This window comes from Hyla sarda, chromosome 8 (genome assembly GCF_029499605.1).
Source record: "Hyla sarda isolate aHylSar1 chromosome 8, aHylSar1.hap1, whole genome shotgun sequence".
NCBI lineage: Eukaryota > Metazoa > Chordata > Amphibia > Anura > Hylidae > Hyla > Hyla sarda.
This window is the reverse complement of record NC_079196.1, coordinates 111,421,035-111,493,123: the sequence shown is the minus strand read 5'-3', so window position 1 is coordinate 111,493,123 and position 72,089 is coordinate 111,421,035. Positions and strand designations below refer to the sequence as shown.

The 72,089-nt window shown below is 43.7% G+C and overlaps 3 protein-coding genes across 5 annotated transcripts in view; all 3 read left to right on the top strand.

Annotated features, from left to right (window-relative positions):
- Positions 1-15,699: 15,699 nt before the first annotated feature.
- LOC130284188 (gamma-crystallin-3-like) lies at positions 15,700-19,266 on the top strand. The gene is made up of 3 exons (XM_056534285.1): positions 15,700-15,720; positions 18,558-18,800; positions 18,991-19,266. Exons 1-3 carry the CDS (start codon positions 15,700-15,702, stop codon positions 19,264-19,266), a joined length of 540 nt encoding a protein of 179 aa, XP_056390260.1.
- An 11,255-nt stretch (positions 19,267-30,521) lies between these two features.
- Positions 30,522-60,632, top strand: LOC130284186 (gamma-crystallin-3-like). Of its 3 annotated transcripts, none has more exons than XM_056534284.1 (4): positions 32,215-32,314; positions 56,606-56,652; positions 59,924-60,166; positions 60,357-60,632. In XM_056534284.1, exons 2-4 carry the CDS (start codon positions 56,644-56,646, stop codon positions 60,630-60,632), a joined length of 528 nt encoding a protein of 175 aa, XP_056390259.1. In that variant the 5' UTR covers positions 32,215-32,314; positions 56,606-56,643. The 3 variants fall into 3 exon arrangements, with proteins under 3 accessions (XP_056390257.1, XP_056390259.1, XP_056390258.1); XM_056534283.1 differs by lacking the exon at positions 32,215-32,314 and adding an exon at positions 45,434-45,460; XM_056534282.1 differs by lacking the exons at positions 32,215-32,314; positions 56,606-56,652 and adding an exon at positions 30,522-30,618.
- An 8,681-nt stretch (positions 60,633-69,313) lies between these two features.
- LOC130285291 (gamma-crystallin 1-like) overlaps positions 69,314-72,089 on the top strand; it is a 12,786-nt gene continuing 10,010 nt past the window's right edge. The window contains exon 1 of the mRNA XM_056536648.1: positions 69,314-69,351. Coding sequence (XP_056392623.1) covers positions 69,314-69,351 — 38 coding nt within the window. The remainder of the gene's footprint in view (positions 69,352-72,089) is intronic.

Here is a 72,089-nt window from a genome sequence, read left to right as displayed (position 1 = left end):
AATATCCTGAGAAACTGTTAATACAAGCATTAGAGAAAGTCAAGAAACAAAAGAGAGAGGAATATTTTATAGAAAGAGATAACAACGAGATGGATGAGGAAAGGACAACTAAAATTGTACTACCATATAACAATCAACACAAACAAGTAGAAAAAAATCATCAGCAAATACTGGCCACTACTACCAAAAGACAAAATACTGGCACCTGACAAAGAAAGTGAAAATCATTTATACAAAAGCACCAAATCTCGGGATTACACTAGCACCAACAACTAAATGATCCATTACCGGGAACCCAGAAACTCAATCTCTAAAAGGCTTTTATAGATGTGGCAAGTACAATAACTGTAGAATTACAGATTTCCCAAAAAAAAAAAAAAAAAACTTTCACTGTAGCTTCTATTAGTAATGCCTATAAATACAATATAACAGCAATCCTCACATGCACGAGCACCTCTGTGATATATATGATCACATGTCCATGCAAGAAGCAGTACATTGTGAGGACAAAAAGAAGCCTTAAAAAGAGAATAAGTTACCACATCCACAACATTAAAACCGACTTTGAACAACACTCCTTATCAATGCACTTTAAAACAAACCACAGCAGTGATCCATCAGGAATGTTGTTTGCAGCCCTGAAATTGATCAACAAGGATTGGAGAGGAGGAGACCATATCCACAAGATGTCACAAGAAGAGAGCAAGAAGATCTATGAGTTTGGCACTTTGGCACCTTCTGGTCTGAAAGCGGATCTAAAAATCTTTGTTTTTTTAACATGATTTTTCTATATTTTTCTATATGTATTTTTTTTATATATTTTTATATCTTTAATATTTACTAGATTTGAAACTTTATTATTTTTAACTCAACACTATAATATATTTATCACCACTATACGCCATCCAAAGTCAGTTATTTATTCCTAGTAACACATACCTATAATGTACTTTACATACAGTAATGTTGAATCATTATGTCCATATGAGGACTAATATCACATTTTCGGTTGAGATGTTTCTGATTTGTGATTTCTTCAACCAGTGTCATGTTCTATAATTTTAACATCCTTTTACATATATATTTTAACATTGTGAACATTTCTGATTAATTTTATAATATATTGTGCACTTATTCATTGTCACTCCACAATATTATCTTTCAGGATAGCCACTTATTACAATATCCATTGCAATATCCTTCCAAGTGCTACACCAGGACTTTTATTCCTTTCTCTTTGTTCCCTCCGTTAATTCTGTCTAATCTATTCCTTCTTTTCCCCTGAGCCACCAAAATTACCCATATACAGGAGTCCACTATTGATTTGATATATATATATATATATATATATATATATATATATATATATTGTCAGGATCCGGATGGGTATACAGTGAGGATACTGGTGGTGGATCCTCTGTGTCAGTGGGGTGATGACGCGGGCCATATAAGGGGGACGGAGTCTAAGGGGTTACTGGTTTTCACCAGAGCCCGCCGCAAAGCGGGATGGACTTGCAGCGGCAGGTAACCCCCAGGTCGTTCCACCCGATAGCGACTCAACCCCAGCTGACTGCTGAGACAGGCGCGGTACAAGGGATTAGGCAAGAGCAAGGTCGGACGTAGCAGAAGGTCAGGGCAGGCAGCAAGGATCGTAGTCAGGGGCAACGGCAGAGGGTCTGGAACACTGGCTTGGAACATACACAAGAAACGCTTTCACTGGCACTGAGGCAACAAGATCCGGCGATACTAGGAAGGGGAAGTGGGTTTTTATAGAGAGGACACAGGTAAATGTGCTGATTGGGCCAGGCGCCAATCAGTGGCGCACTGGCCCTTTAAATCGCAGAGAGAGGGCGCGCGCGCGCCCTAGGTAGCGGGGACGCGCAGGCCGGGACTGAGCCGACGGAGGACAGGTGAGGGGATTGGGATGCGAACCGCGAGCGGGTCGCATCCCCGCCGGTGACACTGATGCAGCGCTCCCGGTCAGCGGGTCTGACCGGGGCGCTGCATGGAGGTGAACGCCGCGAGCGCTCCGGGGTGGAGCAGGGACCCGGAGTGCTCGGCGTAACAGTACCCCCCCTTGGGTCTCCCCCTCTTTTTGGAGCCCAAGAACCTGTGAATGAGCTCCTTGTCGAGGATATTATCCTCGGGTTCCCAAGACCTCTCTTCGGGGCCACAATTCTCCCAATCTACGAGAATTTTTTTTTTTACCTCTGACCATTTTGGAAGCGAGGATTTCCTTTACAGCGAAGACATCAGAGGAGCCAGAGACAGGAGCTGGAGCGACAACCTTGGGGGAGAAGCGGTTAAAGGGGTAGTCCAGTGGTGAATAACTTATCCCCTATCCTAAGGATAGGGGATAAGTTTGAGATCGCGGGGGGTCCGACCGCTGGGGCCCCCTGCGATCTCTCTGTACGGGGCCCCGGCTCTCCGCCGAGATAGCGGGTGTCGACCCCCGCACGAGGCGGCGGCCGACACGCCCCCTCAATACATCTCTATGGCAGAGCCGGAGATTGCCGAAGGCAGCGCTTCGGCTCTGCCATAGAGTTGTATTGAGGGGGCGTGTCGGCCGCCGCCTCGTGCGGAGGTCGACACGCCCCCTTCCAGCGGGCTGTCGGGGCTCCGTACAGGAGATCGCGGGGGGCCCCAGGGGTCGGACCCCCCGCGATCTGCAACGTATCCCCTATCCTTAGGATAGGGGATAAGTTGCTCACCACTGAATCACCACTGGACTACTCCTTTAAGAATGAGAGGTTTGAGAAGTGAAACATGAAAGGAGTTAGGAATACGTAGAAAAGGGGGAAGAAGAAGTTTGTAGGTGACAGGATTGATTTGACTGTTGATTTTAAATGGTCCAAGGTAATGGGGTCCCAGCTTATAGCTGGGAACGCGGAAGCGGATATATTTGGCAGAGAGCCACACTTTGTCCCCAGGAGCGAAGACAGGAGGAGTTCTTCTCTTCTTATCGGCATGTATCTTCATACGAGACGAGGCCAGTAGGAGCGACTTTTGAGTTTCCTTCCAGATAGTAGAGAAGTCCCGGGTAACTTCATCTACAGCAGGCAATCCAGAAGAAGTGGGAATGGGGGGGGGGGGGGCAGAGGGTGACGGCTGTACACCACAAAGAACGGGGATTTGGCAGAGGACTCAGAATTTTTGAAATTGTACGAGAATTCAGCCCAGGGTAGAAGGTCGACCCAATCATCTTGACGGGAGGAGACAAAATGTCGCAAATAGTCACCAAGAATTTTGTTAACTTTCTCTACTTGCCCATTGGATTGGGGGTGATAGGAGGACGAGAAATTAAATTTGATTTTTAATTGATTACAGAGAGCTCTCCAAAATTTCGATACAAATTTAACGCCTCTATCCCAGACGATATGCGTGGGTAGCCCGTGAAGGCGAAAAATATGCATAAAAAATTGCTTCGCCAATTGTGGCGCAGAAGGAAGACCTGGAAGCGGAATGAAATGTGCCATTTTGGAGAAACGATCAACGACCACCCAGATGACGGTGTTGCCATGGGATATAGGCAGATCCGTAATAAAATCCATGGCAATTTGGGACCACGGCTGCTCAGGAACGGGTAAAGGATGGAGGAGTCCAGCAGGCTTCTGGCGAGGGGTCTTATCCCGGGCGCAAACGGTACAGGCACGAATGAAATCAGTGACGTCACCCTCCAGCGTAGGCCACCAGTATAAACAAGAAATAAGCTGGATGGACTTTTTGATGCCAGCATGGCCAGCGAGGTGAGAGGAATGTCCCCATTTGAGGATCTTGAGGCGCTGGCGTGGAGGGACAAAGGTCTTTCCAGGAGGAGTTTGTCCAATAGAAGCTGGAGCAGAGGAGACCAGGCACTCAGGAGGTACAATATGCTGTAGAGGAACTTCAGATTCGGTGGCATCAGAGGAACGTGAAAGGGCGTCAGCCCTGACGTTTTTGTCAGCAGGACGAAAGTGAATTCCGAAGTTAAAGCGGGCAAAAAACAACGACCACCTAGCCATGCGAGGGTTCAGACGCTGGGCAGACTGGAGGTACAAGAGATTCTTGTGGTCAGTGTAAATGACAATGGGGTGTTTGGAACCCTCCAATAGATGCCTCCATTCTTCAGATGCTAACTTGATGGCTAGAAGTTCTCGATCACCAATGGAGTCATTTTTTTCTGCCGGAGAGAAGGTTTTAGAAAAGAAACCACAAGTAATATTACGTCCGATAGAGTTTTTTTGGAGAAGTACGGCTCCTGCTCTGACTGAGGAGGCGTCCACTTCCAGCAAGAAAGGTTTCAATGGATCAGGTCTGGACAGCACTGGAGCAGAAGCGAAGGCAGTTTTGAGGCGATTGAAGGCCTCATCCGCTTGAGGAGGCCATGATTTAGGGTTGGCATTCTTCCTGGTCAGGGCCACAATAGGGGCCACAATGGTGAAAAAATGGGGAATAAACTGTCGGTAGTAGTTGGCAAATCCCAGGAAGCGTTGGATAGCGCGGAGTCCAGAAGGGCGTGGCCAATCTAAAACCGCTGAAATTTTGTCTGGGTCCATTTGAAGTCCCTGGCCAGAGACTAGGTAACCTAGGAAGGGAAGAGATTCACATTTAAAGAGACATTTCTCCATTTTGGCATATAGGTGATTTTCGCGGAGTCTCTGGAGCACTAGGCAGACATGACGACGGTGTTCCTCTAGACTAGAGGAGAAAATCAAGATGTCGTCCAGGTAAACCACAACACAGGTATATAACAAGTCCCTAAATATTTAATTAACGAAGTCCTGGAAGACTGCAGGAGCGTTGCAGAGCCCAAAGAGCATAACAAGATATTCGAAATGTCCGTCTCTGGTATTGAATGCGGTTTTCCACTCATCCCCTTTCCTGATGCGAATAAGATGATATGCGCCTCTTAAGTCCAATTTAGTGAAAATATTGGCGCCACGAAGACGGTCAAAGAGTTCAGAGATCAAAGGCAGGGGATAGCGGTTTTTGATGGTGATTTTATTTAAACCGCGGTAGTCAATGCATGGCCGTAGGGAACCGTCTTTTTTAGAAACAAAGAAGAACCCCGCTCCAGCAAGGGATGAGGACTTTCGAATGAATACCCTCTTTAAATTTTCCTGGATATAGTCAGACATGGCTTGAGTCTCTGGGGCGGACAGAGGGTAGATCCTGCCCCGGGGTGGAGTAGTACCAGGAAGGAGGTCAATAGGTCAGTCATAAGGCCTATGAGGTGGCAAAGTCTCTGCTTGCTTATTACAGAAAACATCGGGAAAGTCCTGGTAGGCCTTGGGAAGACCTGGTATAGGTGGAGCCACAGGGGTTTGACTAATGGGAGCGGGCGTGAGGCATTGTTTGAGACAAGATGAACCCCAACTCTTGATCTCCCCGGTGGTCCAGTCAAGGGTAGGAGAATGACGTTGGAGCCATGGCAGACCGAGGAGGATTTCAGAGGTGCAGTTGGGTAGGACAAGAAATTCAATTTTCTCGTGATGCAGTCCAATGCACATAAGCAGGGGTTCTGTGTGGTAACGCACAGTGCAGTCTAATTTTTCTCCGTTGACTAAAGAAATGTAGAGTGGTCTGACGAGACTGGTCACTGGGATGTTGAACCTATTTACAAAAGAGGCCAAAATAAAATTTCCTGCAGAACCGGAGTCCAAGAAGGCCACAGCTGAGAAGGAGGAGTTAGCAGAAGGAGAAATCCACACAGGCACAGTGAGACGTGGAGAAGCAAAATTCACACCTAGAGCTGTCTCACCTTTGTGAGGAAACAGAGTGCGTCTCTCCTGACACGGAGGGCGGATAGGACAGTCTTTTAGGAAGTGTTCGGAACTAGCACAGTACAGGCATAGATTCTCGTTATGGCGGCGAGTCCTCTCTTGTAGGGTCAGGCAGGACCGATCCAGTTGCATAGCCTCCTCGGCAGAAGGCACAGGAACAGATTGCAGTGGACTAGAAAAGAGAGGAGCCGGAGAGAGAAATCGCCTGGTGCGAACAAGATCCTTTTCCTGTCGGAGCTCCTGGCGTCTTTCAGAGAAACGCATGTCAATGCGGGTGGCCAAATGGATAAGTTCAGACAGGTTAGCAGGAATTTCTCGTGCGGCCAGTACATCCTTGATGTTGCTGGATAAGCCTTTCTTGAAGGTCGCGCAGAGGGCATCATTGTTCCAGGATAATTTAGAGGCGAGGGTACGAAACTGGATGGCGTATTCGCCTATGGAAGAACTTCCTTGGACTAGGTTCAGCAAAGCAGTCTCGGCAGAGGAGGCCCGGGCTGGCTCCTCGAAGACACTACGAACTTCAGCGAAGAAGGACTGGACAGTGGCAGTGACAGGATCATTGCTGTCCCAGAGCGGTGTGGCCCATGACAAGGCCTTTCCAGACAGGAGACTAACCACGAAAGCCACCTTAGACCGTTCTGTGGGGAATTGGTCCGACATCATCTCCAAGTGTAGGGAACATTGAGACAGGAAACCACGGCATAGAGTCCCCATCAAATTTGTCCGGCAGGGACAGGCGGAGGCTAGGAGCGGCCACTCGCTGCGGAGGAGGTGCAGGAGCTGGCGGAGGAGATGGTTGCTGAAGCTGTGGCAGAAGTTGTTGCAGCATGACGGTCAGTTGGGTCAGCTGCTGTCCTTGTTGCGCTATCTGTTGAGATTGCTGGGCAACCACCGTGGTAAGGTCAGCGACAACTGGCAGCGGGACCTCAGCGGGATCTGTCAGGATCCGGATGGGTATACAGTGAGGATACTGGTGGTGGATCCTCTGTGTCAGTGGGGTGATGACGTGGGCCGTATCAGGGGAACGGAGTCTAAGGGGTTACTGGTTTTCACCAGAGCCCGCCGCAAAGCGGCATGGACTTGCAGCGGCAGGTAATCGTTCCACCCGATAGCGACTCAACCCCAGCTGACGGCTGAGACAGGCGCGGTACAAGGGATTAGGCAAGAGCAAGGTCGGACGTAGCAGAAGGTCAGGGCAGGCAGCAAGGATCGTAGTCAGGGGCAACGGCAGAGGGTCTGGGACACTGGCTTTAAACATACACAAGAAACGCTTTCACTGGCACTGAGGCAACAAGATCTGGCGATACTAGGAAGGGGAAGTGGGTTTTCATAGAAAGGACACAGGTGAATGTGCTGATTGGGCCAGGCACCAATCAGTGGCGCACTGGCCCTTTAAATCGCAGAGAGCCGGCGTGCGCACCCTAGGGAGCGAGGCCACGCGCGCCGGGACTAAGCCGACGGAGGACAGGACAGGTGAGGGGATTGGGATGCGAGCCGCGTGCGGGCGCGTCCCTCTACGCGGGTCGCATCCCCGCAGGTGACACTGATGCAGCGCTCCCGGTCAGTCGGTCTGACCGGGGTGCTGCATGGAGGTGAACACCACGAGCGCTCCGGGGAGGAGCAGGGACCCGGAGCGCTCGGCGTAACATACATATACAATAAAAGAGGATTGCAGCAGCACACATTGGTCAAAAAATTGATGCTCTTAGAGCACTTTTTGATCAAAACGTGTCCCCCATCCACCACGGGGAGGTGGGACCCTAGCACAAATTCTGAGCCTAACACTCAAATATCCACTCACCTCTGCTGGGCATATAGCCTCTGACTGGGTGACATGCTGGATCCATAAACAATTTAAAACTCCACCTGTGAAAAAGGAGGAGGGGTGCACAGCTAAAGAGGGTGCCATTTCCCCCTGAGTTGTACAAACAAGCAAAAAGAAAAATAGCCAGCACAACAACCTAATACACGGGTGCACACTGCTATGGCATATACAGAGTATACAAAAAAAGAGGGTTGCAGCAGCACACATTGGTCAATGGTGCACTCAAAGTTTGATTATATCTTCAATATAGAAGAACTTTGCCACATACTGTATGACTGCCAGCATTTACTGTTATTCAATATTCTGAATGGCTGCAATCACACCAACGAGTGCCTACCGTGGCAGTGGTGGATACTTCCAGCGTGCCTCCTTCAATAAATACAGGATATACCTCGTACTTTCCATCGGCAGCATTTGTTTTATTATTATGAAATACTAAGGCCCAGTGGCTCTTATCCTATATATTTTTTACTATATTCATTATGTTGTTATATTTTATCTTTAAAGGGGTTCTCCCCTGGAAAACATTTTTTTTTTTTTTTTAATCAACTGGTGCCAGAAAGTTAAACAGAAGAAAAGAAAAATGGAGCACTGACCGGATGTATGCAACAGGCTTCTTTTATTCTTATCCAAGCAGGTACATGGGCGGGGGAGAGCAAACAGACAGGAAGACCTCCGCGTGAAATGATCAGTAGCCCGGAGGTCTCCTTGTCTGTCCACTCTCCCCCACCCATGTACCTGCTTGGATAAGAATAAAAGAAGCCTGTTGCATACATACGGTCAGTGCTCTGTTTTTCTTTTCTTCTGTATTTGACTGAGTATTCACGTCTTTGAACGTTGCAGAATTGCCCTGACCAGGTAGTGAAGTTGTCAGCGAGGGATTATCAGAGGCTGCAGTTTGCTTATTTGAGTATCCATATAGAACGGTGCAGAGACTCCCCTACTTCTCTCACAAGGAGATTTGTAATAACTTCTATTTAAAAATTTTAATCCTTTCAGTACTTACGAGCTGCTGTATACTACAGAGAAAGTTTTTTTCTTTTTGAATTTTCCTTTCTGTCTGACCACAGTGCTCTCTGCTGACACCTCTGACCATGTCAGGACCTGTCCGGAGCAGGAGAGGTTTGCTATGGGGATTTGTTCCTACTTTAGACAGTTATTAAAATGGACAGAGGTGTCAGCAGAGAGCACTGTGGTCAGACAGAAAGGAAAGAAAAGAACTTCCTTTGATACATACAGCAGCTGATAAGTACTGGAAGGGTTAAGATTTTTAAATACAAGGAATTTACAATGCTGTTTAACTTTCTGGCACCAGTTGATAAAAAAAAAAAAAAGTTTTCCAGTGGAGCACCCATTTAATAAATGATATCTTTAACACTATTGGCATTTTCTGTCATGTGGAAGAATTTTAGGCTCTAATCCAGTTAGTTGAAAGATATAATCGTACATGCGCACTATACGAATTTCATTACGATTTTCGCATGGAAAAAAAGTGAATGAACATAGTGTATGTGCAAATTTTGAGAACATAGATCGAATACATTGTCCACATATTCGCAAAATATTGCAAATTAGAATATTGCCGCTGCTGCTTATCACTACATTTTATTCTACACCTACCCGATCTGTGCTAATTATTCCATAGGGAAGTGGAAGAAATATGACATTTGCTGTATCATCAAGAAGAAATCCATGACTTCACATGTGTTAGGATCCAACAGTTTTCAGTTCATATCTGACTGACACAAAATTGAGAGTAAGCACATACACACAATAGATATGAATGCAGAGTAGTCACATGCACCACCCAAAAGACCCATACGTTTTCTATAGTGAACAGATAAAAGGTCAGGTGGACACACATGCAGACATCAGCAGTCCACATATATAAAAGGATTTGTTCTCCCAGACAGATAGAGCTCACTGCTTCTCTATCTGACTCCCAGGCAAGATGGTCAAGGTAAGTTATGTAGAATTATAAATGGGGAGAACTTGAGCAGTTTATGTTTTTTGTATGTCAATAATAAAATAGTTACATTTACTGGTAGTCAGCAAGGATCGTAGTATGTAAAACACAGTAAATAATTTCCAGAAAAGCAATTATTAATTAATCTTTTCTGGGTCCCTCTATAAATAAACATGTGTCACTTGACTACTGTCTGCACTGCTATGTCCCATGAAACTAAAGGCAGTGCAGGCTAGGAATGCCATCGAGAGGACAGGAAGAAAACAGAGGACTTGAGAAAGCTTTTCCATCCTAGCAGTAAATACATCCACTAACAAAATATGTTCTACACACATAATGCTACATGAGAACAGAGCTCAACCCCCACAATAAGGTGCAGTAAAGCCTGCCACTAGCGGGTGTGGGGAAAAAACACTATTTGAAGGAACCAAGTTACCCATACTTTAAATAATGGGAGGAGAAGCTATGCTAGGAGTAGAGGAGAGGAAATCCATTCTGGAGATTTGGGAGAGCATAGCCATGTAAGTGATTGAGAAGGTAGGGAAACCATGATAGTGAATGACAAACTAATAAAGTCATCACTTAAACTGACGAAAATAGCAGGTTGAGGCTATATTTCCACATAGGTTTTTTTTTCTGTCAATTTTTTTGGAACACTGCCACTGCAGTTTTTAGGCTAGGATTCCACTTGTTTTTTTGTGTTGCGTTTTTTGGGATTAAAAAAACGCCTGAAAAAACGCCAGTGCAATGTCCTGTGTCTGGTGTTTTTTCTGGCGTTTTTTCATTTGTGTGGAAATTGCATTTTTGTCACCTTTTGGCGTTTTTTTTTTTTTTGGTAACCAAATTTGTTGGGTACCAAAAAAAAAAAAACAGGATGCTGCAGTGATGGAAAACATTTTATTAAATGAAATGCATATATTTTATAACAAACGTTTTATTATTTTTTAATAAAGTGTGTGTGTTTCACTTTTTTTCTCTACTTTTTAAATTTTTTAGGTAGTACTACTACTCCCAGCATGGAACACACTGTTTCATGCTGGGAGTAGTAGTACCTGTAGTAATAGACAGATCGCCCCAGGTCTCAGTCCTGACACCCGATGCGATCGTCCATTATATAGCAGAGATGCCGCTGTATACAACGCTCACATCTCTGCACTATACTCCGGCCAGTGATGTCATTCATATTTCCCACCCAGAGCTGTGATTGGCCGGATGGTTGCAGCTAATCACAGCTCTGTGAGAAATATGAATGAGTGAGTGGCCGGCCCGGAGTATAGTGCAGAGAAGGGATGCCATCAATGTATACAGTCGCTCCATCTCTGCTATAGACAGGACGATCACAGCAGGTTTCAGTAGTGACATCCACTGTGATGTGTCCTTAGGCAGGCACTACTACTCCCAACATGGAGCACACGCTGCTCCATGCTGGGAGCTGTAGTATTTGCATTAATAGACAGATCGCAGTGAGTGTAACTTCTGACACCCGCTGCGATCTGTCTATTAATGCAGATACTACAGCTCCCAGCATGAGGCAGAGAGAGACAGTGTGTTCCATGCTGGGAGTAGTAGTATTAACTAAGAGAAATGTAAAAAATAAAGAAAAAAAAGTGAAAAACACACACACAATACATTTTTATAATTGTTGGCTACATTTTTATTTCCCCGCACACATAAATTAATCCCTGATTAAAGAGTAATACATTGTTTTTGAAAAAAAATATCAATTTCATTACATACTATTTTTTCCTTCACTACTGTATCTTTGTAATTTTTTTTTTTAATGGTAACCTACGAAAATGTATTCAAAACAGGTATCTCCATCACTTTTTTGGATCTCTAAAGTCCAAAAAAGATATAAAATTGCCTGCAAAAACGCCAAAGTTAAAATCCACATATCTTTTTTCTTGGCGTTTTCTCACTCCCATAGACTTCTATTGGAGCAAATCGCCATGATTTTGACTAAAAATGGCGGTTTGAGCTACCGGCAGCATTTTTTGGAAATGCAAAAGAGCTGAAAAAACTGCCAAAAAAGTGAAAAAACGCTAAAAGGATAAAAAAAAAATGCCAAAGTGAAAAAACACCAAGTGGAATAAGAAATTTGCGATTTCTCATTGATTTATAGCTAACATCTGGCCACAATGTTTTTTGGCCAAAAAAACGCCATGCGGCAGAATTGGCGTTTTTCTTGGCGTTTTTGAAAAAAAAAAAAACAAGTGGAATCCTAGCCTCAAGCCATAGCCAGAAGTATATTAAAAAGAAATGGGAAACATTATACATTTTTTCTACTTCATCTTCTTACTGGATCCATGTCTAACTTTGGCTAAAAAAATGCAGTGGCAGTATTTAAAAAAACTCCAGAAAAAAAAAAAAAACATGTGGAAACCTAGCCTAGCTCCCAGAGTCAATGCACAGATCAACTCTTGGAAGTGTATATAAATTCCAAACAATGCAAAAGGATGTCATAAAGCAATGTCATTACTATTAAATGTATAAAGCTTACAACATTTTTTTGGTAAAGAGAGAAAGAACAAACAAAACATTTGGATGGTGGTTGGAAGGATGGTTCGGCACCAGCACATACTAATAATGACAAACATATCATTAGGAAATATGCTGTATCCTTTGGTGGATAATACAAAGAGAATTAGAGGGAATAAAATAGAAAATATTAGGACGATCAGACCAGTTGTGGTTCTCTTTATAATTAATGCTCTAGCAGTGCATATTTGGAGCTGCCACATCTTATGTAGAGAAGAGATATTGCCAGTTTTGAGCGAGACCGCTCTTTCACATTGATATGATTGCTTCAACACTGTATGGAGTTCTGCTATGTTAGGAGCGGTGTTCATTTTCCAGTATCTAGTGATGATTAGCTTAGCTAAGATTAGTATTTTGATTATTATACTTCTATGTGAGGGTGGAATTGATACCATATCTAGCAGTAATAATGCGAGTGACGGTGTTTACGTGATGTGGCAACCTAGGATTGTCCCCAGCATACCCTCTACATCTTTCCAATATTGTGTAACCTTAGGACAAGACAATAGTATATGTATAAGAGTACCCCTATTGCTGCAAGACCTCCAACACAGGGTAGAAGAGTCAGGATATATACTGTGTAATCGGCCTGGCATGAGATACCACCTAAATCTTGATTTAATGGCTGCTTCTAGGTGTGAAGTGCAGGGCAAAGCTCTACGAGCCCATTTACTCGCTTGTGACTTATCCTTATAAGAAATGGAGTGGAAGAGGTCTTTTTCCCAGGATTTAAAGGGTGTGTAGGTGGAAAGCAGTTTGTCCTCCTCTAAAAGATCATAAAAGGTACGCAGGCCTGTAGTGTGTAAGGGCAAAATGCGGAAATGATCTAAATCATATGATCATGTAGTTTTTAGTTGTAGGAAGTGCCTGATCTGCAGGAATTTAAAGAATTGTTTCGGAGATATATTATATGCTTTAGTGATATTAGTAAATGAACGTAGGGTATGTTTATCATATAAGAGAGACAAGGTTTATCCCTCCTTTAATCCAGTCTGTCAGGTCCAGGTTAGGGATGGCTATGGATAGAGTGGACAGAGAGGTGAGTATTGGGTACGTAGGCTGTTGTTTCCCAGAGTGACTATGAATGATTGACCAACAGTGCAAACCAATTCCGGTATGCCCCTGAACTTCACATTATTTTTGCGTGACCTGTCCTCAATACCCGCTACTTTGGCATGCAGAGCAGTCACATTATATTCCAATTCATAATGTGTGTCAATTATGTCGTTGTTAGACTTAACTAGTACTGCAATTTTAGATTCAGATCAGTCAACTCTGGTTTTAATCTCCGTTATAGCAGAGTGGACAGGCTGCAGAGTGTGGAGGAGATTGTTAGAGATGGAGGTGTTAAGCAGCAGTAACATGCATTTCAATGAGACTTATGTGACCGGGATGTCCGATGCAGGTACACTTGCTATTTGAAATGTTTAAACTAGTGGGTTAGAGTAAGCCACTTCCCCTGTATTATCCAAGTGAGGTATTTGCTTGAGGGGACTGTTGGATGCAGATAAATATTATGAAGAAATTATATGACCAGTCCTCAAGGATATTGAAAAGAGTGAAAAAGAGAAAAAATTGAAAGGGAGAAGCAAAAGGTGGAGATAAAAGATGTGGACAAATTGACAAATAGTAGGTCACAAATAAAAGTATGGAAATTAAACTAATGCTGACTACAGTAATCCTATCTTGATTACAGTGATAATAAAAATACCTGCAAAATAAAACTTAAACAATCATGTACATTTATTAAGTGAAAATAATAATAAAATAATATTAAAACACCTGGGCAGGGCCCTTGCCCAGGTATTAGAGATATGCTTAAAAAAATTAACTTATAAAAATTATTGTAAATGATAGATTGCCAACCTTCTTATAAAAATAATTGCTTATAAAATATTGTATATAATATAGCAGCCAATGGCCAAAGTCAGTGTGATAGTTCTAGTCTATTTTAGCGGCCACAGTAGTTGGAATTGTTCATCTCATGAAGCCAATGTACTGTATTGGTAATAAAATGGATACAAAGTGTCCGTTAAATATAGCAGATGAGATGAGCGATACAGTTATGCCTCCCACTTTACTTCAAAGAACGATCACAGTATAGGACAGTCAGAGCGGTAACTTATTTGTAGTCTTCACCGTGTTGTACGGCTAGCCTCAATCTTTAAGCATTGCCACAACCATCTTTTATTTATATCAGCCACCAAGTCAGCCAATACTGCCTTGCCAGCGCTGCAGTACCCAGACTCGTGGCCCACTACTGAATAGCGCGCTATTCACACCACGAGGACGCCGGCTCACAGCCGATCGCTACTCCTTAGGCCGACAGGCGAGTAGTGCCCAGCATAACTCCATTCACCCACTGCCTCATATTGGATGCCGGCTCTATACATCACAGAGAACAACAGCGCATCATTTGGGACCAACGTACCTCCACATACGCTTTCCCGGAGGAACCCCTGCACCTATGCCAGGTTGGTGGTTGCCCTCGTTTTAGTCCGTGCGGGCGCTGATTCAACCCAGTCTCCAGGAGTCTGCCGCTCCGGAGACAGTCAGCTGCTGTACAACACGGTGAAGACTACAAATAAGGTACCGCTCTGAATGTCCTATACTGTGATCGTTCTTTGAAGTAAAGTGGGAGGCATAACTGTATCGCTCATCTCATCTGCTATATTTAACGGACACTTTGTATCCATTTTGTTACCAATACAGTACATTGGCTTCATGAGATGAACAATTCCAACTACTGTGGCCGCTAAAATAGACTAGAACTATCACACTGACTTTGGCCATTGGCTGCTATCTTATATACAATATTTTATAAGCAATTATTTTTACAAGAAGGTTGGCAATCTATCATTTACAAGAATTTTTATAAGTTAATTTTTTTAAGCATATCTCTAATACCTGGGCAAGGGCCCTGCCCAGGTGTTTTAATATTATTTTATTATTATTTTCACTTAATAAATGTACATGATTGTTTAAGTTTTATTTTGCAGGTATTTTTATTATCACTGTAATCAAGATAGGATTACTGTAGTCAGCATTAGTTTAATTTCCATACTTTTATTTGTGACCTACTATCTGTCAATTTGTCCACATCTTTTATCTCCACCTTTTGCTTCTCCCTTTCTATTTTTTCTCTTTTTCACTCTTTTCAATATCCTTGAGGACTGGTCATATCATTTCTTCATTATATTTATCTACATATTTCTTGGTCTTGGGGTAATCAGACGTTACCAGTTAACCTCAGGTTATTTATTGATTGAGCTGCACTACCCTTGATTTTATTAGACTGTTGGATGCAGATGAATGGGATGAGGCGCCATGTTGGTGCAAAGAGACACTACGGGCTGCTCCTCTGTGTGAGAGCTTAGGCTGAATGACTCCCTGTCACAGTTTCCAAAACCAGAGGCAGAGACGAGCTGCATCTGGCACGATTATCAATGTAGGGGCAGTCTGCCAGATCGGTGTAGTCTCTTATCGTGCGGGTATGATGAGGAGAGGTACCGGTGCCATTTTGTGAAGCGCTGCCAGATGGTGGCACGTAGAAATCTGTGAATTTCTTTGGCTTATGGTTTGACTTTCCTCTCCTCTGGGTAGTCATCATGAGCAGGAGAGGTTATGAAGTCTCCGATGCAGGTTGGAAGGAGGTATCACAGTCGGGCAAGGTGGTAGTCGCTTTCAAATGTAGCTTGCTGCTGGAGCTCTGAGTTCAAGCGGCCATCTCACTCCGCAGCCAAGCCACGCCCCCATTTATTTTTTTCATATCAACTGGTTCCAAAAAGTTAAACATATTTGTAAATTAAAACAAAAATTAACCACACCTCAAAAAATGTACCACCCTGCTGGGTACACAATGAGTGTTTGTTAGAAACAGATAGTTTTGAAAAAAATGCAGGAATTTATTGAAACAACAATTAAAATAACATGGATATAAAAGACCTATTGGTATAAAAATTCAGAGAAATATATCAATAATAGCTGATACTGTCATTGGACCCTATTGACAGAATTAGAGTAATCTTGGATCAACTACCGATTCTAAAGATATCTGCAGATTTTATGGCAGAAAATGTCAATGGTCCGTAATGGACTGTTAGTCCGGCATTTGTGGTGATAAAAGCAAAGTCACTTTTTAAACTAGTGTATATTGTGCTGCCCACAGTCTATAAACAGATAGATGGTTTGATCTCACCATAGCAGCTGGTCCGGTACTGCAACGGGCCGATGGGTGTGAGTCCTGCAATAGCTGCGTTATTCCCGGCGTGCAAGCCTATACGGGTGAAGGGCTCCGGCAGGAGGCTCTTCTGTGAGGGGTCCGCCGTGTCAGCAAACACCTGTGCAGGTATCGGACCCTCGCTGTATTATTTGTGGCTGGATTCTAGTAGTGAAAGCAGCAGGTTTGTAGTGCGCTCTGTGAGAAGGACTGTTTAGTAGGTGCAGCAGATGCGAATAGATGGTTGTGTTCTGTTTTTCCGTGCCAGCTTCAATCAAAGTAGTGCATGTGGATGACGCTCTGTTCAGACTAGATATTGGCCTAGACGCGTTTCAGGGTGCTAAAAACGGCCCCTTCCTCAGAAGGCAAGCAAAAAATTGCTAAATTACTTCTATTAAAAATCTTAACCCTTCCAGTACTTATCAGCTGCTGTATGCTCCAGAGAAAGTTGAGTAGTTTTTTTCTGTCTGACCACAGTGCTCTCTGCTGACACCTCTGTGAATGTCAGGAACTGTCCAAAGCAGGAAAAGTTTGCTATGGGGATTTGCTCCTACTCTGGACAGTTTCTGGCACAGACACAGGTGTCAGCAGAGAGCACTGTGGTCAGACAGAAAAGAACAACTCAACTTCCTCTGTAGTATACAGCAGCTGATAAGTACTGGAAGGATTAAGATTTTTCTATAGAAGTAATTTACAAATGTGTTTAACTTTCTGGAGCCAGTTGTTTTCCACTTGAGTACCCCTTTTAAGGAGAAAGAAGCTAAACTGAGGACTAAAGGTAAGGGAGTCATGCTTGGCATTGAGGAGAGGGGGTTATGCTGAGGAGGATATTTTACAGTATTATAAAATGTTCTTTAACTTGTCACTCCTGAGCTGTTATAAAACTTCTCATAGGTAAAACCATCAAACAGTTTAAATATTATACAGAAGTTACTTTACTGTCAACTTAACTGTCAGTACCGCATGATATATGTAAATCGTCATTGATCATTTTGGGGCATTTTATCGTTTTGAGTGGTTAATAATTTACATGTTTGTTGACCGTATTAAACATTTCAACTCACATTCCATATACTTTTTTCTTTAATAGGACAACGCCACAAATAGTTTTTTTGTCAACATGTTTTACTGAATATCAGCATGGTGCCTATGCTGATAAACCCAGAGAAAATTGCATAGACCACATACAATCGTATCCATGTCTCAGCTGTGATAAGGAGTAGATATGCACCACTTTTGAATGTCAGGTTGCAAGTTAATTGTTTTCCCTTATTGAAAGCTTTATAAAGTAATCCAAAGTATAGGCAAACGTTACTATTTACATAAAACTTAAAAATATATCTAAAATTTTAAATACAGTTTATTTTCAACTATTCTGCCCCCATCCATACAGTCCATGAACATATTTATCCATATAGATAAGTTATAAATTTACAACTGCAATAAAAATACAGAATATAGGGTACAGTCCCACGTACTGCTTATGCAGCGTATTTCACACTGCACGAAATCATCTGCAGCAGCAGAAAATATGCTGTGTATTCACAGATGATCATACATACAGGGCTTGCCGGCAGCAGCCCTGTGTTTCTTCACTGAAAATGCAGGGCTTCCGCCAGATAGCCCTGAGTGTATGATCATACGCAGTGTACTTCCCTCTGCTGCAGATGATTTAGTACAGCGTGAAATAAGCTGAGTATGTGGGACTGTACCCCTAAAATGGAAATTAAGTCAAAGCTTATATTAATCCATGCTACTGTAAATATTGAACATATATATATATATATATATATATATATATATATATATATATATAAATATATATATATAAACATATTGTGATAAATTCTGTTAAAATAAATGTCCATTTTAGTATGATCAAGAAGTTTATTTGCCTGACAGTTCCATCATAGTAAACACAATGTTTTGGATAGTGATGTGGGAATTGTTTAGAATCAAATGGGATTTGCAGGCAAAACACCAGTCCAAGCTTAGCCCCAGACAGGAGTAGGGAGGGGTGAGCATGTTTACCCCTCAGAGGAGCAGGTACTGCTGTCATGTTGTCCTGATGAGGAAGTTTTTACAGGAGATGAATGTTTCTAGTTTTGTCTATCAATGTTTTATATCTCTCTGCTAACTAAAAGGCTGATGAAATTGGGTTCATAGCCTTCTCATGGATGATGTATATTTAACTAGCTTTAATATGTTATTCAAGAGATAAATGCAAAGAAAATTATGTTTCTACAGATTATCTTTTACGAGAACAAAAACTTCCAGGGTCGCTCTTATGAGTGCAACTCTGATTCTTCCGATCTGTCTTCATACTTCAATCGTTGTAATTCCATCAGAGTGGAGAATGGAAACTGGATCCTTTATGAGCAACCCAACTACCGTGGGCACCAGTACTTCTTAAGGAAAGGAGAATATCCTGACTTCCAGCAATGGATGGGCTACAATGACTCCATCAGATCATGCCGTTTAACTCCACAGGTACATAACATGGAAAACATTTTTAACTTTTTATTTACATAAATAATGTTGGGATCAATATATTTTCTTCTAGCAGCCATTAAATGCAATGTACAACATGACTGACTATAGTACAGGATATTATGAACTAGAATTATGTTTTTCATCATTGAGTATTTTATCATATGATTGATTTTTTTTTTTACTTTAGCATCGTGGGCCATATAGACTGAGGGTTTATGAAAAGGAAGACTTTAAAGGTCAGATGATGGAGTTCACTGAAGACTGTCCTCATGTGTATGAGCAATTCCGCAACAACAACATCAACTCCTGCCAGGTGCATGATGGATACTGGATGTTCTATGAGGAGCCCAACTATAGAGGACGTCAGTATTACCTGAAGCCTGGAGAGTACAGGAGATACAGTGACTGGGGAGCATCTAATCCAAGAATTGGTTCCTTTAGACGAGTTCAGCATCTGTATTAAGAATAACATTATTGTAATTCCATCTTGTAAAAGACAATAAAATTTACAGCTGTATTAGTAACTTGGTATTTAATTTAGTGTTATATACAAAAAAATATTTACACTGCTAATTAAAAATCAGTGAAATTATTAAATTATATCAGCCTAAGGCTACTTTCACACTATGAAAGTGGCTCCCTTACAAACAGACGTTAAGGGCTCTTTTTTTTTTTTTTTTTTCACTTTGACCGCCCTTAACGTCAGTTATTGCAACGGAGTCTAACGGGAGTCATTACGGGCAAAGAGGATCCCATTCCCTTGAATGGGATTCCTCTAACATTAATTATAACTCTCGTTATTGCATCCAAAGATAGCGGGAGAAAAAGACGTTGCATGCACAAATTTTTATCCCACTATCTTCCTAACGGACACATTTTGTATTTTTTACAATAATTAATAGAATATAGACTTTAACCCCTTAAGGACTCAGCCCATTTGGACCTTAATGACTCAGACAATTTTATTTTTACACTTTCGTTTTTCCTCCTCCCCTTCAAAAAATCATAACTCTTTTAGGACTTGTTTTTTGCGTGACCAGTTGTCCATTGTAATGCCATCACTCACTTTACCATAAAATGTATGGCGCAACCAAAAAAATACTATTTGTGTGGGGAAATGAAAAAAAAAACGCAATTTTGAAAATTTTGGAAGGTTTTGTTTTCACGCCGTACAACTTATGGTAAAAATCACATGTGTTTTTTATTCTCTGGGTCAATACGATTAAAATGATACCCATGATTATACACTTTTCTATTACTGTTGCGCTTAAAAAAAATCGCTAACTTTTTCACCAAATTAGTACGTTTAAAATCCCCCTATTTTGAAGTCCTATAACTTTTTCATTTTTGCGGTGGTATGAGGGCTCATTTTTTATTAATACCATATTTGCTTATGCAAAACTTATATTACATTTTTTATCAATTTTTTGGGAATAAAATGTTATAAAAAAGCAGCTATTTTGGACTTTTTTTTTTACGTTCACGCCGTTCACCGTACGGGATCATTGACATTTTTTTTTAATAGAATGGATATTTACGCACGCGGCGATACCGAATATGTATATAAAATAATTTTTTTACACTTTTTGGGGGTAAAATAGGGAAAATGGGACAATTTACGTTTTTATTGGGGGAGGGGGTTTTTCCCATTTTTTTACTTTATTTTTTTTTACTTTTTTTACTTTTATCTTTAAACTATTATAGTCCCCATAGGGGACTATTTATAGCAACCATTCGATTGCTAATCCTGTTCAGTGCTATGTATAGGACATAGAACTGATCAGCGTTATCGATCATCTTCTGCTCTGGTCTGCAGGAAGGCAGATCAGAGCAGAAGACTCCAGGAAGACAGGGGAGGCAGGTGAGGGGACCTCTGTCTGCCGTGCAGGATGATCAGATCGCCAAGACAGCGCTGCGGGCAATCCGATCATCCTGTTAAGTGACCGCGATGCTGCATCTGAGGGGTTATAGGCGGACATCCGCGGGATCGCGGGTGTCCGCCATTACCGGCGGGTCCCTGGCTGCGATCTACAGCCGGGACCTGCCGCGCATGATGCCGGCATCGCTCCGATGCCCGCGGTTATGCTCAGGTCGTAAATGTACGTCCTGGTGCGTTAAGTACCACATCACAAGGACGTACATATACGTCCTGCGTCGTTAAAGGGGTACTCCCATGGAAAACTTTTTTTTAAATCAACTGGTGCCCGAAAGTTAAACAGATTTGTATATCACTTTTATTAAAAAATCTTATTCCTTCCAGTACTTTTTAGAGGCTGTATACTAAAGAGAAATCCAAAAAAGAAATGCATTTCCTCTCATGTCATGACCACAGTGCTCTCTGCTGACCTCTGCTGTCCATTTTAGGAACTGTCCAGAGAAGCATATGTTTGCTATTGGGATTTTCTCCTGCTCTGGAGAGTTCCTAAAATTGACAGACATGTCAGCAGAGAGCACTGTGGTCATGACATCAGAGGAAATTTATTTCTTATTTGTATTTCTCTTTATTATACAGCCCCTAAAAAGTACTGGGAGGAAAAATGTAGCTTTAATAAAAGTGATTTACAAATCTGTTTAAAGGGTACCTCTCATCAAATAAACTTTTGATATATTTTAGATTAATGAATGTTGAATTACTTTCCAATAGCATGTTAATGAAAAATATGCTTCTTTCTATTGTATTTTTCCCGATCAGTCCTGTCAGCAAGCATTTCTGACTCATGCTCGAGTCCTAAACACTCAGAGCTGCCAGCCTGCTTTGTTCACAGCCAAAAAAGCTGTGAACAAAGCAGGCTGGCAGTTCTGAGTGTTCTCCTTTGTGAACCAAGCAGACTGGCAGCTCGTAGTGTTTAGGACTCCAGCATGAGTCTGAAATGCTTGCTGCCAGGACTGGTAGGGAGACCCCTATTGGTCATTTCTTCAAAGTGGAAAATTAAATAGAAAGAAGCACATTTTTTAATAACATGCACTTGTGAAGTTATTCTGCATACATTAATCTATAATATATCAAAAGTTTTTTTGATGAGAGGTACCCTTTAACTTTTGTGTACCAGTAGATTTAAAAAAAAAATAAAAAAAAGTTTTCCACGGGAGTACACCTTTAATTCTTTCATGTAACAGTGCTTTTGATAATGACATTTCTATTTTTCGAATGTCCACATTTCAAGAGTTATAAGCAAGAGCTATTATCTTTTATTGGCTTAGCCATATGAAGTCTTGTTTTTTGTCAGACAAATGTGGTCACATGAGGGGCGCAAGGTGTACTTGTTAATTCGTGATGCCAGGGCACCGTTAGCCTATACACAGTCCAAAGGGGAAACAGCTTCTTCTGAGCCAGGCACAGTGCAATAAACACATCGATGCCAGGTTACGGATAACTGCCTTTTACTGAGGCAGGAGTAGATGGTACAACACTCACAGTACAGATCAGAGTAGGAGGAATGCAGTGTACCCTATGGAAGCCCTGTTGCCTTGCTGGGACTTATGGTGCTTTTTATCCACTTGAATTAGATAGACTTGAGACTTGGAGATTAAGAGGTATCCCACACTGGCTAGGGTTCTGCTAAGGACCAATTACTCATACCGCCATAGTATGACTCACCAACTCCTGTACGCTGAATAATTGTAGAATGGTGGGGCTTACTTGATTAAGAGCTTTTCTTCAGGCTTCCCTTGGAATTAACTCAGGCTTCTTCCAACTCCTTTCCACACTGTAGCTAACATGGAGTTCTGCTCAGGAGCTTAGCTAGCACTAAACTGACACTAAACTCACCCTCCACAGTGAACCAGCACTGAACTATGGCGACTTCTCCCCCCCTCTGCACTGGATACAGGGCAATATGGGGTACCCATTGGGTGGACAGGGTCACCTGGTTACTTTGCATCTCCTTCTTAAGGGTACAGTACACATATAATACAAGAGTACAGTAACTACAGCAAAAAGCATAAACACAGTAAACATTAGAACAGTGGGCCCATCACAGGATCAGAAAGCATAGAGAAAGAGAGAGGACAGCACTAAATCTGTCCAGTTCCTTTCAGGTTTCCACTAAAAACTTATCAGATTTAATTCCAAAAATCTTTTTTTTCAGCATCTAATGTTCCACAGACACATCGGTTTTGCTCCAGAGCAATTCCTTCTCCTGCTCTATGAGGAAAAAAAAGATAGAGAGGCGCTATAGAGTGCTGGTTATCCACGGTATTAGCGGAGATTAAACAGAAAGTTAAAAAACCTGCTCACCATTACAGGTTTCGCTATATTACAGGCACAACACTGATAATCTCGTTAGGCAGGTTACTGGTGTGTCGCGAACAGCTGGCCGTCGGTCCCGTCGAGGACGCTGAAGAATGCAGAAGTACAGATGTTAGCAGGTAGAAATATTAGCAGGGGTTTCCTTTCCTTCCAGTGAAGATCCGACTATGGCAAGGTAGCACTACACCGGCGTGAGGACACAGGAGTAGGGTGTAAAGTAGTAGCACTTTTTATAAGTAGTCATAAAAATTACCATACAGGGGAGGACTATGCGTTTCGGAGGGGCTCCCTCATTCCTCAGTTTCAGCCTGGGCCGAATGGCTGGACCAGAGGAAGAAGGGATGCCCTTCGAAAAGTGTAATCCACCCCTGTATGTTACTTTTTATGACTATTAATAAAAAGTACTACTACTTTCCACCCGACTACTGTGTCCTCATGCCGGTGTAGCGCTACCTTGAAGAAGTAAGATCTTCAATGGAAGGAAAGGAAACCCCTGCTGGGATTTCCACCTGCCCACATATGTACTCCTTCTCTTGCTCTGTGGCAGTGTTCACATACCTGGGGGTCCAGCTCAGATCTCTAACACACCAGAACTTGAGCACGGGAGGAACTTTATCTTTATAATGTTTCTATATAAAGGGAGCACTGTAACTCGTCTCCTAGTACATCCTTCTGAAAGCCTTAGGGGTTTTACTAAGCCCCTGACCAGCAAGTTAACTGTTTGGCAAACAGGGTTATAGGTAGGTAATGGTGAATATCAGGTGACAGTGGGTTTTCTCCCCCATCCCCCTACAGTGGGGATCAAAAGTTTGGGCACCCCAGGTAAAAATTTGTATTAATGTGCATAAAGACGCCAAGGAAAGATGGAAAAATCTCCAAAAGACATCAAATTATAGATTAGGCATTCTTATAATATGTCAACAAATGTTAGATTTTATTTCCATCATTTACACTTTCAAAATAACAGAAAACAAAAAAATGGCATCTGCAAAAGTTTGGGCACCCTGCAGAATTTATAGCATGCACTGCCCCCTTTGCAAAGCTGTGACCTGCCAGTGTGATGGATTGTTCACAATCATCATCTGGGAAGACCAGGTGATGTCAATCTCAAAGGTTTTAAAAGCCCAGACTCTTCTGACCTTGCCCCAACAATCAGCACCATGGGTTCTTCTAAGCATTTGTCTAGAAATCTGAAACTGAAAATTGTTGATGCTCACAAAGCTGGAGAAGACTATAGCAAAGATAGCAAAACATTTTCAGATGTCAATATCCTCTGTTCGGAATGTACTTAAGAAATGGCAGTCATCAGGAACAGTGAAAGTTAAAGCAAGATCTGGAAGACCAAGAAAAATTTCAGACAGAACAGCTTGCAGGATTGTGAGAAAAACAATTAAAAACCCACCCTCCTGACTGCACAATCCCTCAAGAAAGATCTGGCAGACACTGGAGTTGTGGTACACTATTCCACTATAAAGAGATACTTGATCAAATATGGTCTTCATGGAAGAGTCATCAGAAAAAAACTCTTCTATGTCCTCACCACAAAAATCAGCATTTGAACTTTGCAAATGAACATATAGACAAGCCTGATGCATTTTGGAAACAAGTTCTGTGGAACGATGAGGATAAAATTGAACTTTTTGGCCGGAATGAGCAAAGGTATGTTTGGAGAAGAAGGGGAACAAAATGTAATGAAAAGAACCTCTGTCCAACTGTTAAGCATGGGGATGGATGAATCATGCTTTGGGGTTGTATTGCAGCCAGTGGCACAGGGAAGATCTCATGAGTAGAAGGAAAAATGGATTCAATAAAATGGCTTCTACAATTGCATAATGATCCTAAACACACCTCAAAATCCACGGGGGATTACATCAAGAGGCTTTAAAAGACCAGTGCGTGACAGACAGCACAGAAATCTTAAAGAACTGGAAGACTTTTGTAAGGAAGAATGGGGAAAGATACCTCAAACAAGAATTGAAAGACTCGTGTCTGGCTACAAAAAGTGTTTACAAGCTGTGATATTTGCCAAAGGGGGCAGTACAAGAAATTAACTCTGCAGGGTGCCCAAACTTTTGCAGACGCCATTTTTTTGTGTTCTGTTATTTTGAAAGTGTAAATGATGGAAATAAAATCTAACTTTTGTTGACATATTATAAGAATGTCTAATCTGTATTTTGATGCTTTTTGGAAATTTTTCCATCTTTCCTTGGCTTCTTTATGCACATTAATACAAATTTTTACCTAGGGTGCCCAAACTTTTGATCCCCACTGTAATTGTCTAGATTACACAATTGTTTTTGATTTCAGCATCTATTAAACCTCAATCTCAGATTCTGTAATGGTGTGAGCTATAAAAACAGGTCAGCACCTGATAAATGGATCTGTCTCAGATCCTTGGCCCTGAACAAAGTACATTGTCTGACTTTTAGGCTATGTTCACAAGGTGGAATGTCTGCATTGAAATGTACTGTTTCATAGACACATTTCATTGTAAACCCTGCAGAAAGAATAGACATGTCTTTTCTTTCTGCAGACTCCGTAATTGGGATTTCTGCTGTGTGCACAGTGCAGCAGAATCCCATTGAAATCAATAGGACTATCCATGCATAAAATATATTTCACAATGAAAATTTGACGCTGTGTGAAACTGCAAAAATTTGGAACATACTTCTTTATCGAAAATATAAGTAAATACATAAAAACACATATAAATATAATGAGCACGCGCCCTCCCCACACACAAGAAAACATGCCAAAGTGGATATGTGTAATCGCATGAAGATGAATGACACCTCAAAAAGTATGGGCTGTGCAGGAACACAGTACAGAAAAGATGACAATCAATATAAATAAGGGCATATACATGTATAAGTAAGTATAACAATCTGTATACAACATAAACAACACCTGAAAGAATAAAAAAGAAAGCAGTCAGCCATATGTTATTTATCATCCACAGAGGCGTGTGACTCCTACGATCGTTTTGCTCCCACTGAGCTTTGACAAGGGGCTTAAATTTTGTGCTGTGTGGACTCATCTTTAGGGTAAATTCACATGTGCATATTTTGCTACATATTTTGTTGCAGATTTTCCACAGCTGATTTTGCTACTCATTTCTTCAATGGATAGCAAAATCAGCTACAAAAAATCTGAAGTAAAATATGCAGAAAAATGCATGTGTGAATGTACCTTGAGGCTATGGTGGAACACCCGCATTTCCGCACAAATTCTATTCAGCAATGCTTGCTGAACAGAATTGCAGGATTCTGGATGAATTCTGGCAGAATTTCAGCAAAATTTCAGTGCTCTCTAAACCAGACTTGTGCACAAGAAAATTTTTCGTTTCGTTTTGTTTTTTTTCGTTTTTGAAAACATTTTCGGTTCGGCAATATTTTCGGTTTTGATTTTTCGGATACATTCAGTATTCGGGTACATTCGGTAAATCTTTTTATTCTTTTTTTGGACTTTAGCGATCCTAAGAAATTATGGAGATACCTATTTTTCGTAGGGTACCATAAAAAAATCATAATAAAAAAGATACAGTAGTGATGGAAAAAATTGTATCTAACGAAATGTATCTTTTTTATTATGAAATGTTTATTAATTTTTAAACAGGGATCAATTTATGTGAGCGGGTAAAGCACTAAAAATGTAGCCGACAATAATAAAAATTTATTGTGTGCGTGTTTTTAACTGTTTTTTTTTTTACATTTTTTAGGTAATACTACTACTCCCAGCATGGAACACACTCTTCCATGATTGGAGTAGTAGTTACCTGTACTAATTGACAGATCTCCGGGGTCCCTTGTGATCCTCTTGTATAGATGCGGCGGCAGCTCTTCTATGGTCCCCTGCACTCATGTATACATACACACATTCATATTTCCCGCAGAGCTGTGATTGGCCAGATGGTTCCAGCCAATCACAGCTCTCTGTGTGAAATAGGAATATGTGAATATATACGGCCCTGCAGGGGACCATAGGAGAGCGGCTGCCGCATCCATACATTATACAGGAGCATCACCGCGGGTGTCAGGAGTGATACCCGCAGTGATCTTTCCTTTACTACAAGTACTACTACTCCCAACATGGAGTACACTCTGCTCCATGCTGGGAGCTGTAGTACCTGCATTAATAGACAGATCGCAGCGGGTGTCAGAAGTTACACTTGCTGCAATATGTCTATTAATGCAGGTACTATATCTCTCAGCATGGAGCAGAGTGTGCTCCATGTTGGGAGTATTAGTACCTGCAGTAAGGGACAGATCCCAGCGGATGTCACTCCTCCTGACACCCGCTGTGATGTCCTGATGTGAATGTCGGGATCAGCTGTTCTCAGGTCTACAGAGCCGGGAGAACAGCTGATGCTGAGCCGTAGGTTTACATCGTATATCTACTGCCCAGCAAGAACTTACAGTGAGCCTGCAATGTGTATACAGTATACACATTGCTGGCTCACTTAACCCCTTGCTGAGCTGTGCGCTATGCGCAAGCCCAGCAAGGAAATAGTTAACTTACACTGCTGGACAGTGTAGGTTAACCCTTTGGGCTATAGCTGTATATAGTGTATACAGAAGACGAAGTCCGCTTACTTCCCTCGAGTACTGGGCAGGTCCGTGTAGCTCCGCCCCTAGTGATGACGTATTTAGGGGGCGGAACTGCAGAAGGGAACAAGGCTAGTTAATCTGAAGCTCTGTTCACATTGTCCGTTTTGTATAATGTGAACAGACCCTTCTGGCAGTGTCTACCCAGACAGGGAGACTCCAGCTGTTGCTAAACTACAACTCCCAGCATGCCCAGACAGCCAAAGGCTGTCTGGGCATGCTGGGAGTTGTAGTTTTGCACCAATTGGTGTCTCCCTGTTTGGGTAGACATTGCATCATGGGTGCTCTCCCCAGCGGACAGTGCCAGAAATGTCATAACCAATTTTTTGTGTTTTTTTTCTTCTCGTTTCAGATCTGTGTATGAAAATACTGGGAACCCTATGCATTTTTTATTTTATTTATTTAAATAAAAAAACATTTAAAAAAACGTATAGGGTTCCCCGTATTTTCATTCTCAGCACAATACCAACCAAACAGCAACAGCCTGACGTTACCAGGGTGGGAGAGGACCATTGTTACTGTCCCCCCCCCCAGCCTAAATAATGCCAGCCTGTTACCGCCTAGGCCCAGGAGCGCCATTTTTGACGCTCCGGGCCTGTTGGTACCGGCTCTACCCGGCACCCCTGTGGCGGTGGGTACCGGGGTAATAATTGGGGGTTAGAGCTAGCTGTTTTTGAGGCTAACGCTAAGCCCTGGCTTAGTAATGGATTCAGTCAATAAGACCAGCTTCCACTACTAAGCCTGAAAATTCAATAAAAAAAAAAAAACACATTGGAAAAGTTATTTTATTGAAAAAAACACTTCCCCACAGCCCTCGTTAACCATTTTATTAAAAGAAAAAAAAATAATCCGCCGTAATCCATCCAATCCGCAGTAATTCTTTGCATACACGGATCTGAAACGAGAAGAAAAACTGCATCACAACTGTATCTTTTTTATTATAATTTTTTTATGGTACCCTACAAAATTTTTATAAAAAAGGTATCTCCATAATTTTTTGGGATCGCTAAAGTCCAAAAAAGAATAAAAAGATTTACCGAATGTACCAGAATACCGAATGTATCTGAAAAATCAAACTATTTGTATCCTTTTTATTATCTTTGTTATTAGAATTAATTCTTTACGTTCGTTTATGGATAACAAATGCATTTGTTATTTACCGCATGCATTCGGGAAATAATGAATGCATTCGTTATTTTGCTATTCGTATTATCGTGGCTATTCGAGAATGTTCAAAATATGTTTTCATGCATTCGGATCGGTCCGAATGCCCGAAAACGGTAAAATTCGGTAAATTAGACAATCGTGCCGAACTGAATTGCACATGTCTACTCTAAACACAGAATTCTGCCAAAATTTTAACCCTATTGAGTTCAATGGGATACCGCACGCAATTCTGCAAAATTTAAAGACAGGTCTTTAAATTTTTTGAACAACAAAAATAGAAAAACATAGCCTCACATCACCCATTTTTATTTTGATCTTCTTGCTTCTCAGCATAATTTCAAAAACTAACAGGTTGTTAGTATACATTTTGATTGAAAAGTACAAACCCACTTGCCACGTCAAGGCCACCTAGTCATAGAGGGTCCCTAACCTAACACTAGCATAGCGCCGGGCGGCGACCGCTGCTTCTACAACACCGAGCCCACAGGGGAACGATCCAGTGGCCAGGCAGCCACACTGCTGCCTGACCAAGCGCCTGGCTCTGGGCCACACCACCCCACAGACAAAGCATCACAGAAACAATGGCCGTCACAGAGCACCACACCAGTGTGAACATCTACCATGTGCTCCCTGCCAGAGGGCTGGGAGAATGCTACGAGGAAACCCAAATGCAGACTTCTGCTCATTTAAAATGCCCAGGCCGAATGGGTGGAGTAGAGTGCTGGCCATGGAAGAGGGGAGAAGCTACAATGTGCAACAAAAATAGAGAAACATAGCCATACATGCGGAAATTCTGCTGTGTGAATGGGGTAGTGGAATTCCATTAAACATAATGGGAATTCAATGTTGGCATTCTTTTGCGTAATTCTGCAAGGAAAATCCCCTATGCGAACATGGCCTAAGGGTGCAAACACAAATATTCAGATCCTAAGCTCTCTCAAGCCCAACAGTAAGTAATGTAAGAATTTCAGTGTAATAAACACCAAAAAAGATGACAAAGAACGGTCACCAAGGGGCTCATTTAAACAGTTTTACTAACTACTATGGCCGTAATGTAACTGTTTAAACAACTAGTCCCTACACTTTTACAATTACTGTAGACATCCATTGACAGTACTTCATTCAACATGCTTCGTGGGAATCTGTAAAATCAATTACATGTTTGATCATCAAAAAGGTTAGCCAAACACCCTATACAATGAAGATAAGCCTTTTAACCTCTTAAATAGTACTGTCACTAAATAAACTTTTCTAAACTAACTCAGGCTGTGTTCCCTAACTACACCTAACCCCCCCCCCACCAGTAAAAAAAAAAATGTTTAAAGGGGTACTCCACCCCTAGACATTTTATCCCCTATCCAAGTATAGGGGATAAGATGTCTGACCCATGATTTCTTCTGCAGCCCTCCGAGTCATCAGCTCTCCAGACCTAAGTTTGCTCCGTGACTGATGACAGGGGCCAGCGGTTTGTGACATGATGGCTCTGCCCCCTCATAACATCATACCACTCCCCTTAATGCAAGTCTATGGGAGGGGGTGTGGTAACAGGATTGCGTGCGAATGAGGTCCTCAATGCGCAGAGCCTTCCTTGTACAGAGCCCTGCTTGTCCTCACTGCACAGAGCCCTGCAGGGTATGTGAGTGAGCCCGCACTTGCGAGTGAGGCGAGGCTGTGCACGGGGGGAGGGGGATGAGCAGCGCTGTGCTGGTCACGTGTTCCAGCTGTAGTCTCAGTTTTCCTACTCATGCCAAGCCAGAATGAGTCCGAAATCAATGCGTCCAGGACAGTTAATACGGTTAGAAAAAAACATTTTTTTGAAATTACATATTTGTTTTTTTTTACGCCACCAATTGTAATTTGTAGTGACATCAAACATTTCACCACAAAATCTACTGCAAAACCAGAAAAAAATATATTTGTGGGGCAAAATTGGGGAAAAAATGCCATTTTGTAACCTTTGGGTGCTTCCGATTTTACTTTTTTATTTTTATTTTATTTTTTTACACTTTTTTTTGTTCCCATAGGGGACTAATACATGCAATCCTTAGATTGCATACACTGAACAATGCTATGCCATAGCATAGCTTTGATCAGTGTTATCTGTGCTCAGTTGCTCCAGCCTCCAGAGCCTGACTGGAGCATCGAAGAAAAGATCGGACGGCAAGTAGGCATGTAAGGGCCCTCCCGCCATCCTCTCAGTCTGTTCAAGATGCCGCAATTTGACCGCGGTCCCGAACAGCCCGCTGAGCTAACAGTCATGTGATTTATCTCCCTTTAGATGCAATGATCAACTTTGATTGGGGCGTTTAAAGGGTGAATACCGGACATTAGCCTGATCAGCAATGTCCGGTTTTAGCCATGGGTCCTGGTTGCTGACAGGAGCTGAGCACGCTTCACATAATGGGAGTCAGCAATGGACGTAAATACAGTACATCCATTGTTGTTACAGTGTTAAAGGGGTACGCCGGTGGAAACCTGTTTTTTTTTTTTTTTTTTTTTTTTAAATCAACTGGTGCCAGAAAAGTTTCTGAGTTGCCCATAGCAACCAGATTGCTTCCATCATTTTTCAGAGGCCTTTTCAAAAATGAAGTAAGCAATCTGGTTGGTTGCTATGGGCAACTGCACAACTCTTCCTCTACACTGGTTTTGCTGAATCTCCCCCATAGAGGGAGATTTATCAAAACCTGTCCAGAGGTAAAGTTTCTGAGTTGCCCAAAGCAACCAATCAGATCACTTCTTTGATTTTTAGAGGCCTTTTAAAAAATGAAGTAAGCAATCTGATTGGTTGCTATGGGCAACTGCACAACTCTTCCTCTACACTGTTTTTCCGCATATGCGCATATTCGCGAATATTGAACCCTCCCTTCTTTAATGGTATATGGAACTATGACTGGTGCATTAACTCAATAGGCCCATTGTGGTTTATGGGGATCTCACAGCATGTAAAACAGTAAGCTAAGCAGGACTGTCTTGGCAGCACAGTGGATGGGAGACCACTTCAAGTTCCGGGTGGGATATAGTTTTACAGTGTTGTGGTTTAACTTTACTTTCCTGGAAAAGTTGCCCATAGCAGCCAATCAGATTGCTTCTTTCATTTTTCACAAGGTCTCTGAAAATGAAGGAAGCAATCTGATTGGTTGCTATGGGCAACTCAGAAACTTTTCCTCTGGACAGGTTTTGATAAATCTCCCTCTATGGGGGAGATTCATCAAAACCAATGTAGAGGAAGAGTTGTGCGGTTGCCCATAGCAACCAATCAGATTGCTTCCTTCATTTTTGAAAAGGCCTCTGAAAAATGGAGGAAGCAATCTGGTTGCTATGGGCAACTCAGCAGTTTTTCCAGGAAAGTAAAGTTAAACCACAACACTGTAAAACTCTTTCCCACCCCGAGGCTCGAACCTGTGGTGGTCTCCCATCCACTGTGCTGCCAAGACAGTCCTGCTTAGCATGCCGTGAGATCCCCATAGAGCGCAATGGGCCTCTTGGTTTCAGTAAGCAAAAAATCACAGAGTTAATGCACTAGTCACAGGTCCCTATACCATTAAATAAGGGAGGGCTCAATATTCACGGGAAAAAAAAAGAATATTCGTAATTACGAATATATAGTGCTATATTCGCAATATTTGCGAATTCGCAAATATGCGATATTCGCAAATAAAATTCAAATTGCGAATATTCGCGAGCAACACTACTGCTGACATCTCTGTTTATTTTAGGAACTGTGGACATTCGAAAAATAGAAATGTCATTATCAAAAGCACTGTTACATGAAAGAATTAAAGGGGTACTCCCGTGGAGAACTTTTTTTTTTTTAAATCAACTGGTACCCAAAAGTTAAACAGATTTGTTAATTACTTCTATTAAAACATATTAATCCTTCCATTACTTATTAGCTGCTGAAAACTACAGAGGGTATTCTTTTCGTTTTGGAACACAGTGCACTCTGCTGACATCATGACCACAGTACTCTCTGCTGACATCTCTGTCCATTTTAGGAATTGTCCAGAGCAGCATATGTTTCCTAGGGGATTTTATCCTACTCTGGACAGTTCACAAAATGGAAAAAGAGGTCAGCAGAGAGCACTGTGGTCATGATGTCAGCAGAGAGCTCTGTGTTACAAAAAGAAAACCATTTCCTCTGTAGTATTCAGCAGCTAATAAGTACTGGAAGGATTAAGATTTTTTAATAGAAGTAATTTATAATATGTTTAACTTTCTGGCACTGTTGGGTATGCTATTGCTAAATATTGCAGAAGAACTTTGCTTTTCTTAATTCAAAACTAGAGATGAGCTCTTTTGAAAAATTCGATTCGGCCAATTCAGCAAATTTTTCGAAAAAGTTTGTTTCTATCTGAATTTTTCCGCGGTGAATCTATATTAAAAAAGGCTATTTCTAGCCTACAGACAGCCTCAATAGGGGTATAGAACACTTTGCTGTGTTCTAAAACGCTAATGGAGTGTGCTGGGGTAGTGAAATAATACTGTTATTCAGAATAGCATGCAGATTACCGGCATGCTATTAGATGACACAGTGTGGAGGTGTTGGCAGCATGAGGACACCATATAGTGGCTGAATGGCACAGCGTGGAGGTGTTGGCAGCATGAGGACATTATAATGTGGCTGAATGACACAGCTTGGATGAGGCTGAAGCATGAGGACACCATATAGTGGCTGAATGACAGTGTGGAGGTGTTGGCCCAGCATGAGGAGACCATATAGGTGCTGAATGACATAGCGTGAAGGTGTTGGCAGCATGAGTAGGTACTAGGCCTTCGCAATCCCTAAGATTAAAAGATGAATTTAGAAATTTAAGCCGAAGATTTTGGATAGAGGGTGCTATCTATGAGAAAATTTGAAATTCCCAGACCCAGGTCAAGCAGCGGCATCAGTAAACCATATATTGCCTGAATGACACAGCCTGGAGTTGGCTGATGCATGAGTACACACAAGGGCTTCACAATCCCCCCCAAAAAACACAAAAATTTTAGAAATTTTTAAAGAAGAATTTGGATAGCGGGTGCAACCTAGAGGGAAAATTTGAAATTCCCAGACCCAGACCAAGCAGCACCATCAGTAAATCATATCTTGCCTGAATGACACAGCCCGGTGTTGGCTGATGCATGAGGAGACTGTTGAAATGTCAGATTTTTTCATTTGAAATTTAAATCAAACTTTGATTATCCCGGACCCCAGCGTGTGGATTCAAAGGATCAAATCCAACAATCCCCCAAAGGGCTCATGTGGCCGTGAGATGTAGGCACAACGTCTCCATTGCACTGACCGGCCATTGTTTCCAAGACTTTTCGCCAAGGCAAACCATGTGAAGAACAGCGTGACACCGCCGTGCCCTGCACACATGGTATGCTGAAGGGCCACTGAGACTTGTCCGGGCAGTGGAGGCTTAGGACACAGTGGAGGATGTGGAGGCGGAGTCGCACACTGTCACAGGACCAACGGGCTGACAGCGTGTAGCAGGAAGCAGCATGAGTACACACCAGGGCTTCACAATCTCTAAGAAAAAAAAACAATTTTTGAAATATTTGAAGAAGATTTTGGATAGCGGGTGCTACCTTTGAGAAAATTTTAAATTCCCAGGCCCAGCAGCACCATAAGTAAATCATACATTGCCTGAATGACACAGCCTGGAGTTGGCTGATGCATGAGGAGACCATTGAAATGTCTGATTTTTTATTTGAAATTTAAATCAAACTTTGATTGTCCCGGACCCCAACGTGTGGAAGGACAAAATCCAACAAGCCCCCACAGGGCTCATGTGGCTTTGAGATGTAGGCGCAACGTCTCAATTGCCCTGACCGGCCCTTTTTTTTTTTTTTTGTACCTTTGTTTAAGAACAAGCGCATATCCAAGAGTCCAGAAGACTCTATAATGCAGGATGGTGGACCACAAAAAGACATTCTTCTCTAAAGTAATGTTTTCTGAAATAAAGAAGCTCATCCATCTCTGTATTATTTTTGGTTGAAATAATTTTTATTGGATTTCTTTTTTTGAGAAATTTACAACAAAGGAAAGATTGGCCAAAGAAAACCACGTGGCCAAGGAACAATACATAACAAATATAACACAGTTATATAAATATTACTAAAGCGATCACTCAGCTGTATGTAGAAATAGTAATTTGCAGAATAATGTCTTTGGATGTTGCGGATATTATAGACATATCCGGTAGATCATTATAGGTCATCTTGAAAAATAAAAACATCACATAAGCAATTTTAAAGTATTTTATAGTCATACCTATAACTCTGCAGCGAAGAATAGGATTTTTCCTTACTAGATCCCGTAGTCCTCCCCTCTCTCGTCACAGGAAGACTCACCGGAAATATGTGCAAAGTGTGACACCCAGTAATCATACGTAGTAATGGGTAGTTAGAGTAGTACCATTTAATAATATAGGATGAACATAATTTAATGGAATGGATCCCAGAACAGCATGAAATCTAATAAAACCGTGATAGAAGTGATGTGCATGGTTAATTAGCAACACCTAGCCCAGTGGATAGTGCTTCGTCCAGGTCTTGCATCTTGACTCGCAGGTCCGTCTGTTGTTTAGCTTCCAAGCGTACGTCGTTTCGTAAAAACAATTGGACTTGACTGCTTCTATAATGTCGGCTGTAGAAGGGACAGAAGAGGATTTCCACCTAGCTGCAAGTTGGGATCTGTAGACTATTAAGATATGGCATAAAGGTGTTCTATAAGCGGCGTCTGCTGTGTGAAGGCCTATGTTTAAAAGTACAAGTTTGCTGGATATGGATAATGACTTGTGTGAAACCAGTTGTACTAATTCCTCCACACCTTTTTTTAATGTGTGAAGTGCAGGACATGACCAGAAAATGTGACTTATGGGGCCTGTCAACTCGTATCCCCTCCAACATAGTTGGGAACATGAGGGGATCATGTAATGCAATTTGGCCGGGGTATAGTACCACATAGATACCATCTTGAAAAATTGTTCTCTATGGCCTAAACACGATGTGTGTTTATTTAAAGATTTAAGAGCCTGAGCCCATTCATAGTTAGAGATTGTCAGGTTTAATTCTTTTTCCCACTTAGAATGCTGTGTCCTATTAGTTATATATAGGTCGTTATTGTAGAAATGATAAAATGGCTTAAGGGTAATTTTCGAGATGTAGTCAGAGGATAGGTTCATGAGGTCTACAAGTGTTTGAGGAATGGATACTGTGGGTTGGGGAAATTGTTTCAAATGTTTGACAATTATGTTATATGATCTTCTCTTTGCATCTGGTAAACCGTATATCGATTGGAGTTCTTCAAAAGATATTAGTTTATTGTCTTTGTACAAATGTTTTAGTGAAGTAATGCCTCTATCTGTCCAAGTTTGAAGGTCGGAGAGTGGAGTATAGAGTAGGACAGATTGTATGGTCAGGTTGATCTGTATTATTTTTGAAAATTTTTATTAAAAAATCACACACAACAAGCGTTCAATGGTGTAATGGTTATTATTCTAGAAAATTTTAAGTTTAAGTTTATTACTGAGAAAATTATCAGAAAATTTGAAAAAAACAGTACCCAAGAGGGTTTAATAACCCCATGCATTGCACCATAAATGTTGACATTTAAATTAAGCATGTTTGTGTCTATTTCAAAAATCCTAAAATTATAGGCCCAAGCCCAGAAGCATCATGAAGGCAAGTAGTTCCTGAAAGACACAGGAGCAGTCAGGAGTAGGCATCACCAGTACCCAAGAGGCTTTCATGACCCCTTACATTGCACGATCAATCGCGAGATCGAGCAATAAAAGGTGTGTTATGCCCTCAGATGTCTATTGCTGCACGCGTGCTACACTGAACGGACCAGCATGTGCCTATCCTTCACCGACAAGTGCGGGTAACCCGCTGAACCCCATTAGTGATAGGGATCGGAGATTGCAATTATTTGCCATGAAAGAATAATTCTCACACTGTGTGCAGGTCATAAGCTCTGGTTCATTAAGCCTGTCTCTACTACCGATTAGATGGTTTAGTGAGGTTCTCGGATCGGCCCTGGCGGGGTAGGCGACGGCCCTGGCAGAGCGCCGAGAATTTAAAGATCATTGCAGAAATTAGCATTAGCATCAGTGAGGCAAGTAGTTCCGGAAAGACACAGGATGAGCCAGGAGCAGGCATTCGCAGTACCAAAGAGGGTTTCATAACCCTAATTGAAAACCCAAGAGAGTTTCATAACCATAAATGGGAAATGTTGGTGTAGCAGCATGGTCAATCAACTCTGAGGCATCTGGCATTGGTGGCTGGAAATCCTGGCTGATCCATACCTGATTCATCTTGACAACGTCATCTTGACAATCGTCAGGCGATTTACAAATAATGTGGCTTCCTCAAAGGGCCTCAGCAAACGGCAGGTGTCACGCATGAGCTGCCACTGGTTCACATTGAAATTACACAGGGGAGTACTCGTATCTGCTTGGATCATCAAGAAATCGGTGATGGCTTTTCTTTGTTCGTATAGTCTGTCCAACATATGGAGGGTAAAATTCCAACGTGTGGCAACATCACCGGTTGTTGTGGGATACCGTTCTGACGCTGCAGCTCAAGGAGGGTGTGCTTTGCGGTGTAAGAGTGGCTGAAGTGCTTGCACAGTTTACTTGCCATTGTCAAGATGTTTTGCAAATGGGGTGAAGACTTGAGGAAGTGCTTGACAACCATATTGAACACGTGTCCCATGCAGGGCGCATGTTTCGCACATCCTTGTCGCAGCGCGGACACAATGTTCTTCCCATTGTCAATCACCATGGTTCCCATTTCCAGATTTCGTGAGTAAGCCATACTCGGATTTCATTACGAATTAATTCCAGCAGTTCCTCCCCTCTGTGACTCTGTTCGTCAAGGAAAACCATGGGAAAAACAGCTTGACACCGCCGTGCCCTACACACATGGTACGATGAAGGGCCACCGAAATTTCTACGTGCAGTGGATGCCGAGGACACGGTGGAGGATGATGAGGTGGAGTCGCACACTGACACAGGACCAACTGCCTGAGAGCGAGAGCGTTGAGGAGGAATCTGTGTGACCTGTCCAAGTTGCTGTTGTGGCGGTGCAGGAACCACATTTACCCAGTGGGCCGTGAAAGACAAGTATTGTCCCTGCCCGTAGTTACAGCTCCCCACATTGGCACTGCCGTGCACTTTTGAACACACCGACAGGCTCAAGGTCTGGCCCACCTTCTCTTGTACAAACTTATGCAGGGCTGGTACTGCCTTATTCACAAAGAAATGACGGCTTGGGACTCTCCACCTCGGTTCGGCACAAGCCATCAATTCTCTGAAAGGTGCAGAGTCCACCACTTGAAAAGGGAGGGACTGCAGCACCAGCAACTTGGGCAAGAGCACCTTCAACTTCTGCACCGTTGCATGATAGGGCGCATACTGTTGTCTCTTGGACATGGCTTTGCCGATGGATTGTTGGCGGAATGGCTGATTAAAAGCGGGAGAAGCAGGAGCATCTGGAGCGACAGAAGGAGGGTTTGGCACACAGCTCCCTTCAGCTGAGGTGCTAGAGCCTTGGCTGGATAAAGGAGGATGTGGATGGCCACTGGGTGATGCAGCAGGCTGGACCACTACATTGGAGCCACGGTTCTCGCAGGCATCTTTATAGGGGTGAAGCATGTGTAGACGCAGGGCCGTGGTGCCGACATTGGGTCCCTGGCCACGCTTCACCTTCTGCCCACATGACTTGCACGTGGCTACGTGAACCTCCTCCGGATGCCTGATGAAAAACTGCCACACCGCCGAGTAGCTGATTTTCCCACCTACAGTCCGCACTAATTGACTGCTACTGTCGCTATCTCCAGGAACCCCTTTTCCACTACCTCCAAGAAAGGTAGGCTGACGCGAAGCAGGTGGTCTCCCCCGGGCACTTTGGCTAAAGAATTTCTACTCTTGCCACCATGCTGACTGCCAACTGTGCTAGCGCCTTGCTGGCTCAGCTGCTGCCTTGAGGGAAACCTGCAACTCTTTTCTACTGATGATGATGAAGCCCATTGTGCACCTGGCTCCAAATTTGCGATTGGCTTCATCTTCATCAACAGTTGTCTGCACATCACTGATGTCCTCCTCAGGTTCCCCAACAGTATCTGCTCCAGGACCCTGAACCCTTGCAACACCGCCTCCCACGTCACTCTCCGCATCACTACTTGGCCGCCTAGCGGAGCAAGCAGTGCATGTCTCCTACCCTTCTTGGCTGGGCAGTAGCTGCTGACTCTCCTCTATTAGATCGTCCTCAGTGAATAGTGGAGCTGAACCCACAGCATAAGATACTTCTCTAGGAGAGGGAACAGCATAGGACAAAGGCAATGGGAGGACAGGGACTGCTCCCGGGCCATGCCAACTGAGGGTTGTGTCTGAGGAACCCACCGACTGTTGACTGGGGGTGTAAGATGTAACAGATGGGTTGCTGGTCAAAACACGACCGCTGGCTGATAACGGGAACTCAAGCCTCTCACTGCGACCCCTGCTGCCACTCACCCCTAGTCTGCTGCCAACTCTGCCTGAAGTATTTAGGCCTCTGCCACTCCTCTGTGCACATCCGGGCACTTCTCTGCCTGACATACTTAGTGCGTATATGAGGGTAATACAATACGCTACACTACTCTTTAAACAGTATTTGTCTAGAACAGCAGCAGGTGAATACTTATGGCTGTCCTTTCACAGTATGTAGGCCCTTGACAGATTAACAGGTACAAAATGGTACACTACTTGGATGTACGGATGCGGTATGCACTGATGATGGCAGAAATATGCTTAACAATATGCAAAAAATAATCTGTATTTTTGTAAAAAAAAACGGCCGGTGAATACTATTGTTTGGACTTTCACAGTATGTAGGCCCTTGACAGATTAACAGGTACAAGATGGTGCACTATTTGGATGTATGTATGCGGTATGCACTGATGAGGGCAGAAAAATGTGCAACAATACGCAGAAAAAAATCTGTATTTTTGAAAAACACGAGCAGATGATTACTTTTGCAAGGACTTTCCCTGTATCTAGACTTGATACAGAATAGTAGACAGCTTTGATGTAGCCACGTGGTATGCACGTATGAGGGCAGCACCACAAAATAAAAGAAAACCGGGATTAAACTTTAAATTGCACTCTGTCACAGAGTGCACACAGTCTACACACAATTCTGAGCAGCAGATGATTTGTGGAGCAAAAAAAGCAATGAATTGTGCTGAAAAATGAGGAGATAAGATGGTTCATAAAGTTCAGGCAGCTTGTTGATCTGTATGAGGCAGCGAACAGCTATCTGCCCCTCTCTGATGAAATGCTCAATAACGTGAATAAGAGGTTTATGTATCGTAAGATCCTGCTCAGTGAGAACACCAAAGCATTGCACTCCTCTCTGTCCGCAATGCTGATGTGACTAGCAGTGGTAAGCTGTCGTATATGCAATTCACACACACGCAGTCCTGTCCTCTCTCTGCATGAGTGCATGCACGAAATGAAGAGAGGAGAGATTGCTGCTGATTATATAGGGCTGTGACATCACAGGGGTCAATGAATGCTGATAGGCTGCATCTCGCATGTGATTCAGGGTCATCTGGCCTACCTTCATTCCCACCGCAGTTTCCCGCCCTCTCATAATCCCCTGCCCCATGTACTGACATGTGGATCTGCCCTTTTAGGTCTCCTTTAGCCTGGAACTCTACAAAATTGAGTTTTTCATGAAATTCGTAACGAATTCGGGTTCGTCAGCTTCGATTCGCTCATCTCTATTCAAAACATTTCAGCTTGCTATTTGCTCGTAATTAAGACTAGAACCTTGAGATGGAGTCTGTGGATACAAAAAGTCTATACATTGGGCTTTGTGGAAGGATGGAAAAATCTCAAGCTAGAGACCTTGCAACATTAGTGACTTATGCTACACCATGCTCAAATGACCAATCAGCATATAAAACGATGATTTGATGCATAGCTTTACCCTCCCCTTTTTGTCAGATTGTAAAAACTAATGTGATTTCCTGATAATAAACAGAACTCCCTGGAGTCAGTACCGAGGAGGGAATTTATACCAACCTGGTCTGGTGTGAATTTGCTTACGTCGACACTCGGCAAAATAGCACAGCGGTAGTCACTCACAGTTTAAGGCCTCACATTAACCCATCCTTAAAATTTGGTGGCACCGGTGTGATGGCCTGGACCACACTTGAGGGAAGATACAGATCCGGTTGAGTGACACTTTGAGCTGCCCGAGGCAACCCATTATTACCCAAACTAGGGGCCTTATCAACCCCACAAAAACACGGTAAGTCTGCAGATTTTTATGAATCTGTAGTCTTATTTGTGTTTTTGGGCAGTTTTGTGGGAGTCTGGATGGCCTTATAAAAAAGACAAATTTTTCCTCTTACCTAGCTGTGAATTCCTTATCAGCAATGCTGAGTACAAGTGAACCAAAGTAAGGTCAAATTTGTTTCTTAATGCCAACAATAATAATGTTAAAAAATCATGGCAAGAGTTTAGCTATGAGAGACTTTTTTCATTTCTTTAAAAATCCATTTTTTTCCTGCTTGTTTGGATTTCATTTGATTTTTGACTTTTTAATTAGTGGATTTGGTCAAGGGATTAAGAGTGCTGTAGGTTTTTGTGTTCCAGGTCTCTAATAACTCTGGGTGTACCAGGCTGATGTCTTTTCCGTGTATCAGATAAGCTGATAGCTTAAATTGTATCAGTCTGATGTCTTTTTCTGTATTAGAGCACAGCTTACTAATAACTTGGGTTGTACTTGAGCAAAAAATAGACTGTGGTTGTCACTTTGACATCCTTTTTGTTTCGTGTGTTTAGTATCAATTTTGTTTTGGCCAATCCACTGATAGTTTTTATTAATAGGGTAATTGTCCGATCCTCACATTCCCTGAGACTTTAAAAGCTCTAAAATTGTTCAGTTCTTGCATTGATTGACTTTCAACCCCTTAAGGACCAGGCCATTTTACACCTTAGGACCAGAGCGTTTTTTGAACATGTTACGCCGAGCGCTCCGGGTCCCTGCTCCTCCCTGGAGCGCTCGCGGCGTTCCTCTCTCTGCAGCGCCCCGGTCAGACCCGCTGACCGGGAGCGCTGCACTGACATTGCCGGCGGGGATGCGATTCGCATAGCGGGATGCGCCTGCTCGCGAATCGCATCCCAAGTCACTTACCTGTCCCGGCCCCCGGCTGTCATTTCCTGGCGTGCGCGGCTCCGCTCCTTAGGGCGCGCGTGCGCCAGCTCTTTAAGATTTAAAGGGCCAGTGCACCAATGATTGGTGCCTGGCCCAATTAGCCTAATTAGCTCCCACCTGCTCCCTGGCTATAATACCTCACTTCCCCTGCACTCCCTTGCCGGATCTTGTTGCCTTGTGCCAGTGAAAGCGTTTAGTGTTGTCCAAAGCCTGTGTTTCCAGATCTTCTGCTATCCATATTGACTACGAACCTTGCCGCCTGCCCCGACCTTCTGCTACGTCTGACCTTGTCTCTACCTAGTCCTTTTGTCCCACGCCTTCTCACCAGTCAGCGAGGTTGAGCCGTTGCCAGTGGATACGACCTGGTTGCTACCGCCGCAGCAAGACCATCCCGCTTTGCGGCGGGCTCTGATGAATACCTGTAGCATCTTAGAACCGGTCCACCGGCACGGTCCACGCCAATCCCTCGCTGACACAGAGGATCCACAACCAGCAAGCCGAATCGTGACAGTAGATCCGGCCATGGATCCCGCTGAGGTGCCGCTGCCAAGTCTCGCTGACCTTACCACGGTGGTCGCTCAGCAATCGCAGCAAATTGCCCAACAAGGACAGCAGCTGTCGCAGTTGACCGCCACGTTACAGCACCTCCTGCCACTGCTACAGCAGCAACCATCTCCTCCGCCAGCTCCTGCACCTCCTCCGCAGCGACTGGCCGCTCCTAGCCTCCGCTTGTCCCTGCCGGACAAATTTGATGGGGATTCTAGACTCTGCCGTGGATTTTTGTCTCAATGTTCCCTGCATATGGAGATGTTGTCGGACCTATAAATGTGTTTTCCCCCCAAATTTCACATTTATGCAAGGGTTAATAGTAGAAAATACCCCCCCCAAAATTTGTAACCCTATCTCTTCTGAGTATGGAGGTACCCCATAAGTTGACCTCAAGTGCACTATGGGCGAACTTCAATGCTCAGAAGAGAAGGAGTCATATTTGGCTTTTTGAGAGCAAATTTTGCTCGGGGGCATGTCGCATTTAGGAAGCCCCTATGGTGCCACAACAGCAAAAAATACCCACATGGCATACCATTTTGAAAACTAGACCCCTTGAGGAACGTAACAAGGAATAAAGTGAGCCTTAATACCCGACAGGTGTTTCACTACTTTTGCATATGTAAAAAATTTTTAAAAAAAATTAACTAAAATGTGTGTTTCCCCTAAAATTTCACATTTATGCAAGGGTTAATAGCAGGAAAAAAAAAACAAAATTTGTAACCCCATCTCTTCTGAGTATGGAGGTACCCCATAAGTTGACCTGAAGTGCACTATGGGCGAACTACAATGCTCAGAAGAGAAGGAGTCATATTTGGCTTTTTGAGAGCAAATTTTGCTCGGGGGGCATGTCACATTTAGGAAGCCCCTATGGTGCCAGGACAGCAAAATAACCCCCACATGGCATACCATTTTGGAAACTAGACCCCTTGAGGAACGTAACAAGGGGTACAGTGAGCATTTACCCCCCACTGGTGTCTGTCAGATCTTTGGAACAGTGGGCTGTACAACATTTTTTATTTGCACAGCCCACTGTTCCAAAGATCTGTCAGACACCAGTGGGGTGTAAATTCTCACTGCACCCCTCATTACATTCTGTGAGGGGTGTAGTTTCCGAAATGGGGTCACATGTGGGGTTTTGTTTTTTTTGCGTTTGTCAAAACCGCTGTAACAATCAGCCACCCCTGTGCAAATCACCTCAAATGTACATGGCGCACTCTCCCTTCTGGGCCTTGTTGTGCGCCCCCAGAGCACTTTGCGCCCACATATGGGGTATCTCCCTAGTCGGGAGAAATTGCATTACAAATTTTGGGGGCCTTTTTTCCCTTTTACCTCTTGTCAAAATGAAAAGTATGGGGCAACACCAGCATGTTAGTGTAAAAAATTTATTTTTTTACACTAACATGCTGGTGTAGACCCCAACTTCACCTTTTCATAAGGGGTGAAAGGAGAAAAAGCCCCACAAAATTTGTTAGGCAATTTCTCCCGAGTACAGCGATACCCCATATGTGACCCTAAACTGTTGCCTTGAAATACGACAGGGCTCCAAAGTGAGAGCGCCATGTGCATTTGAGGCCTGAATTAGGGATTTGCATAGGGGTATTCTATGCCAGTGATTCCCAAACAGGGTGCCTCCAGCTGTTGCAAAACTCCCAGCATGCCTGGACAGACAACGGCTGTCCGGCAATACTGGGAGTTGTTGTTTTGCAACAGCTGGAGGCTCCATTTTGAAAACAGTGGCGTACCAGACGTTTTTAATTTTTATTGGGGAGGGGAGGGGGGCTGTGTAGGGGTATGTGTATATGTAGTGTTTTTTACTTTTTATTTTTTTTGTGTTCGTGTAGTGTAGTGTTTTTAGGGTACAGTCACACGGGCGGGGGATTACAGCAAGTTTCCCGCTGCGAGTTTGAGCTGCCGCGCAAAATTTGCTGCATTGCAAACTTGCAGCCTGATACTCACTGTAAGCCCCCTGCCCATGTGAATGTATCCTGTACATTCACAGGGGGGGAACCTCCAGCTGTTGCAAAACTACAACTCCCAGCATGCACAGTCTATTAGTGCATGCTGGTAGTTATAGTTTTGCAACAGCTGGAGGCACACGGTTGGGAAACACTGAGTTAGGAAACAGACAATGTCTCCCAACCAGTGTGCCTCCTGGTGTTGCAAAACTACAACTCCCAGCATTCTCAGGCATGCTGGAAGTAGTAGTTCGGCAACATCTTTAGAGCCAGATGTTGCCGAACTACAACTCCCAGTATGCCAAAACTGTCCAGGCATGCTGGGAGTTGTAGTTATGCAACATCTGAAGGGCCAGATGTTACAAAACTACAACTCCCAGCATGCCTGGACAGTAAGGGCATGCTGAGGATGTGTAGTTTTGCAACATCTGGAAGGGCACAGTGGTCTCCAAACTGTGGACCTCCAGATGTTGCAAAACTACAACTCCCAGCATGCCCAGACGCCAAGGGCTGTCTGGGCATGCTGGGAGTTGTAGTATACAGGGTCCCAATACAGCAATGCATGTCGCTTGGCTGCTTCCCATGCTTGGTACCGCACATCATGTTCCATAACAAAAGAGAAATATGTAGAGAAGGAATGTAGAGCTAAAAAAGGAGAATATCACTGTATACTTGTATTACAAAGATGAAGACCTGCCACCCCCATATAAAGGCGGTGATTCTAACTGTTGGGTGTGTTCCCATTGTGGCCAGAAAAACCTGCCCTTAGCTGAAAACTGTGTTTCTTGTAGCCAAGCCCAGCCTTTAACTGATCCTCCCTGTACTCTCAAAATAGTGCCCACCCAAAATGTTCCCGCCCCACTGTATCCCATGTTACCTCCTTCCGGTGGCAGCCATTTTGCTTCTCTCCCAGGCGAGGCAAGCAGGCATCTTGCTATACCCGTAAGTAATTCCTCACCTAATTCCTGTACTGTCAGCCATTTTAAAACACCCAGACATATGGATCCTGCTGCTTCATCTTCCTGTAGTGGCAGCCATCTTGGAACACCCATTACACCCAGTGCACCTGGAAGTTCAGTCTTACCTATTTCCTCTTCTGTCAGCCATCTTGATTCATCCAAGCTACTTACTCCCTGTACTGAGCAAACAGCCAATACATCCAATACATCCAAACAGGCCGTGCCTGATGCCAGAAGGCCTCCAACCGGAACTTCCCCTAGCAACCTTCCTAATGCAGGGGCACTTCAGCTCTTTCCAGTCATGACCCAAGATGGATGCTACTATGTACCTGCTGACCAAGTCACCAGCCGATATCCACATCAGTCCACACACTATCTTGTTGAACCATCCTCTCAAAGGCCTGTTCCCACTTTTTACCCAGCCCAGTCCCCACCTGAGAGCGCTGTATTTGATTCTGCTAATAATCACTGGGTCCCACCGAGGTCTCAGACACCTCTGGCCAATTTAGAAAGTCCTCCAGCCCAAAATGAGTCACATGTACGGTTCTATTCACCTATTAATGATCATCATCATCAAATAGGAAATCAATATGCACACCCAAATTTGAGAAAGAAAATCTTACATTTTTCCCGACTTAAGACATAGGATGAGAAATGAATGCATTCACATACGTTGAGGAAAAATAAATAAGAGGCCTACAACCCACCAAAACCTCAATGTTACCTAACCCACAAGAAAATAACAGCGATCAAAGAACTACAAGAGGAAGCCCAGCAGAAAAAGGAGGAGCTATAGTGATCCTAGACACGGTAAAATACGTTCAGGAGTGTAATAGCCAATTACGAGACACAAACGTATGAGAAATTACCACAGTATCCAAATGAGGAATGTATGGGAAAACTGAAAGAACTATGTGAGGATGAATATCAAACAAAGATTCTCATCAAAACAGAAAAAGGCTTCCTCCTAGGCACAGAGAAAAAGGCTTCCTCCATTTTACACATTGCTGAAAGTCCATAAAAGTGCCACGGAACCACCAGGAAAACAAATAGTGTCAGGAATCCAATCTCTTACAACAAACCTCTCCAAATATGTCCAATTCCTGCAACCTCTGGTCAAACAAGTTCCCACCTATCTCAAGGACGCTACAGACATTATTAAAATTGTGGAAAATCTACAATGGAAGCAAGAATGGATCCTTTGCACCTTAGATGTCAGTGCATTGTTAACCTGCATATACCATGAGCAAGGAATAAAAGCTGCATACCACTTTTTAACAGATTCAAAGGACTTTGCACCTCTACAAATAGTTTATTTTTCTATATAAAGTATGAATTTTATCTTAACCCATAATTATTTTTATTTAAAAAAAACAAAATTCTGTCAAAAAATTGGGACCACCATGGGGAAAAGATTTGTGCCAAGCTACGCCAATTTGTATGTGGGCTTTTGGGAAATGAGTGCACAAATCTGGTCCTATGGCGTAGATATATCTATGATATGATGATTTGGAGTAGCATGGAAGAGGAACTCAATATATTTTAGCCAACTTAAATAGCAACTTTTTAAACCTCATTTTTACCCCAAAAATAAGCCGGACACATATTGAATTTTTAGACCTTACCATAAAAGTAAAGAAAAGAAAATTCTAATGTGAGACATACAAAATACCCACAGCTGAAAATGTGTTTATCCTCTTCAGCAGCTGTCATTTGCCTGAATGGCTATTGAATGTACCACAAGGAAAATACAGAAGACTGAAGAGAAACTGAAGCAGATTTTGAAATAGAAGCTCAAAAACTAACGGAAGATTATAAAGAAAAACAATATCCTGAGAAACTGTTAATACAAGCATTAGAGAAAGTCAAGAAACAAAAGAGAGAGGAATATTTTATAGAAAGATATAACAACGAGATGGATGAGGAAAGGACAACTAAAATTATACTACCATATAACAATCAACACAAACAAGTAGAAAAAAATCATCAGCAAATACTGGCCACTACTACCAAAAGACAAAATACTGGCACCTGACAAAGAAAGTGAAAATCATTTATACAAAAGCACCAAATCTCGGGATTACACTAGCACCAACAACTAAATGATCCATTACCGGGAACCCAGAAACTCAATCTCTAAAAGGCTTTTATAGATGTGGCAAGTACAATAACTGTAGAATTACAGATTTCCCGTAAAAAAAAAAACTTTCACTGCAGCTTCTATTAGTAATGCCTTTAAATACAATATAACAGCAATCCTCACATGCACGAGCACCTCTGTGATATATATGATCACATGTCCATGCAAGAAGCAGTACATTGTGAGGACAAAAAGAAGCCTTAAAAAGAGAATAAGTTACCACATCCACAACATTAAAACCGACTTTGAACAACACTCCTTATCGATGCACTTTAAAACAAACCACAGCAGTGATCCATCAGGAATGTTGTTTGCAGCCCTGAAATTGATCAAAAAGGATTGGAGAGAAGGAGACCATATCCACAAGATGTCACAAGAAGAGAGCAAGAAGATCTATGAGTTTGGCACTTTGGCACCTTCTGGTCTGAACGCGTATCTAGAAATCTTTGTTTTTTTAACATGATTTTTCTATATTTTTCTATATATATATTTTTTATATATTTTTATATCTTTAATATTTACTAGATTTGAAACTTTATTATTTTTAACTCAACACTATAATATATTTATCACCACTATAAGCCATCCAAAGTCAGTTATTTATTCCTAGTAACACATACCTATAATGTACTTTACATACAGTAATGTTGAATCATTATGTCCATATGAGGACCAATATCACATTTTCGGTTGAGATGTTTCTGATTTGTGATTTCTTCAACCAGTGTCATGTTCTATAATTTTAACATCCTTTTACATTTATATTTTAACATTGTGAACATTTCTGATTAATTTTATAATAAATTGTGCACTTATTCATTGTCACTCCACAATATTATCTTTCAGGATAGCCACTTATTACAATATCCATTGCAATATCCTTCCAAGTGCTACACCAGGACTTTTATTCCTTTCTCTTTATTCCCTCTGTTAATTCTGTCTAATCTATTCCTTCTTTTCCCTTGAGCCACCAAAATTACCCATATACAGGAGTCCACTATTGATTTGATATATATATATATATATATATATATATATATATATATATATATATATATTGTCAGGATCCGGAGGGGTATACAGTGAGGATACTAGTGGTGGATCCTCTGTGTCAGTGGGGTGAGGACGTGGGCCGTATCAGGGGAACGGAGTCTAAGGGTTACTGGTTTTCACCAGAGCCCGCCGCAAAGCGGGATGGACTTGCAGCGGCAGGTAACCCCCAGGTCGTTCCACCCGATAGCGAATCAACCCCAGCTGACGGCTGAGACAGGCGCGGTACAAGGGATTAGGCAAGAGCAAGGTCGAACGTAGCAGAAGGTCAGGGCAGGCAGCAAGGATCGTAGTCAGGGGCAACGGCAGAGGGTCTGGAACACTGGCTTGTAACATACACAAGAAACGCTTTCACTGGCACTGAGGCAACAAGATCCGGCGATACTAGGAAGGGGAAGTGGGTTTTTATAGAGAGGACACAGGTAAATGTGCTGATTGGGCCAGGCGCCAATCAGTGGCGCACTGGCCCTTTAAACCGCAGAGAGACGGCGCGCGCGCGCCCTAGGGAGCGAGGACGCGCGCGCCGGAACTGAGCCGACGGAGGACAGGTGAGGGGATTGGGATGCGAACCGCGAGCGGGTCGCATCCCCGCCGGTGACACTTATGCAGCGCTCCCGGTCAGCGGGTCTGACCGGGGCGCTGCATGGAGGTGAACGCCGTGAGTGCTCCGGGGAGGAGCAGGGACCCGGAGCGCTCGGCGTAACAGTACCCCCCCTTGGGTCTCCCCCTCTTTTTGGAGCCCAAGAACCTGTGAATGAGCTCCTTGTCGAGAATATTATTCTCGGGTTCCCAAGACCTCTCTTCGGGGCCACAACTCTCCCAATCTACGAGAATTTTTTTTTTTACCTCTGACAATTTTGGAAGCGAGGATTTCCTTTACAGCGAAGACATCAGAGGAGCCAGAGACAGGAGCTGGAGCGACAACCTTGGGGGAGAAGCGGTTAAGAACGAGAGGTTTGAGAAGTGAAACATGAAAGGAGTTAGGAATACGTAGAAAAGGGGGAAGAAGAAGTTTGTAGGAGACAGGATTGATTTGACTCTTGATTTTAAATGGTCCAAGGTAATGTGGTCCCAGCTTATAGCTGGGAATGCGGAAGCGGATATATTTGGCAGAGAGCCACACTTTGTCCCCAGGAGCGAAGACAGGAGGAGTTCTTCTCTTCTTATCGGCATGTATCTTCATACGAGACGAGGCAAGTAGGAGCGACTTTTGAGTTTCCTTTCAGATAGCAGAGAAGTCCCGGGTAACTTCATCTACAGCAGGCAATCCAGAAGAAGTGGGAATGGGGGGAGGGGGGCAGAGGGTGACGGCCGTACACCACAAAGAATGGGGATTTGGCAGAGGACTCAGAGTTTTTGAAATTGTACGAGAATTCAGCCCAGGGTAGAAGGTCGACCCAATCGTCTTTGACGGGAGGAGACAAAATGTCGCAAATAGTCACCAAGAATTTGGTTAACTCTCTCTACTTGCCCATTGGATTGGGGGTGATAGGAGGAGGAGAAATTAAATTTGATTTTTAATTGATTACAGAGAGCTCTCCAAAATTTTGATACAAATTTAACGCCTCTATCCGAGACGATATGCGTGGGTAGCCCGTGAAGGCGAAAAATATGCATAAAAAATTGCTTCACCAATTGTGGCGCAGAAGGAAGACCTGGAAGCGGAATGAAATGTGCCATTTTGGAGAAACGATCAACGACCACCCAGATGACGGTGTTGCCATGGGATATAGGCAGATCCGTAATAAAATCCATGGCAATTTGGGACCACGGCTGCTCAGGAACGGGTAAAGGATGGAGGAGTCCAGCAGGCTTCTGGCGAGGGGTCTTATCCCGGGCGCAAACTGTACAGGCCCGAATGAAATCAGTGACGTCACCCTCCAGCGTAGGCCACCAGTATAAACAAGAAATAAGCTGGATGGACTTTTTGATGCCAGCATGGCCAGCGAGGTGAGAGGAATGTCCCCATTTGAGGATCTTGAGGCGCTGGCGTGGAGCGACAAAGGTCTTCCAGGAGGAGTTTGTCCAATAGAAGCTGGAGCAGAGGAGACCAGGCACTCAGGAGGTACAATATGCTGCAGAGGGACTTCAGATTCGGTGGCATCAGAGGAACGTGAAAGGGCGTCAGCCCTGACGTTTTTGTCAGCAGGACGAAAGTGAATCTCGAAGTTAAAGCGGGCAAAAAACAACGACCACCTAGCCATGCGAGGGTTCAGACACTGGGCAGACTGGAGGTATGAGAGATTCTTGTGGTCAGTGTAAATGACAATGGGGTGTTTGGAACCCTCCAATAGATGCCTCCATTCTTCAGGTGCTAACTTGATGGCTAGAAGTTCACGATCACCAATGGAGTAATTTTTTTCTGCCAGAGAGAAGGTTTTAGAAAAGAAACCACAAGTAATATTACTTCCGGTAGAGTTTTTTTGGAGAAGTACGGCTCCGGCTCTGACTGAGGAGGCGTCCACTTCCAGCAAGAAAGGTTTCGATGGATCAGGTCAGGACAGCACTGGAGCAGAAGCGAAGGCAGTTTTGAGGCGATTGAAGGCCTCATCCGCTTGAGGAGGCCATGATTTAGGGTTGGCATTCTTCCTGGTCAGGGCCACAATAGGGGCCACAATGGTGGAAAAATGGGGAATAAACTGTCGGTAGTAGTTGGCAAATCCCAGGAAGCGTTGGATAGCACGGAGTCCAGAAGGGCGTGGCCAATCTAAAACCGCTGAAATTTTGTCTGGGTCCATTTGAAGTCCCTGGCCAGAGACTAGGTAACCTAGGAAGGGAAGAGATTCACATTCAAAGAGACATTTCTCCATTTTGGCATATAGGTGATTTTCGCGGAGTCTCTGGAGCACTAGGCAGACATGACGACGGTGTTCCTCTAGACTAGAGGAGAAAATCAAGATGTCGTCCAGGTAAACCACAACACAGGTATATAACAAGTCCCTAAATATTTCATTAACGAAGTCCTGGAAGACTGCAGGAGCGTTGCAGAGCCCAAAGCGCATAACAAGATATTCGAAATGTCCGTCTCTGGTATTGAATTCGGTTTTCCACTCATCCCCTTTCCTGATGCGAATAAGATGATATGCGCCTCTTAAGTCCAATTTAGTGAAAATATTGGCGCCACGAAGACGGTCAAAGAGTTCAGAGATCAAAGGCAGGGGATAGCGGTTTTTGATGGTGATTTTATTTAAACCGCGGTAGTCAATGCATGGCCGTAGGGAACCGTCTTTTTTAGAAACAAAGAAGAACCCCGCTCCAGCAGGGGATGAGGACTTTCGAATGAATCCCCTCTTTAAATTTTCCTAGATATAGTCAGACATGGCTTGAGTCTCTGGAGCGGACAGAGGGTAGATCCTGCCCCGGGGTGGAGTAGTACCAGGAAGGAGGTCAATAGGTCAGTCATAAGACCTATGAGGTGACAAGGTCTCTGCTTGTTTTTTACAGAAAACATCGGCAAAGTCCTGGTAGGCCTTGGGAAAACCTGGTACAGGTGGAGCCACAGGGGTTTGACTAATGGGAGCGGACGTGAGGCATTGTTTGAGACAAGATGAACCCCAACTCTTGATCTCCCCGATGGTCCAGTCAAGGGTAGGAGAATGACGTTGGAGCCATGGCAGACCGAGGAGGATTTCAGAGGTGCAGTTGGGTAGGACAAGAAATTCAATTTTTTCGTGATGCAGTCCAATGCACATAAGCAGTAGTGTTGAGCGGCATAGGCCATATTCGAATTCGCGAATATTCGTGAATATATGGACGAATATTCATCATATATTCGCGAATATTCGCATATTCGTAATATTCACATTTTATTTTTGCATGCGCGAAGATTTCGCATATGCGAAAAGAAGCATTAAAAAAAATTAAGATAAGCAAATATTCGCATATACGAAAAGTAGCAGTAAAAAAAATTAAGATAAGCACATATTCGCATATGCGAAAATGTGTATATGCAAATTTTCGCATATGCGAAAATTCGCACAGTGGTATTAGAGCCTTATTTACACCACACAAGCTGGAAGCAGAGAGGGATGATCACTGTGATGTGTACTGTGAAAAAAAACCAAAAAAAACGAATATTAGCAATTATGAATATATAGCGCTATATTCGCGAATATTCGCGAATTCGCATTGCGAATATTCGCGAGCAACACTAATAAGCAGGGGTTCTGTGCGGTAACGCACAGTGCAGTCCAATTTTTCTCCGTTGACTGAAGAAATGTAGAGTGGTCTGACGAGACTGGTCACTGGGATGTTGAACCTATTTACAAAAGAGGCCAAAATAAAATTTCCTGCAGAACCGGAGTCCAAGAAGGCCACAGCTGAGAAGGAGGAGTTAGCAGAAGGAGAAATCCGCACAGGCACAGTGAGACGTGGAGAAGCAGAATTCACACCTAGAGCTGTCTCACCTTTGTGAGGAAACGGAGTGTGTCTCTCCTGACACGGAGGGCGGATAGGACAGTCTTTTAGGAAGTGTTCGGTACTAGCACAGTACAGGCATAGATTCTCGTTATGGCGGCGAGTCCTCTCTTGTAGGGTCAGGCAGGACCGATCCACTTGCATAGCCTCCTCGGCAGAAGGCACAGGAACAGATTGCAGTGGACTAGAAAAGAGAGGAGCCGGGGAGAAAAATCGCCTGGTGCGAACAAGATCCTTTTCCTGTCGGAGCTCCTGGCGTCTTTCAGCTAAACGCATGTCAATGCGGGTGGCCAAATGGATAAGTTCAGACAGGTTAGCAGGAATTTCTCGTGCGGCCAGTACATCCTTGATGTTGCTGGATAAGCCTTTCTTGAAGGTCGCGCAGAGGGCATCATTGTTCCAGGATAATTTAGAGGCGAGGGTACGAAACTGGATGGCGTATTCGCCTACGGAAGAACTTCCTTGGACTAGGTTCAGCAAAGCAGTCTTGGCAGAGGAGGCCCGGGCTGGCTCCTCGAAGACACTACGAACTTCAGCGAAGAAGGACTGGACAGTGGCAGTGACAGGATCATTGCTGTCCCAGAGCGGTGTGGCCCATGACAAGGCCTTTCCAGACAGGAGACTAACCACAAAAGCCACCTTAGACCGTTCTGTGGGGAATTGGTCCGACATCATCTCCAAGTGTAGGGAACATTGAGACAGGAAACCACGGCATAGAGTCCCCATCAAATTTGTCCGTCAGGGACAGGCGGAGGCTAGGAGCGGCCATTCGCTGCGGAGGAGGTGCAGGAGCTGGCGGAGGAGATGGTTGCTGAAGCTGTGGCAGAAGTTGTTGCAGCATGAAGGTCAGTTGGGTCAGCTGCTGTCCTTGTTGCGCTATCTGTTGAGATTGCTGGGCAACCACCATGGTAAGGTCAGCGACAACTGGCAGCGGGACCTCAGCGGGATTTGTCAGGATCCGGATGGGTATACAGTGAGGATACTGGTGGTGGATCCTCTGTGTCAGTGGGGTGATGACGTGGGCCGTATCAGGGGAACGGAGTCTAAGGGGTTACTGGTTTTCACCAGATCCCGCCGCAAAGCGGCATGGACTTGCAGCGGCAGGTAACCCCCAGGTCGTTCCACCCGGCAGCGACTCAACCCCAGCTTACGGCTGAGACAGGCGCGGTACAAGGGATTAGGCAAGAGCAAGGTCGGACGTAGCAGAAGGTCATGGCAGGCAGCAAGGATCGTAGTCAGGGGCAACGGCAGAGGGTCTGGAACACTGGCTTGAAACATACACAAGAAACGCTTTCACTGGCACTGAGGCAACAAGATCCGGCGATACTAGGAAGGGGAAGTGGGTTTTCATAGAAAGGACACAGGTGAATGTGCTGATTGGGCCAGGCACCAATCAGTGGCGCACTGGCCCTTTAAATCGCAGAGAGTCGGCGTGCGCACCCTAGGGAGCGGGGCCGCGCGCGCCGGGACTAAGCCGACGGAGGACAGGACAGGTGAGGGGATTGGGATGCGAGCCGCGTGCGGGCGCGTCCCTCTACGTGGGTCGCATCCCCGCAGGTGACACTGATGCAGCGCTCCCGGTCAGTCGGTCTGACCGGGGTGCTGCATGGAGGTGAACGCCACGAGCACTCCGGGGAGGAGCAGGGACCCGGAGCGCTCGGCGTAACATATATATACAAAAAAAGAGTATTGCAGCAGCACACATTGGTCAAAAAATTGATGCTCTTAGAGCACTTTTTGATCAAAACGTGTCCCCCATCCACCACGGGGAGGTGGCCTCATTTAGGATGGGACCCTAGCACAAATTCTGAGCCTAACTCTCAAATATCCACTCACCTCTGCTGGGCATATAGCCTCTGACTGGGTGACATGCTGGATCCATAAACAATTTAAAACTCCACCTGTGAAAAAGGAGGAGGGGTGCACAGCTAAAGAGGGTGCCATTTCCCCCTGAGTTGTACAAACAAGCAAAAAGAAAAATAGCCAGCACAACAACCTAATACACGGGTGCACACTGCTATGGCATATACAGAGTATACAAAAAAAGAGGGTTGCAGCAGCACACATTGGTCAATGGTGCACTCAAAGTTTGATTATATCTTCAATATAGAAGAACTTTGCCACATACTGTATGACTGCCGGCATTTACTGTTAATCAATATTCTGAATGGCTGCAATCACACCAACGAGTGCCTACCGTGGCAGTGGTGGATACTTGCAGCGTGCCTCCTTCAATAAATACAGGATAGACTTCGTACTTTCCATCTGCAGCATTTGTTTTATTATTATGAAATACTAAGGCCCAGTGGCTCTTATCCTATATATTTTTATACTATATTCATTATGTTGTTATATTTTATCTTTAAAGGGGTTCTCCCCTGGAAAACATTTTTTTTTAATCAACTGGTGCCAGAAAGTTAAACAGATTTGTAAATTAGTCAAATCCAGAAGAAAAGAAAAATGGAGCACTGACCGGATGTATGCAACAGGCTTCTTTTATTCTTATCCAAGCAGGTACATGGGTGGGGGAGAGCAAACAGACAGGAAGACCTCCGGGCTACGGACTTGGCTCTTTTCAGAGGGCCTGAAGAAGCGCTAACGCGTGAAACGGTCAGTAGCCCGGAGGTCTCCTTGTCTGTCCACTTTCCCCTACCCATGTACCTGCATGGATAAGAATAAAAGAAGCCTGTTGCATACATACGGTCAGTGCTCTGTTTTTCTTTTCTTCTGTATTTGACTGAGTATTCACGTCTTTGAACGTTGCAGCATTGCCCTGACCAGGTAGTGAAGTTGTCAGCGAGGGATTATCAGAGGCTGCAGTTTGCTTATTTGAGTATCCATATAGAACGGTGCAGAGACTCCCCTACTTCTTTCACAAGGAGATTTGTAATAACTTCTATTTAAAAATTTTTATTCTTTCAGTACTTACGAGCTGCTGTATACTACAGAGAAAGTTTTAAAAAAAAACAGTTGATAAAAAAAAAAAATGTTTTCCAGTGGAGCACCCATTTAATAAATGATATATTTAACACTATTGGCATTTTCTGTCATGTGAATTTTAGGCTCTAATCCAGTTAGTTGATTTTCGCATGGAAAAAAAGTGAACGAACATAGTGAATGTGCAAATTTTGAGAACATAGGACGAATACATTGTCCACATATTCGCAAAATATTGCAAATTAAAATATTGCCGCTGCTGCTTATCACTACATTTTATTCTACACCTACCCGATCTGTGCTAATTATTCCATAGGGAAGTGGAAGAAATATGACATTTGCTCTATCATGAAGAAGAAATCCATGACTTCACATGTGTTAGGATCCAACAGTTTTCAGTTCATATATGACTGACACAAAATTGAGAGTAAGCACATACACACAATAGATATGAATGCAGAGTAGTCACATGCACCACCCAAAAGACCCATACGTTTTCTATAGTGAACAGATAAAAGGTCAGGTGGACACACATGCAGACATCAGCAGTCCACATATATAAAAGGATTTGTTCTCCTCACACAGATACAGCTCACTGCTTCTCTATCTGACTCCCAGGCAAGATGGTAAAGGTACGTTATGTAGAATTATAAATGGGGAGAACTTGAGCAGTTTATGTTTTTTGTATGTCAATAATAAAATAGTTACATTTACTGGTAGTCAGCAAGGATCGTAGTATGTAAAACACACTAAATAATTTCCAGAAAATCAATTATTAATTAATCTTTTCTGGGTCCCTCTATAAATAAACATGTGTCACTTGACTACTGTCTGCACTGCTATGTCCCATGAAACTAAAGGCAGTGCAGGCTAGGAATGCCATCGAGAGGACAGGAAGAAAACAGGGGACTTGAGAAAGCTTTTCCATCCTAGCAGTAAATACATCCACTAACAAAATATGTTCTACACACATAATGCTACATGAGAACAGAGCTCAACCCCCACAATAAGGTGCAGCAAAGCCTGCCACTAGCGGGTGTGGGGAAAAAACACTATTTGAAGGACCCAAGTTACCCATACTTTAAATAATGGGAGGAGAAGCTATGCTAGGAGTAGAGGAGAGGAAATCCATTCTGGAGATTTGGGAGAGCATAGCCATGTAAGTGATTGAGAAGGTAGGGGAACCATGATAGTGAATGACAAACTAATAAAGTCATCACTTAAACTGACGAAAATAGCAGGTTGAGGCTATATATATATTTATATATATATATATTTCCACATAGGTTTTTTTTCTGTCAATTTTTTTGGAACACTGCCACTGCAGTTTTTAGGCTAGGATTCCACTTGGTTTTTTGTGTTGTGTTTTTTGGGATTAAAAAAACGCCTGAAAAAATGCCAGTGCAATGTCCTGCGTCTGGCGCTTTTTCTGGCATTTTTTCTGGCGTTTTTTCATTTGTGTGGAAATTGCATTTTTGTCACCTTTTGGCATTTTATTTATTTTTTGGTACCCAAAATTTGTTGGGTACCAAAAAAAAAAAGGATGCTGCAGTGATGGAAAACATTTTATTATACGAAATGCATATATTTTATAACAAACTTTTTATAATTTTTTTAAATAAAGTGTGTGTGTTTCACTTTTTTTCTCTATTTTTTACATTTTTTAGGTAATACTACTACTCCCAGCATGGATCACACTGTTCCATGCTGGTAGTAGTAGTACCTGTAGTAATAGACAGATCGTCCCGGGTCTAAGTCCTGACACCCGATGCGATACAGCGCTCACATCTCTGCACTATACTCTGGCCAGTGATGTCATTCATATTTCCCACCCAGAGCTGTGATTGGCTGGATGGTTGCAGCCAATCACAGCTCTGAGAGAAATATGAATGAGTGAGTGGCCGGCCCGGAGTATAGAGCAGAGCAGGGATGCCAGCGATGTATACAGTTGCTCCATCTCTGCTATTGACAGGACGATCACAGCGGGTTTCAGTAGTGACATCCACTGTGATGTGTCCTTAGGCAGGCACTACTACTCCCAACATTGAGCACACATTGATTTACAGCTAACATCTGGCCACATCGTTTTTTGGCCAAAGAAACGCCATGCAGCAGAATTGACATTTTTCTTGGTGTTTTTGAAAAAAAAAAAAAAAACAAGTGGAATCCTAGACTCAAGCCATAGCCAGAAGTATATTCAAAAGAAATGGGAAACATTATACATTTTTTCTACTTCATCTTCCTACAGGATCCATGTCTAACTTTAGCTAAAAAAAACTGCAGTGGCAGTATTTAAAAAAACTCCAGAAAAAAAAAAAAACATGTGGAAACCTAGCCTTAGACTGTTGAGAAAGTGTATGGTATTAAAGGGGTACTCCAGTGGAAAACAATATTTTTTTCTTTGACAATGTTTTTTTTTAAAGGTTTGAAAGTGTTTTATAGCCATGACAAGTCAAATTACAAAAGTAGCTTCCAGAGTCAATGCTCAGATCAACCCATGGAAGTGTATATAAATGCCAAACAATGCAAAAGGATGTCATAAAGCAATGTCATTACTATTAAATGTATAAAGCTTACAACATTTTTTTTTGTAAACATAGAAAGAACAGACAAAACATTGTCAACTAACCATTGACCTAGAACTTAAGAAATTGTAGGTAAGGGGGGGGGGGGAGAGAAGGGAAGAAACTTAAAGGGGAAAGGAAGGATGGTTCGGTACTTATGCTGATAATCCCAGAGAAAATTGCATAGACCACATACAATCGTATCCATGTCTCAGCTGTGATAAGGAGTAGATATGCACCACTTTTGAATGTCAGGTTGCAAGTTAATTGTTGTCCCTTATTGAAAGCTGTAGAAAGTAATCCGAAGTATAGTCAAACGTTACTATTTACATAATACTTAAAAATATATCTAAAATTTTAAATACAGTTTATTTTCAACTATTCTGCCCCCATCCATACAGTCCATGAACAGATTTATCCATATAGATAAGTTATAAATTTACAACTGCAATAAAAATACAGAATATAGGGTACAGGCCCACGTACCACTGATGCAGCGTATTTCACGCTGCACAAAATCATCTGCAGCAGCAGAAAATATGATCATACATCAAAAAAGATGATCATACATACAGGGCTTGCCGGCAGCAGCCCTGTGTTTCTTCACTGAAAACGCAGGGCTGCCGCCAGATAGCCCTGAGTGTATGATCATACGCAGTGTACTTCCCTCTGCTGCAGATGATTTAGTACAGCATGAAATACACTGAGTAAGTGGTATGTGGGACTATACCCCTAAAGTGGAAATGAAGTCAAAGCTTATATTAATCCATGCTACTGTAAATATTGTAAAATATACATATATAAATATATATATATATATATATTGTGATAAATTCAGTTAAAATAAATGTCCATTTTACTATGATCATGAAGTTTATGTGCCTGACAGTTCTATCATAGTAAACACAAGGTTTTTGATAGTGATGTGTAAATTGTTTAGAGACAAATGGGATTTGCTTCACATTTTCTGAAAAAAAAAATCTGATTTATTAGAATTTTTATTTTGAGTGATTTGCTTCTTGTTTGGTTTTCTCGACCAAGAACACGCTATAAGTATGTTGTAATATACTTACCCCTCTCCTGTCTGTGAACAGGTAAAGTAGGGAGGGGTGAGCATGTTTACCCCTCAGAGGAGCAGGCACTGCTGTCATGTTGTCCTGATGAGGAAGTTTTTACAGGAGATGAATGTTTCTAGTTTTGTCTATCAATGTTTTATATCTCTCTGCTAACTAAAAGGCTGATGAAATTGGGTTCATAGCCTTCTCATGGATGATGTATATTTACCCAGCTTTAATATTTTATTCAAGAGATAAATGCAAAGGAAATTATATTTCTACAGATTATCTTTTACGAGGACAAAAACTTCCAGGGTCGCTCTTATGACTGCAACTCTGATTCTTCCGATCTGTCTTCATACTTCAATCGTTGCAATTCCATCAGAGTGGAGAATGGAAACTGGATCCTGTATGAGCAACCCAACTACCGTGGGCACCAGTACTTCTTAAGGAAAGGAGAATATCCTGACTTCCAGCAATGGATGGGCTACAATGACTCCATCAGATCATGCCGTTTAACTCCACAGGTACATAACATGGAAAACATGTTTAACTTTTTATTTACATAAATAATGTTGGGTTCAATATCTTTTCTTCTAGCAGCTATTACATTCAATGTACAACATGACTGACTATAGTACAGGATATTATGAACTAGAATTATGTTCTTCATCATTGAGTATTTTATCATATGATTGATCTTTTTTTTTACTTTAGCATCGTGGGCCCTATAGACTGAGGGTTTATGAAAAGGAAGACTTTAAAGGTCAGATGATGGAGTTCACTGAAGACTGTCCTCATGTGTATGAGCAATTCCGCAACAACAACATCAACTCCTGCCAGGTGCATGATGGATACTGGATGTTCTATGAGGAGCCCAACTACAGAGGACGTCAGTATTACCTGAAGCCTGGAGAGTACAGGAGATACAGTGACTGGGGAGCATCTAATCCAAGAATTGGTTCTTTCAGACGAGTTCAGCATCTGTATTAAGAATAACATTATTGTAATTCCATCTTGTAAAAGACAATAAAATTTACAGTTGTATTAGTAACTTGGTATTTAATTTAGTGTTATATACAAAAAAATATTTTCACTACTAATTAAAAATCAGTGAAATTATTAAATTATATCAGCCTAAGGCTACTTTCACACTATGAAAGTGGCTCCCTTACAAACAGACGTTAAGGGCTCTTTTTTTTTTCACTTTGACCGCTCTTAACTTCCATTATTGCAACGGAGCCTAACGGGAGTCATTACGGGCAAAGAGGATCTTATTCACTTTAATGGGATTCCTCTAACATTTGTTATAACTCCCGTTATTGCGGCCAAAGATAGCGGGAGAAAAAGACGTTGCATGCACAAATTTTTCTCCCACTATCTTCCTAACGGACGTCACCTACCAGGCACAAACGGTAGTGTGAAAGAAGCCTAATGTGAATAACTATTCACAACAGAAATATGAGATTCTTTGATTTGCATAACAAATATATAAGAATCTGAAGAATATAGACTTCAATTCTTTCATGTAAGGGTGATTTCACACCGGGTTTTTGAAATAAGTTTTCCGTATACGATTTTTGTTAAAAAACGCATTTCAAGAAACCGGAGCAAACCTTATCAAATCGTATGTAACCGTATGCGTTTCTAAACCGTATAAGGGTTGGAAATGTATATCCGTTTGCATATGGTTAAATACGGTTACATCCGTTTTCAAAGGCAAAAAAACTTATGCATTTTTTTTCCAAAGATTTTCCCGTTCGCCGTTGAGGACTGTGAAGAATGTAGAAGTACAGATGTGGGCAGGTAGAAATCCTGGCAGGGGTTTCCTTTCCTTCTAGTGAAGATCCGACTGCAGCAAGGTAGCGCTACACCGGCGTGACTCGGGTGTAAAGTAGTAGCACTTTTTATTAGTAGTCATAAAAATTTACATACAGGGGTGGACTATGCGTTTCAGAGGGGCTCCCTCATTCCTCAGGTTCAGCCTATTAATAAAATGTACTACTACTTTACACCCCATGTATGGATCTGATGTATGGATCTGTCTCAGATCCTTGGCCCTCAGCAAAGTACCTTGTCAGACTTTTAGGCTATGTTCACAAGGTGGAATGTCTACATGGAAATGTACTGTTTCATAGACGGCAATGCATTTCCGTGTGAACCCTGCAGAAAGAATAGACGTATCTATTCTTTCTGCAGACTCCGTAATTGGGATTTCTGCTGTGTGCACAGTGCAGCAGAATCCCATTGAAATCAATAGGACTATCCATGCATAAAATAAATTTTGCAATGAACATTTTAAGCTGTGTGAAATTGCAAAAAAAAATTGCAATGCCAAACACATGTTTGAAAAATTGGAACATAGTTCTTTATCGTAAATATAAATAAACACATAAAAACACATAAAAAGATAATGAGCACGCGCCCTCCCCACACACAAGAAAACATGCCAAAGTGGACATGCGTAATTGCATGAATATAAATGACTGACTCAACACCTCAAAAAGTATGGGCTGTGCAGGAACACAAGGTTGGTAACAGTACAGAAAAAATGACAATCAATATAAATAAAGGTATATACATGTATAAGTAAGTATAACAATCTGTATACAAAATAAACAACACCTGAAAGAATGAAAAAGAAAGCAGTCAGCCATATGTTATTTACCATCCACAGAGGCGTGTGATTCCTACGATCGTTTTGCTCCCATTGAGCTTCGACAAGGGGCGTCAGTTTTGCGCTGTGCGAACCCATCTTTAGGGTATATTCACATGTGCATATTTTGCTACGTGTTTTGTCGCAGATTTTCCAAAGCTGATTTTGCTACCCATTTCTTCAATGGATACCAAAATCAGCTACAAAAAATCTAAGTAAATATGCAGAAAAAATGTATGTGTGAGTGTACCTTGAGGCTGTGGTGGAACACCTGCAATTCCGCACAAATTCTTTTTATCAAAATTTTGATCGAAAAGAACAAGTCCACTCGCCACGTCAAGGCCACCGAGTCAGAGTGGGTCCCTTACCTAACACTGGCATAATGCTGGGCAGCGACCACTGCCTCCGCAACACCAAGCCCACACGGGGAATGATCCAGTGGCCAGACAGCCCCACTGCTGCCCGACCAAGCCCCTGGCACAGGATCACACCACCCCACAGACAAAGCATCGCAGAAACAATGGCTGCCACAGAGCATCACCCCAGTGTGAACACTTTCCATGTGCTCCCTGCCAGAGGGCTGGGAGAATGCTAGGAGGAAACCAATATGAAGTCTCCTGCTAATTAAAAAAGCCTGGGGCGAAAGGGTGGAGTAGAGTGCTGGCCATGGAAGAGGGGAGAAGCTACAATGTACAACAAAAATAGAGAAACATAGCCGCACATGCGGAAATTCTGCTGTGTCAATGGGACACTGGAATCCCAATAAACATAATAGGAATTCAATGTTGGCATTCTTCTGCGTAATTCTGGAAGGAAATTCCGCTATGCGAACATGGCCTACGGGTGCTAACACCAATATTCAGATCCTAAGCTCTCTCAAACCCAACAGTAAGTAATGTAAGAATTTCAGTGTAATAAACACCAAAAAACTGACAAAGAACGGTCACCAAGGGGCTCATTTAAACAGTTTTACTAACTACTATGGCCGGAATGTAACTGCTTAAACAGCTAGTCCCTACACTTTTACAATTACTGTAGACATCCATTGACAACATTCAACAAATCTGATATAATTTTTCAACATGCTTTGTGGGAATCTGTAAAATCAATTACATGTTTGATCATCAAAAAGGTTAGCCAAACACCCCATACAATGAAGATAAGCCTTTTAACCTCTTAAAGAGTATCTGTCCCTTTTCTAAACAAACTCAGGCTGTGTTACCTAACTACACCCCCCCCCCCCCCCCCGCCTGTAAAAAAATGTTTAACCCCTTAACGAACAAGGACGTATATTTACGTCCTTGGCCAGCTCCCACGATATAACGCGGGGTCACGCGGTGACCACGCGTCATATCGGTTCGGTCCCGGCATGTATCTGAAGCCGGGACCCAGGGCTAATAGTGCGCGGCAGCGATCGCGGTGTCACGCGCCATTAACCCTTTAGACATGGCGTTCAAAGTTGAACGCCGCGTCTAAAACGAAAGTAAAACCTACCCGGCTGCTCAGTGGGGCGGATCGGGACCACCGCAGTGAAAAATGTGGTGTGCCGATCAGCTGGGACACGGGCGGAGATCCTCTTACCTTCCTCCGGTGTGTTCCTTCGGCGATTGATTGCTCCAAGCCTGAGATGTAGGCTTGAGAAATTGACCGCCGATAACACTGATCAATGCAAAGCTATGGCTTTGCAGTGAACAGTGCTGGCAATCAGTGTATGCAATGTTATAGCCCCGTATGGGAGCTATAACACTGCAAAAAAAATGTATAATATAAATAATAAATATATATAAAAGTTAATAAATGTGATGTAACCCTTTCCATAATAAAAGTTCAAATCATCCCCCTTTTCCCATAAAAAAACACCATGTAGATAAAATAAATATAAACATATGTGGTATTGCCGCGTGCGTACCTGTCCGAACTATAAAAATGTATCATTAATTAAACCACACGGTCAATGGCGTACATATTTTTGGCTGCTTTTTATATCATGAAAAAATGAATAAAAAGCGATCAAAAAGTCTGATCAATACAAAAATTATACAGCTAAAAACTTCAGATCACGGCGCAAAAAATGAGTACCGTATTTATCGGCGTATAACACGCACTTTTTAGGCTAAAATTTTTAGCCTAAAGTCTGTGTGCGTGTTATACGCCGATACACCCCCAGGAAAGGCAGGGGGAGAGAGGCCGTCGCTGCCCGCTTCTCTCCCCCTGCCTTTCCTGGGGTCTAGAGCGCATCTGTCGGCCCTTCTCACCCCCTGGTGCCGGCGCCGATAGCCAGGGGGAGAGAAGCGGCGCCGACAGCCAGGGGGAGAGAAGGGGCAGCGGCACCCATTGCCGGCGCTGCTGCCCCGTTGCCTCCCCCCATCCCCGGTGGCATAATTACCTGAGTATGACGTCAGTGCGCCGCGCCGTGCATAGCAACGACGCTGGGGACGCACGACGGAGGCCTGCAGCAGCGCGGACCCGACTCAGGTAATTATGCCACTGGGGATGGGGGGAGGCAACGGGGCAGCGGGGCCGGCAATGGGTGCCGCTGCCCCTTCTCTCCCCCTGGCTGTCGGCGCCGCTTCTCTCCCCCTGGCTATCGGCGCCGGCACGATAGTCAGGGAGACAGAACGGGCAGCGGCGGTGGTGGTGAAAAGGGCCAACAGCAGCGCTCTAAACCTCAGGAAAGGCAGGGGGAGAGAAGCGGGCAGCGACGGCCTCTCTCCCCCTGCCTTTCCTGGGGGTATATCGGGGTATACACGCGCACACACGCACCCTCATTTTACCATGGATATTTGGGTAAAAAACTTTTTTTACCCAAATATCCTTGGTAAAATGAGGGTGCGTGTTATAGGCCGGTGCGTGGTATACCCCGATAAATACGGTACTTATACCGCCCCATATGAAGAAAAATAAAAAAGTTATAGGTGTCAGAAGGTGACAATTTTAAACGTATAAATTTCCGTTCATGTAGTTATGATTTTTTCCAGAAGTACGACAAAATCAAACCAATATAAGTAGGGTATCATTTTAATCGTATGGACCAAAGGTCAGGTGTCATTTTTACTGAAAAATGTACTACGTAGAAACGGAAGCCCCCAAAATTTACAAAATGGCATTTTTTCTTAAATTTCGTCACACAATGATTTTTTTTTCTGTTTCGCTGTCGATTTTTGGGTAAAATGACTGTCACTGCAAAGAATTGGTAGCGCAAAAATAAGCCATCATATGGATTTTTAGGTGCAAAATTGAAAGAGTTATGATTTTTAAAAGGTGAGGAGGAAAAAACGAAAGTGCAAAAAACGAAAAACCCTACGTCCTTAAGGGGTTAAAGAGGTACTCCAACCCTAGACATCTTATCCCCTATCCAAGTCTCCTATTAATTAAAAATGCTCCTTTTTAAAAGTGTTATCTTCTGACCCCTATAACTTTTTTATTTTTCTGTATACAGGGATGTATGAGGGCTCTGTTTTTGCCCCATGATCTGATGTTTTTATTGGTACAATTGTTTTTATGGGACTTTTTGATCGCGTTTTATGAATTTTTTTGGGGTATACAAAGTGATAAAAATACACAGTTTTGGACTTGTAGAGCAATTGACTGTGCAGTTTAACCGCTTAGGGACCTAGGGCGAATGGATACACCTTGACGTACTTAAGGACACAGGGCGTATCCATACGCCCGTGGGAATTTCGGTCCCCGTCGTATGCCGGGCGGGGACTTGACTGGGGTAAGTGCTGATATCGATCAGCAGACACCCCGCACAGTCATCAGACCCCCCCCATGTTGGCGATTTGCACCGATTCCGTGTCATACGGGTCTATGGTGAATCGGAACATAAGGGGGATAACGGTTTTCCAAGACATCCAAGATCCCCCTGAAGGGATAGGTGTGAGGTGGTATGGGTGCCACCCCTCCTATCCCTGCTATTGGTCGTCTAGAGCGACGACCAATGGCAGACCTGGGGAGGGGGGGGGGGGGTTAACTTTCGGTTTCCCGTTCTGCCCACCCACAATAGGCCGGACAGAACGGGGAAACCGACAGAGGACCGGCGCTGAAGTCCACTAACTCATCGGCGGAGGCTGCGGGTGGGGATCTGCGGAAGAAGAGGACGGCGATGCGGCTCCCTGGATCCTATGGAAGCCGGTGAGTTGCCTAGCAATATCTGGAGGGCTACAGTTTGAGACCATTATACAGTGGTCTCTAAACTGTAGCCCTCCAGATGTTGCAAAACTACAACTCCCAGCATGCCCAGACAACTGTTTGCTGTGTGGGCATGCTGGAATTTGTTGTTGTGCAACAGCTGGAGGGCTGCAGTTTGGAGATCACTTTGCAGTGATCTCTAATCTGTGGCCCTCTAGATCTTGCAAAACTACAATTTCTAGCATGCCCACACAGCAGTTTGCTGTCTGGGCATGCTGGGATTTCTAGTTTTTCAACATCTGGAGGGCCACAGTTTGGAGATCACTGTGCAGTGGTCTCTAAACTGTAGCCCTCCAGATGTTGCAAAACTGCAAATCCCAGCATGCCCAAGCAGCAAACAGCTGTCTCGGCATGCTGGGAATTGTAGTTGCATACCTCCAGCTGTTGCATAACTACATCTCCCAGCATGCCCTTTGGCGATTAGTACATGCTGGGAGTTGTAGTTTTGAAACAGCTGGAGGCACACTGGTTGGAAAATACTGAGTTAGGTAACAGAACCTAACTGAAGGTTTTCCAACCAGTTTGCCTCCAGCTGTTGCAAAAGTATAACTCCCAGCATGCATGGTCTGTCATTATGTGGTAGCCCTTGGGGGGTGTATAGTAGTGGGGATGTTGTTTCAGTATATGAGGGGTTAATGTTAACCCTAGATTTCGTGACGCCAGGCTAAGGACTAGTATGCTGAGGTAATTCTCCGGCCTATCGCCGCCCTTCCCAATAACGATAGGTGCATGAAATGACTGAAGGTCCACAAGGAGATTTAACTTGCACTTGAACAACTTTACTTAAGTGCTTACGGTACATCTAAGGCACAGTAACAGTCTAATATAGCAGTCCTTATATTGCTCAGTGACTGACAGTTGTTGCGGACCTTGAGGTATTAAGAAAGTCTCTGAATTTAGGGTAGATATTGCAGATACGTCCGGATTTAGGGGTTAGATTAGGTCCGTCGATGCTGCAGAGTGTCTGGGGATTGATACACTCTCGATTTAGCATTGATCAGCCGTCGCCGCAAGGCTCAGGCCTAACTCACTGCGAGAATAGCTGCGCAGGTCCTTCTCGGTTGACAGCCGAGGAACAAGAGAGATGCTTACTGCTTGGCTGCTGTTAGTATTCGGCAGGCTGGAGGTGGATCCTCTGTGTCAGAGAGGGATTGGCGTGGACCGTACCGGTGGACCTGTTCTAAGTTGCTACTGGTATTCACCAGAGCCCGCCGCAAAGCGGGATGGTCTTGCTGCAGCGGTAGCAACCAGGTCGTGTCCACCGGTAACAGCTCAACCTCACTGACTGCTGAGAGTGGCGTGGGACAGGAGGACTAGACAGAGGCGAGGTCAGACATAGCAGAAGGTCAAGGCAGGAGGCAAGGTACGTAGTCAAGGGCAACGGCAGAAGGTCTGGTAACACTGGTAAGGCAAACACAGAAAACGCTTTCACTGGCACTGAGGCAACAAGATCCGGCAATGCTGGCAAGAGGAAGTGAAGTTTTATAGGCATGGAGCAGATGGGAGCAATTACACTGATTGGGCCAGGCACCAATTAGTGGTGCACTGGCCCTTTAAATCTTAGAGAGCCGGTGCGCGCGTGCCCTAGAGAGCGGAGCCGCGCACGCCAGGACGTGACAGCCGGGGAACGGGACAGGTAAGTAGATTGGGATGCGACCCACGAGCGGACGCGTCCCGCTATGTGAATCGCATCCCCGCCGGCAGTGACAATGCAGCGCTCCCGGTCAGCGGGTCTGACCGGGGCGCTGCTGAGAGGAGAACGCCGCGAGCGCTCCAGCGAGGAGCAGGGACCCAGAGCGCTCGGCGTAACAGTACCCCCCCCCCCCCTTAGGTCTCCCCCTCTTTTTATCTGCTTGTCCCTTCATACGAGACGAGGCCAGTGGGAGCGACTCTTGAGTCTCCTTCCAGATAACGGAGAAGTCCTGGGTTACTTCCTATGGCAGGAACTCCAGAAGAAGTGGAACTGGGGAGGGGGGGCAGAGGGTTAAGTTTGCCACGGGGCAGAGTGGTACCAGGAAGGGGACTATGAGGAGGTAAGATCTCTGCTTGCTTTTTGCAGAAACTATCAGAAAAGTCCTGGAAAGCCTTGGGAGGGACTGGTAAGGGTGGAACCTCAGGAGTTTGACAAGTGGGGGCAGATGTGAGGCATCGTTTGTGACAAGAAGGACCCCAATTTTTGATCTCCCCGGTGGTCCAGTCAAGGGTGGGAGAATGACGTTGGAGCCATGGCAGACCGAAGAGGACTTCAGAGGGGCAGTTGGGCAGAACAAAAAATTTAATTTTTTCGTGATGCAGTTCAAGGCTCATAAGCAGGGGTTCTGTGCGGTAACGCACAGTGCAGTCCAATTTTTTTCCGTTAACCGAAGAAATGTAGAGCGGCTTGACTAGACGGGTTACTGGGATGCTGAACCTATTAACAAAAGAGGCCAAAATAAAATTTCCTGCAGAACCAGAGTCCAAGAAGGCCACAGCTGAGAAGGAGGAGTTGGCAGAAGGAGAAATCCGCACAGGCACAGTGAGAAGTGGAGAAGCAGAATTCACACCAAGGGACGCCACCCCCACGTGAACAGGGTGCGTGCGTGCGTTTCCCAGACGCGGAGGACGAATAGGGCATTGCACTAGGAAATGTTTGGTACTAGCGCAGTACAGGCATAAATTTTTATCTCTGCGACGAGACCTCTCTTCATGGGTCAGGCGAGACCGATCCACTTGCATAGCCTCCTCGGCGGGAGGCACAGGGGTAGGTTGCAAAGGATTCTGGGAGAGAGGTGCCCAGAGATCAAGGTCCTTTTCCTGGCAGAGCTCCTGGTGTCTTTCAGAAAAACGCATGTCGATGCGGGTGGCCAATTGGATAAGTTCAGAAAGGTTAGCAGGAATTTCTTGTGCGGCCAGTACATCTTTGTTGTTGCTGGATAAGCCTTTCTTGAAGGTCGCGCAGAGGGCCTCATTGTTCCAGGCTAGCTCTGAGGCGAGGGTACGAAACTGGATGGCGTATTCGCCTACGGAAGAACTTCCTTGGACTAGGTTCAGCAAAGCAGTCTTGGCAGAGGAGGCCCGGGCTGGCTCCTCAAAGACACTACAGACTTCAGCGAAGAAGGCCTGGACAGTGGCTGTGGCAGGATCATTGCGGTCAGAGAGCAGTGTGGCCCATGACAAGGCCTTTCCAGACAGAAGACTAACTACGAAAGCCACCTTATACCGTTCTGTGGGAAATTGGTCCGACAACATCTCCAAGTGTAGGGAACATTGAGACAGGAAACCACGGCAGAGTTTAGAGTCCCCATCAAATTTGTCCGGCAGGGACAAGCGGAGGCTAGGAGCGGCCACCCGCTGCGGAGGAGGTGCAGGAGCTGGCGGAGGAGATGGTTGCTGCTGTAGAGGCAGAAGCTGCTGTAGCATGGTGGACAATTGTGACAGCTGTTGTCCTTGTTGGGCAACCACGGTGGCGAGGTCAGCGAGACTTGGCAGTGGCACCTCAGCGGGATCCATGGCCAGATCTACTGTTAGGATTCGGCAGGCTGGAGGTGGATCCTCTGTGTCAGAGAGGGATTGGCGTTTCTAAGTTGCTACTGGTATTCACCAGAGCCTGCCGCAAAGTGGGATGGTCTTGCTGCGGCAGTAGCAACCAGGTCGTGTCCATCGGTAACGGCTCAACCTCACTGACTGCTGAGAGTGGCATGGGACAGGAGGACTAGACAGAGGCGAGGTCAGGCGTAGCAGAAGGTCAGGGCAGGCGGCAAGGTACGTAGTCAAGGGCAACGGCAGAAGGTCTGGTAACACTGGTAAGGCAAACACAGAGAACGCTTTCACTGGCACTGAGGCAACAAGATCCGGCAATGCTGGGAAGGGTAAGTGAGGTTTTATAGGCAGGGAGCAGATGGGAGCAATTACACTGATTGGGCCAGGCACCAATTAGCGGTGCACTGGCCCTTTAAATCTTAGAGAGCCGGCGCACGCGTGCTCTAGAGAGCGGAGCCGCGCGTGCCAGGACGTGACAGCCGGGGAACGGGACAGGTAAGCAGATTGGGATGCGACCCGAGAGCGGGCGCGTCCTGCTATTCGAATCGCATCCCCGCCGGCAGTGACAGTGCAGCGCTACCGGTCAGCGGGTCTGACCGGGGCGCTGCAGAGAGGTGAACGCCGCGAGTGCTCTGGGGAGGAGCAGGAACCCGGAGCGCTCGGCGTAACAGCTGCGCAGGAACAAGAGAGAGAATAATGGCCACTGCTCCCTTATATGGGCAGGGGCGGGGTGAATCTGATTGGTCCGAATACCTGTCATTCACTCGTACACAGAATGATGGGATTGTATACGTCATAGGGACCTCCACAGGTCCTCAAGCAGAAATACCATAGGGTTCACCTCGTCACGTGACCCGCAGGTCCTGGTACGCTACGAGCAGGTAATTAACTATTCATTTACATTTATATAACTATATTTACATAAACCTTGCATAAGTTACTTGTTTACTAGATGGAATAGAGGTGACAAGGGGTAGACTATACAACATGGACCGCTACGTCCTAGGGACTCTGGCTATGGGGACCAATACACATAAAGGGACCGCATAGGATGCGGTACCGGGACACCACAAGTACATGCTGGGAGTTGTAGTTTTGAACAAATCTGTTTAATGTTCTGGCACCAGTTGATTTAAAAAAAAAATAGTTTTTCAGCGGAATGCCCCTTTAAATACACATTTTCCAGCAATGATTTAACATACATTTATTGAGCTGATATATTGTACCCTTCTTATATGTTCATGTAGCTGATATTCTTGTTATGATTAGAGTTCCTCACATAAACTATGACGCTGTGTAATAATGGACTTATCTGACCTCAAGATGTGATGTAACGTAGGGCTGTGATGGTGTGCTGGATGCAATTTTTTCTTCCCTTTCTCTAAGAGTATCCACGCTGAGACACAGCGGAGCTGTTTGCTGGGCTACCATTTGAGATGCAAGTGTCCTGCTGGTTTATATATCAAAGATATCATCAAGTGGTGAGCTGACCCTACTTTTTTTATTTAAACTTTCTATGTTTCTCTTTTTGCAAGAGTCTGAGAAAAACCTGGTTAGCTTTGCTTGGATTCAATCTATATATTGCCCCTTACTGACATTGGACATAAATCCAATGTCATCAGTCAGACCCTGCACCAAGCCAGGGAGTAAAATGGGCTACTATGGAGTTCACCCAGCTATAACTAATTATCCAATTTGGTTACAGCACAGAAACTATGACCAATCTTTATTTTATTTTTTTTACTTTTCTGTGTGCCTTGTCAATAGTTAAAAGGGTTGTCTAATAATGACAACTTAACCTAACCTCAGGATGGCACATGCTTCATTTATTTCCCCGTTCTGTAGATCACGTGGGGGGGCTGGGGGGACGACGACGACGACACAAAGGCAGATATTTGAATGGTTGCCACTGCTGAAACCCGCTTCGATCATGAGATATAAGCCGATGAAGCAGTGGCAATTCCCAATCCCCTTGCTTATATCTCATGAACACAGCGGGTCTCAGGATTTAGACCCAATATGGTCAGCAACTTTTAACATTTCAGAGCACTATATCAAAAGTTGTTTTTAATGACAGTAATGCT

Bases quoted from the DNA above. Each gene is read 5' to 3' on its own strand.
- LOC130284186 (XM_056534282.1), top strand. From the start codon at position 30,568: ATGCCAAGCCAGAATGAGTCCGAAATCAATGCGTCCAGGACAGTTAAT. The intron at 30,619-59,923 runs GTTAGAAAAAAA...ATATTTCTACAG, and splicing joins CGTCCAGGACAGTTAATACG to ATTATCTTTTACGAGGACAA. The intron at 60,167-60,356 runs GTACATAACATG...TTTTTACTTTAG, and splicing joins CATGCCGTTTAACTCCACAG to CATCGTGGGCCCTATAGACT.
- LOC130284188 (XM_056534285.1), top strand. From the start codon at position 15,700: ATGAGCAGGAGAGGTTATGAA. The intron at 15,721-18,557 runs GTCTCCGATGCA...ATGTTTCTACAG, and splicing joins TGAGCAGGAGAGGTTATGAA to ATTATCTTTTACGAGAACAA. The intron at 18,801-18,990 runs GTACATAACATG...TTTTTACTTTAG, and splicing joins CATGCCGTTTAACTCCACAG to CATCGTGGGCCATATAGACT.